The sequence below is a fragment of the Gracilinanus agilis genome, chromosome 5 (genome assembly GCF_016433145.1).
Source record: "Gracilinanus agilis isolate LMUSP501 chromosome 5, AgileGrace, whole genome shotgun sequence".
NCBI classification, from domain to species: Eukaryota; Metazoa; Chordata; class Mammalia; order Didelphimorphia; family Didelphidae; genus Gracilinanus; species Gracilinanus agilis.
The window spans coordinates 71,923,983-71,996,071 of NC_058134.1; the positions used below are offsets into that span (position 1 = coordinate 71,923,983).

Below are 72,089 nucleotides of genomic sequence, written 5' to 3' on the forward strand. Positions count from 1 at the left end.
AAAGGTTTGTCTCAGAATCTCTGGTATTTGCTTTTATAGGCATGGCCATCACTTTTATTGTTCTACAGAAACCATGTATGTCATGGTTCACATGTTTAATCCCTTTGTTCAGCAGTCTTCAATTTGGTAGAAGTCATCTCAGGGACTGGGTTACCGGGGAACAAAAGGTTAATTTTTCACCAGTGTCTAGTTTTGCTACTCCGTATTTGTTGTATTTATCTTTGTAGAAAGTAACAGGGTAAATGGACTCTTGGGTTGAAGAGAGTGTAGTTGGCCCAGAAAAATGGCCCCTAGAGGTGTGTATTTAGCAGTGATAATAAGACCCATTCACACACAACAAAAGGCCGATTACTTGCAATGGTCTAATGAACTTGATTAAAGACCTACCATGTCTTATTGTGATGTGAAGGTGACCTTGGACTCTCAAAAGAACTAGCAATGGAGCTCAAGATAGAAAGTCTTTGAATATAAATTTAAGTACAAGGAGTTAAGTTAAACTAGCATGACCTATTCTTTATGCAGCCATGTTAATGCTCTGTGCTTGTTGTTTCCTTTTCTAGATGCTCACTAACCACCCCTTTAATAACATGTCTTAGATTTATACTAGGAATCCAAGTTGTGATCATTATAGTTTGCACACTTTAGTCCCTTCCCCTTTTTTAAAAAATTGGGACGTTAGTACTTCCCCTATTGTACAACCCATCTCCATCCTCTTCCCCTTAGTCTTTGAGGTCACTAATAGTGGCACAGCAATCCTATTAAGCAGTTGTTTCAGTGCCCTGGGATGTAATTATTCTGGATGTGGTGACTTGAATTCATCAAGAGAAATTGGGTTCTCTCTTACCTGTGGTATCAATTCCCTATTAGATTAAATATGTCTGCTTGACCTGGACATGAGTCATTTTTCTTTGCAGACAAAAGAAAAGAGCAAAATAAGACTTGAATAATTCTGTCTTCTCTGTTTTTCATGATCACTATCTCATTCCAAGCAATTGTCTCAAACCTTCTTAGATTTCCTTCTTTTCCCCAATATAGCTAATGTGTGTGTGTGTGTGTGTGTGTGTGTGTGTGTGTGTGTGTGTATAATTTCCCCCTTTACCTTTCCTTACCAGTCAGTCTCAGCTGTCTTAGAATATTCATGCTCCCATAATGATTCCATTACTTTGTTTTGCTTAGACCATTCAAATATTGATATCCATTCATTAGCTAGAATCAACAATGCTTTCGTAATCCTCTTTTGTTATCTTTCCTTATTTCTCTCTTTTATGTGTATCTAAGAGGGTATGATTATACAGGAACCCTAGTTGAGTGGGCTATTTTTAATGCAGAAAGTTTGAAAAGAGGATGAGATAAAAAATTAGGGATAGGAGAAGTGAAGGCAAAAGATATAGATATTATCTCTATATCCTTCTATCTATCTCTGTTTATATCTCAGGCAGATCAATCAGTGCACTGTAGATTGTAGTTGCTATGCTTAACTAGAGCCTTATCACCTTTCCATGAAGGAAATTATTTTCCTCTCTTACTATATTGAGGAGACAAAATGATTAGTTGAGAGCTGAGACTAATGTTCCCAGGAGACACCTGGAGGTGGTAGCCATTTGGGAATGGGTGCCAAGAGCATTTAATATGTGATTCAATTCCTTGTAATTGCTTTGGTATCTGTTTCATTGAATGCTGTTTGCCTTTAATTCGTGTGCCATCTGGTTTCCTATTACAGAAAGATACATTGTTGGGGCGAGAGTCAGAGAGTGATTTGTGGGAAGTCCCCCAAGACTGAACCTGATCCATGTGAACCTAACGCTACACATGGTGTCCTGGGCTCCACATGTCTTCTAAACTGGTTCTACGCTGTAATCTAAGCTGGTTGGTGAGCTTGCTGTTCATTTACAACAGTCTCTTTCAACATTTCCCCCTTCACCTCCTTTTGGAATGGTTTTTTCTCTTTGTGAATTCAGAATTTTGCTAGAGTGATTTTCCCTAGAGGATTTTAGCTCAGGACTGTACTGTTCTAGGATAAGTTGCTGTCCTGCTAGGTTTTTGGTCCTTATTCTTATTGTTCTCCAAACCATTATGCATTTTCTTTTCTTTTCTTTTCTTTTCTTTTTTTTTTAAATACCTTATCTCCTATTCTAGTAATAACTCTAGAGAATGGCAAGGACTAGGCAAATGGAATTGTGACTTGCCCAGTCACACAGCTAAGAAATATCTAAGGGTAGATTTGAGCCCAGGTCCCCTGACTCCATACCTGGCTCTCTATCCACTATGTCATGTAACTATATTTTCTTTTTGGTCATTAAAATATTAGACTATGATTACCATTTGTGTAGGCACTTTGAATGCATTTTGGGGCCAACTCCAGTAGCAGATGGGATGACATATGTGATGGATACCTCATCCATTTGGTCTTAATTTCTTCCTCTAGTCTCTATATTCTGAAAGCTTTTCATTCTACATTGTTTGGAGATTATTTGGTTTGACATCTATTAAAATGTGTTCTTAAATTTTTATCAATCGAATGTTGTTTGGGAGATTATAGGCATCAGTTTTGTCCATGAAAATGCTCTAGGATAGTTTATTTGCTTAATCTCAAGAATATTTGAAGGTCTGAATCTATAATAAGGTTATATGTCATCTCTTAGTATACAAAGGATAGCAGGCTTCTGGCATATGTTTGGTTACTTGACCTTGTCTTTCTTGTTATTAGGCAGGTATCAAATTCTTACGAACTTGTTGGGATAGATCGTACTATTTCTGGCATTTCTTTGCAATAATCACTATCAATCTATAAATCCAATCTCCTTAAATTACTTTTTATTTAATTATTGGTAGCAGTGACTTGATTCCTAAATTGCTATCAAACCCTCTTTGCTTCTCCAACTAAATTTGCTTGAAACTACCATTTGTTTGAGGGGGGTTTTCTGGACATATCATTGGTTGAAGAGCTGTTACTCTTTGAAGGGATGATGATGATTTTTCTTGTTAGTGAAAATCTGGTCTGGACTCATCCCCTAATTCAGGGATTCTTAACCTTTTTGTGTGCAAGGGACTCATCTGGAAGTCCAGCGAAGCCTTGGACAATGTCTCAAAATAGGGATAATTGAAAGAAAAGCTAAATTCCAGTTAAGGTTGGTGAAAATAGTCATTTTTTTCTCAACAAGAAGATTATGGGCTCTGTGAAAAGGGGTTCATAGCCTCCAACTTAAGAACCTCTGTCCTAGTGGATTCCTTCATCTTTTCAAGGATGGAATTATGATTAAGAAGTCAGATGATCTCTAAGGTTCTTTCTAGTTCTAGAATCCTGGTATCTTATAGAATCTACAACTTTCTGCCAAGTTTTAGACCTGCATCTTTTACTGTCTACAGGCTATCCCTACCTCATGCCCCACTGACGCCTCTGCCTCTACATGCCTAAAGAAGAGTTTATCTCTTCCTCTACACATGTTCTTTGTACTTCTCTGTTTCTTAAAAGTTTCTTATGTGCGGGTGGTGCTCTCTTTACTCCTCCCTTCTCTTCCCCTCTCATATGCAATTACCAGACCCCACTGATCCTACTTCCACACCTGTCCAATCTCTTCCTTCCACAGCTACCATCATTGTATAGATCCTCATTATCCTTCAGCTTAACTATTGCCATAACCTTCTAAAAGGTCTTCCTGCCTCTCCTCTCATTTCTTCGGCCACCTGTCCTTTATATGATGGCTGGAATAATCCTACTTATGAGAGGTTCTGGTCATGTCATCCCTCTTCTGCTCAAAAAGTATCTTGGAGTTGCCACCTCCCGCGAAACAAAGCTTTGCCCCTTTGCCAATCAATGTAAACTCCTTAAATCAAGGTTTATTTCCCTTTTGTCTTTGTATCCTGACCCTCCTGACACTGTAGGTGTGAAATAAATGCTTGCTAATTGATGCATACAAGGTCCTCTACAATCTGGCACCAAGATTGTAAGCTCACTGAGGGCAAGGGTATCTTTTGTCTCTTTTTTCATCCCCAGGGTTTAGCAGAGTACCTGGCACATAACAGGTACTTATTAAGATATATGTATATACATATTTTAAATAATATATTTTAATGTATATTTAAGTAAATATATTATACTTAGTGTATTTTTTATATTTTATATGTATATATGTAAGTGTGTGTATATATATATGTGTGTGTGTGTATACAACTTTCTCTCACATTATCTTCTTCTGAGACATGAAAATTAAATGTATCAGAAATTTCTCTTCCCTTTCTGTCCCTGCTTCCAGGGATGCCGCCTAGAAGAGGGATGAGCAGCAAAGTACTTGGAGAAATCCAGGCTGTCTCATACATTCTCAAAAGGCAGTGGGATCTCTCCCACTATTCCGGACAGTTTAAGCATCATCTATACTGCTCAGAACCAGGTGCTATCTATAGTCCCAGGGATAATTGCTAGGAATATAGGATTTCCCCTTAGGCTCCTGAGGAAATCTGGGAGATATGGTAAGGAAGAATCTATTGGGGGAAATCAACCATGCATAGCCCTAAAAGAACCAACAGATAACCAAGTGCCCTTTGGGTTTAAAAGGGATTCATAATTAAGAGATTCATCTGTGACAATGAGGAAAAGAATTCAAACAACAAAGGTCACATTGGGCAATGAAGAGAATACTGGGGCCCAAGCCCAAATCCTGCTCCCCATACTAGCTAGGCTAGTCATTAAGAAATCTGAACCTCAGTTTTCTCCTCTCTAAAATTGCTCTAAAAGTAGCACTGACCTCATAGGATTATTATGATGATAACATGAATTAAGGTATATAAAGTGCTTTGTAAACATAAAGGTACTATTTAAATAGCAGCTACTATTATTGTTATTATGTTTATATATTATTATATTATGTTATATTATTATATTATATCACATTATATTATATATTGTTATTATGATTACATACCTTATATATAAGGCTAATCAGTCTTGTTTCCTCCAACTAGCAGAATCCATGATCCCTTGATCACTATTTCTATCCTGCTCCAACTAAGTTTTTGACCACTTGGGATAGCAGGGGATCCATGGATCCCTTCTGTGTTTTTCTAGGGTTGGGTGTCCCAAGGAGTAAAGCTGGAGATGACTAAGACTAATGGACAATAGAAGTTATCATTATTAGTATGAAGTCCTCCCCCAAATAAAGGAAATCCTTTTTAAAAAATAAAATATATTCTGTTTTTGGCTCAAACTTAGATGGAATTTCTTAATTTCAATTAACACCAGCTACAGATCAGCCATTTGATATCCCCCTGCATCTTGCAAAGCTGGTTTAAGAAAGTGGGGAAAAGGCAAATTCCATTTAAATGAGGTTGACAGTGACCAGGAGGGAGAGGTGGATTGTGTAGGGAGAGGAGAGAGTTCCTCTACTTCTGGGATTCAGGGAGACTTTTTCAGCCATTGCTAATCTTCTTTGCTATACATTTTATATAAATGTTCTACCAAGAGAACTGCCCATTTAAAACATTTCCTCCTCAACACTGACGGGCTTGACAGAAAACATCAAGATGATTTAAGAGCGTGCTCGTGGATTTATTGGCAGCAGTGCTAGATTGCACTTAGTGGGAAATTGGCAGGTATTAGCAATTGATTGGCTGAGATTCAGATTGTGGGCAGGTAGGAATTGTGAAAGGTTTAATTTAAACAGCACAACATGGCAAAAACTCCTCGATTTACTTAAGACTAATGAGGTCCTTGTAAATAACATCCCACAGCCACCTACTTGTAGGAAAAGTCGGCAGCCCCCTTTCCTGAAATACAGTTAAGCGCTTTCCCATCAGGAGAACTGGCTCTTTCCTTTTCTACTGTATTGGAGTTTCCTCGAGCAGTAATTCACTGGTTTCTTTTCCTGATTATACGTTTAAGGGAATTTTAGCATGGAAACATACTTAGGCTCAGCTTAGCATGTTGTAGCTTACTGTGCCGCACACTAACAGAATTTTGACTGTTTCAGAATGAATTATTTGGGGAATGTTGCTTGGAGCTTGGAGGGGACCCAGGCGTTCTTCTTATCCCCAGAAGGGACGAAGGCGTGGGTAGCCCCACTACAATTTTCTATCTAATATCTTCAGCCTTTGGAGAAGCCAGCAGACTGCTCACTTTCCAGGCCTCGAATTCTCTCTTCAAGACCGTCAACAATGAGGCCAATTAGTGTCCATTATAGCAATGATTTCTGTGATGTGGAAATTTTTTCAAATGTGCCTAGATTGAGATGTATAACTAACCCCAAAAGGTACACAGAAACCAAGGTATTTCAGCCTTGAAATGATGTAGAGTTCTCCCAGGTAACACAATAGAAGAAGATGGCAAACATGTTTAGGATTGTTCTTCATAACATTAATAGAAAAGAAGGCAAAATCAAAAGGTTCTCTACCCTGCCCCCCACCTCCAAAGCTTTCATTTAATAATAACAATAACTAATATTTATTTAGTGAATACAAATATATACTTTCTATATAATTATACACTTTTTTGCAAACTGTTTTGTACATACTATCTTGTTTGATTGTCACAATGAAGGAGGAACTATTATTATTCCCATTTACAGAAAAGAAAACTGAGGCTAAAAAAAATTAAATGATGGGCCTAATAATCTAGAAAGTATCTGAAGCAGGCTTTGAATGGAAGTCTTAACTCTAGGTCCAGCACTCATTTAACAAAGGCCAGATGCTATCCTTAAATTTATAGGAGGGAAAACTTAGAAACATGATTTAGTAGCAGTAATTCTTGAGAAAATCCACAACTAGAATCCAGAAAGTTCTTCCTCAGTCCAAATGAAGCTTTGTACCAGGCTTCACCTCTTTGGAGACGGCCAGTCCCTAAAGTGGCCATGATTTGTTGAATGTGTAGTTCTCAACGCTGAACATAAGCACTTAGGAGCATTATGCGGATTTGGGACACTCCCTAGAGGATTGGCGAGTAGTTCCATAAATAATTTTTTGGCAACTTGGGACAGATTTAAGCTATTAAAAAAAATGAAACCAGAATAATTTTTCCTCCAGTCAACCACTAAAAATCGAAAAATAAGGACCTCGGAGAAATATATATGAGCATATGAATTACTTAGACTTTACTTGTTAAAGAGTCTAACCCAAGTGACAGCCACCTAAAAAAGCAGTTTTATCTTCACTCCCCTGCAAATAACACAGAAGCGATTATCTGGCTATGTGAGGTAATGCCAACGAGCTGCATCTGTGAAGGTCCGATTTCAAGCTCATTCCTTAGAGAGATGACCCAGGGAGAGCTTCCCTAACTTAGTCTAGCCCAGTGAGTCACTCTGGGGAGTTAGAAAGCAATGAGGCATTTGTGTACCATGAAATCCAACAAAACAACTTTATTGATAAGAGATGAAAACAATCCAATTTCCAAAGTTAAGAAGCATCCTTCCACCTCCGTAGTCGCCACAGCAAACCCACTTAGGCTAGCTTAGGAGAGCCTTCTCAGCAGCGCTAGTAAAACCTTGGATATCAAGCTCCCCCTGTCCCTGATTTTATGCTTTAGGCATCAAGTAAAGCCAAAGAGTCTTCTCTCCCCTAGAAAAGACCAATTTAGCTTATATAAAACCAGTGCGGTACCACGACAGAGATGACTTGGAAATGAGCAGTCCCCTTCTTTTCACAATGTCTAGTCACTGTCACCAAGTTAGGCAACAGATTCGCCAAGTCAGAGAAAAGGAGAAAAAAGTCTGTGGTAAAGGCAAAATGAATCCTTGACACTTCAAAGTCAAGGCCCTGGGTCTGAATCCTAGAATTTTGCTACTCGCTAACTAAAAATGAAGTTGTTTTTTTTTTTTTTTTCCCTCTCTGGTTCCTCATCTGAACAATAAGCAGGAGAGGCTGAACCTTGGTGTGCTTTGAAGCCCGTTAGGCTTACGTTTAGGATTCTGAGCATCATCATGGCACCTACCTACTCAAAAGAACTAAGTGGCAGGTAGCCAGTGGCCCTGGAATAAGGAGATGGAAGAATGAAGTGGTGTCAGGTAATAACCCCACCGGCTTTAGTTTGGTACAGACAAGACCATTTCCTGATCTTGCAGTGAGCACCCTTTTTGCCGTCCTCCAGCTTTACAATCAATCCTGGCCACCCTAACAGAGTGCACTGAACTGGATGTGTTTCGGTCCTTACTGGTCTGCAGAAGCTAGGCTCTGATAGCATGTAACAAATACTCAATACCCAGCCAATTTTTAAGTGTTGACCAAGATGGACTTTTCCAAAATGGAGTAGATAATAGGTAAATTGAGGGACACGGAAAAGCCTTTCTGTCCCAAAACACATCCTCATTTTGTCCCTGAATTCCTGTTAGAAGAGTCAATGTTTGGATCAGGTCCATTATTTTTAGGAAGCCCGGGAGAGAGGAAATGTGGAAGGAAGGATAACATGTTAATCCATCAAAGCTTTAGTTTGAAAGTTATCAGGGCAGCATCAAAGCTCATGAATCTGAAGGAGTTCAGCACACTCACAGAGGCTGGGGGAGTCATAAAGATATAAAGCATGAGATACTTACAAGGACAAAACTTGGAGGCCAGTCAGCGTGGGTTTGGACCCAAAGGTTCTTCTTTCCACAGGAGAGGCCTGCACACTTGGACCAGATCACTGGCTTCCCTTAGATTTCATAACTTTCCAGAGGATTATTGAGGCTAGTGACAATACATAAGATGTACCACAGCTGATTTTGGTTTGATTTTGATAGCAGGGAAAGTGGGACACAATTTCCCCTCTGCCTTTATGGAATTACAAAAGAAAAGTGCTCCCCCCTCAAACAGGACAGGCTCAGAATGAATGTTCTCCACTGGATACTACCTTCCTTACTGTTCAGTATTTCTCCTCCTTCCCACTGAAAGGAGTATTGCCTGTAATTCAAAGAAGTTTAGCATTCCTGGGAAGTGACATTTTGGGGAAATTTTGTGGGGGAATAAGCTGCTTGGTTTGACTAACCTGCCCCACACAAAGCATGCTGTTCTTTTATTTTTTATCCCCAGTTAGATTTGCGCCGGGAAGATTCCAGTTCAATTTGAAAAAAAAAAATTCCCTGGAATCAGATTTGTCCAACAATAGAAAAAGACACCCCAGCAGGTAATGGGTTCCCTTGGTCGAGATGATACAGGGCAGATTTATGTGTCAGAGAGGAGGCTGGACTAGGTCTTCTCTGAGGACTCTTCCAATACCAAAATTTCATGGTTCTACTAGATGTATGAGGACTTCCTGTCCCCTTCAAAAACGAACACCTTGAAGGCAACTCAAGTAGAGGATTCAGTTATGGTTGATTATGCAGACCATGCATACCATAGACCAGTGATTCCCAAAGTGGGTGCCACTGCCCCCTGGTGGATGCTGCAGTGATCCAGGGGTGGTGGTGATAGTATGTGACAGGGGGCGCTAAGTAATATTTTTTTGGAAAGGGGGAGGTAGGCCAAAAAAGTTTGGGAACCACTGCCCTAGACTCAAAATCTAACCTTGTGAGCTGTGAAAGGCGGGAAGGGTGTGCTACTGGAGACCTGGGAGCTGGGTTCCATTTTGGATTTTGCAGCCAGCTATGAGGAGTGAAGCCCTGAGTGAACTATTTCACCCACCATAGTGGAAGGCAGACAAGAGGGGGCAACAGCAATTTATCCATCCACTAAGTCGAATTTGGAAGTGAATTTGGTGGCATGAATATTCAGAGCTGCTGCATCTTGAAGCCTATTCTTTCTAGGGTCTGAAGTGATGAAAAAAGTATAGAACAGTAATGGGCAACCTTTTGAGCTTGGTGTGTCAAAATTCACCAAAAAAACGAGCATAACTCGGGTGGTGTGTTACTTCAAGAAAAAAACCATAATTTTGTGATATTTATAGTTTAAATAACAAAAATGTATAATTGTAATATATAACTGTAATTAATAAACCAAAATAGGCAAATTAAATTGTCATCTGTAGTGCACAGAGTGTCTACACTACACTACACTAGAGCAAATGTTTCATCCTCGGCCTGTGGCCCCAGACTTCTCTGTATGGGCTGCGTGTCATCGAAAATGGCTACACGTGTCAGTGCTGACACACGTGTCATAGGTTTGCCATCACTGGTATAGAATATACATTCAGGGGTTAGGGGAAAATGTTGATACTTTCTGCTCTTGTTATATATTCTCAGCCAATATCTATTTGCAAAAGGCTAATTGCTATTAATTAATTACATGGAATTGGGGTGCTAATGGCAAGGGATTAATATGAGGGAGAATGTTCTTGTCGAGGGGCTTCAGCAGATGGTGTTAGAGAAGTACCACCCTACTCCCTCGGGTGCATCCCTAGACCCCCTAGATCAAGAAGCTTTGGGACCAACCTCTTTCTAGAAGAGGTTGGGAACTGGGCTACACTGAAGCAATAAACAAAACAAATAGCAATTTTGGCAAACTATTCTTTCGGGCTATAGCTTAGCAATGATGTCGTGTCTGGAAAAGAAGATCAAGTCATGGTGCTGATTACAATTTGTAATCTAGACTTTGGAGAATGCCTCATTTCTTTCCTACCCAAGAAAACTTAGGACTGCTAGAGTTGGGACTGCTGACTATAGTTGTAGGGTCTCAGGCAACTGTTTCAACTTGGGGGGGCGGTCTCCATTTATTTTTAATCATAAAATGGAAGATCTGGATAAATGTCCTGACGTCTCTTCCAGCCTAAAACATGCACAGCAGCTATTTAGTTGCTGAATTGTTGTAGCACAACAGTTATTTAGCCTACACTGACATGTAAATAGCTAACTTTTCTGTCCCTTTGGGTCACAATATGCTGGTTTCCATCAGGTCACGATTTTTCTAGTGCGAGACTGCTTGTCAGTATATCAGAGATGTCTTTAGAGGGTTGTCCACCCTTTGGACCATGGAGTCCATGATGAAGGGAACTCGTTTGATGTTGAAACTTCTCCCTTTGGTGCAGAATAGCAACCTCCCCTGTGCAATCTAACCCTAGATAATGGTAGGAGACCTAGCTGGGGGCTCTGGGGATAGAGCAGGGCCTGGAGCCTGGAAGGCCTCAGACACATCCTCGCTGTGCCCCACAGCTCGGCCCTTGCCACTCTCCTGTCTTAGAGCTGATCCTGAGGCAGGAGGTAAGGGTTTAAACCAAAAAGGATAGCACGGAATCCCTGCAAGCTCGCCTCACTGGCCCCTCGTCACACAGCTAGCAAGTATGAGGAACGGAATGTGAGCAGCCGGTCAGTACTCTGTGCTCTTCACCAGGCTTCCTGCTCGAGTGTGAGCTGTGACAGGATATTCTCGGCCTTCAGAGCTACACACTTCAGTATGGTCAGACGTTTTTATTTACAGACCGGCGGTCTCTGGGCATGTCTCTACAGAGATCAGGCGTGGATCCTGATGCACACAGCAGAGGAGGTTCCGAGGAGGCCTGGGAAACTGTGTTTGCCCTGTGATGGCGGGGCAAAGGGGGACCCTCTCCCAAGCTGAGCTGCAGGACATGTTTCTGCTCTGAAGGAAAGGGCCAGCGTAGGTGAGGCACTCCAATGAGGAGCTGAGAGGAGGGGGTGATTCTCTGCTGCCAGCAGAGCTCCAGGCCCCCCCCCCCCAGGCCTCCAGGCCAGGCCCTCTCCTTCCCTCCAGCCGTCCCCCCATGACAGCAGAGGGCCGCAGAGTTTGCTAGGGAAGGTGAGGAGTGTGGGGGTAAGGAGCAAGGCAGGGGGGCGGCTGGGCCCTCGGCCCCCTCCAAATTCTAATAAATAAATAAAGCGAAGCGCTCGGTGCCGGCCCCAGAAAACTGGAGCTGTGCCGCTGAAGGGGAGGAGGTGTGTGGCCGGGGAAGGCCGGGGAACTCGGCCAGGCTGGATTATTTACGGCGTAGTGATGAAGGAACAACTTTCCATCCGAGGCCCAGCTTGACTGAGGAGCTCCATAAAGGAAAAGGTCTAAGGAAAGAGGAGGCCTGAACAGAAACAGTATCTAAAAAAAACAACTTTAACTTTTAAAAAATGTTTTGGTGTGAGCCTGGCATTTCTTCCACTTAAAGAGCTTGTGATGGGGAAATCTGCCTCTGCCAAGGGAGCCTGGCTCGACTTGTCTATCGGTAAATAAGCATTTATTAAGAGCCTACTTTGGGGGCAGCTGGGTGGCTCAGTGGACAGAGCACCAGGCCTGGGGTTGGGAGGTCCTGAGTGTGTAGCTCTGAAGGGCGCGACCTCAGACACTTCCCAGCTGTGTGACCCTGGGCAAGTCACTTGACCCCCATTGCCTACCCTTACCTCTCTTCTGCCTTGGAGCAGATACTTGGTACCGTTTCTAAGACAGAAGGGACTGGTTTAAAAACACCCAGAAGATGGTTGGGCTCGGGAGACGCAGGGTCACGTGTGAGGAGCGGCAAGGAGCGGAGGTCAGGGAGAAGGCGGGGACTCCGGACATGCCGGTCACTTGGGAGAACCGTTTCCGGCGATGCTAAAACTCACAGCCGTCCAGGGTTAAATCACGTGTTACTGCCACGTGAGTGTGTGCCTGAGACAGCCGAGCCCAGGTCTTCCCGCCGCCGGCGCTGGCCTCGTGCCCTCCTACGGTGCTGCCTCTCCTAAAAAACGGTGTTCTGAATGTCAAGCAGGAAAGCGTGGAGCTCAGCGCGGAGTCTGGCCACTGGCCGCCGGGACGCCCCTCTCTACCCTGACCATCGGCCCTCTACGTTCTCTACGAAGGGTCCGGAGAGTCACTTAGGTCTCCGCCCCGTCGCGCTCCCTCCATCCTCCTCCACTGGAGGGCCAAAGCCATTTAGACCTTCTCATTCGCTGCCGGCCGGACTGTGTGTGTTCTTACTGTGCCTTCCTCCAAGTCACAGAGCCGAGGAAGCCCTCGGGCTGCCTGTCTACTCTCCCTGCTTCCTTTTCTTCTTTCCTCATCCCGCATTTTCTCCGTTTTCTCCTCATTATTCCATGCTTCCCCGCGGGAACGCCCCGGCTTTTCTAGGGTTCTCAACGCATGGGTTGGACACTGGGTCTCGCCGGCTGCCCCTTGGTAGGAACGCGGGTGCTCTGCGTTTTCCTTCCCCCCAAAGGGAAGGCGAGCTTCCGGAAGGGACGGTCTATCTTTTTTTGATTCGCATCCCCGTGCCGTGATGGCTGGCACCTGCCCAGAGTGCCCATGAATCCACACTCCTTTCGTTGAATGTCATTAACGCCTATCCCTTTACCACCTCTTGGGAATAGGTCATTGTTGGAACTTGCTCCACACCTCCTCCATGGCCCTCGGAGCCACTGGCAAATCTCGGGCATTTCATAGAACACCTCAGAAGAACACCGGGGTCTAAAAGACCTCGGGGTATTTGAATGTAACAAATAAATATGTTTTTAAAAATCCATTTAAACGGAAAAAGAACCATGGGAGCTACTTAGGCTTATTAAAAGTACTGTACAATTTTCAAAATGCAATTGTGCCCAATTTTTCCCTCCCACAATTCTGTGCCCAATGCGCTCCCCCATCTGTCTTCACTAAAAGTTAGCCAAGAAAGTAATCAATAACTTAGCTTTAGCATATGTAATTGGTTTTTTTTTTTTTTTTCCGGTTATAGACAGTTGAACATAGTGGCAAGAGCACTGAGAAGGGCTGGGTTCAAATCCTGGCTCTCCTACTTGCTAATCACATTATTAAGAGCCTTCCTACTTATCATTTCTTGGTGATGATATGATCAATGACCAGAGACATGCTGGAGCCAGCTTAAACTGGCTATTAGAGAAAAATTTAACTGAGAAATGAGCAAATGCTACAAATTGGGGTTTTGTTTATTGTTTTGTTGATCATATAGACATAAGAAATGATTGAGAACTTGTTAATGATGCAGACTAAACTTAAAAGTGCATTGTGTGTATCTTTTTCAGTCTGTTGTTAAAACATTTACTAGCATATCTCCATTGATAGCATCTGACCCAAAAGTATGTTCCAGCAGTTTAGAATGGAGAAATGGAGATGACACAGGGATGATAGGGCAGAATGGCACTTGGAAAGTCTGAGGAAATAGGTCTCAGCAAAGAATTGTTCCCAAAGGTCACTGATTGAAGTAGCACACTTTTTGTTTATTAATAGGACAAAAATGTGTTGGTTCAAAAAAAATGTGTCCTCAAAGAATCATGTGGCCTGGATTGAGGAGGTAGCTTTCTACTTGTATGATAGAAAATGTAGGTCAAGACCTCCTTGTTTTCTGAAAATTGACTCCTTTCTTGAAAAAGTCAGTACCTTCACTAATGTTTACAGCTGGTGAGCTCAGGAGCTCAGGAAGTAGAAGCTACAGTATTGTTTCATGTTTGGCGCAGGCGCAGGAGGGCATACAACCTAATCTCATCAGTAGCAGTTGGCAGGAATTCAAGCAAGGTTGTTTTTGGGGGGTTGTGGGGGTTCTTCCTCTTGACATTAATGTTTGCCCCTCTAGATTTTTAGGAGAATAGAAAATTGGCCTTTTGGTTCTCCCACCCATTTCAAGTGATTAAATCGAAGTATCTGCAGGACCTATGATAGGCACTGATTGGTAATCGGTTGCCTTCCTCTTTTCAGGAAAAATTATGTCCTATATTTTTAGGATTATTATTGTTGTTATATATTAAATTTTCATCATATAAGAGTCAATTTGGTAGTTTGTCAAGTGTACACCGAGGTAGGAACTTTCCCTGAAAGTTCATATGGTGGATAGTTCTCAATATACTGTTATTTGTATGTTTACTACTTAGTTAATAAGTTCCCCCATAATTCCTGAGGTCATTAAATACTCCTTCCCAAATAAGACTATGTTTTTAACTGACAGAGTTCAGTTTCTCACATTCTACTAAGCAATGCTCAAAGGACTGTTCTGAAGACATCAGGTACAGGAGAATAAAATGAGAAAATGTAGATGAAAGCATTCTCTACACTACAAATGTAAAGGATTAAGGACTAAAACTCAGGAGAACCTTAGGTGTGTTGGGAATAAATGAATCTTGCACACCATATCCACTCTGAGTTACAGAGATTCTATGAGGATAAAGTTAGTCCAAACTACTCTGCAAACTATTTCAAAGAATGAAAGGTGGTCATTTCAATCATTCCATCATTCAACAACATTTATTTGAGTGCTTTTGTGCAAGGTACCCTGTTAGGCACTCTGGGGGATACAGAGTTGACTAAGATATGACCCTGCCCTTGAGGAGCTTACAGTCTTAGAGGGAACATGAAACATGCACACACTTACCTGTAATACATGGCAGGACATGATATGTCCATAAGAAAGGTAAAAACAAAATTGTTATGACAGTTCAGAAGAAGGAAGGAGCCCTTTTGGCTTGGGAGATACAGGAAAACTTCATAAGGATGACATATAAAGAGGTGGGTCTTGGAGCCCAATTGGTACAGCTAAAGAGTGAAGGAAGGTCATTTTAACTGTAGGAGAAATAGCACCAACAAAATCATGGTGTGGAAGCAAATTCTGGACCCACTGGGAAAATGACAGGTGGTCCAGTTTGGTGAATATAAGTGTAGGGCCACAATATGAGAAAGTGAGAAAAGCAGGCTGAGGCCAGACTGGACCGAGCTTCAAATGCTAAATTAATAGATGGGACTTTGTTAAGCAGGAGGGAGCCACCAAAGGGTTATGATATGAGCAGCAGTGCCATGATTTAGGAAGATTAATTTGGTGGCCAAGTGCAAAGGGGGCAGGACTTGATGCAGGGAAACCAGTTAAAGGCTATTACAACTGTTTGGTTAAGAGGGCCTAAACCTGGAAAGTGGCAGTGAGAATTTAAAGGAAGGGATGGGTACAAAAGCCATTTCAGAGGTAGAATCAACAGGATTTAGCTATATGGTTGGAGAGTAAGAGAGAAGAATCAAGGGGGACTGAAGTTTTGCCCTGGGGTGAACAAAAGAATGTTGGGGTCATTAACAAAAACAGAAGAGCCAAGAGGTGAGCAGTTTTGATAAAGGGAATGTGGAGAAAATGATTCATTTTGTTTTGAACCATTATCTCCCAAAGATACAACAGCCATTAAGGCTATTTTTATATCTCAAATGGGCTGAAACTTGAAGCATGAACATTTCATATTTTACTAGACCATTTCCTAGAAATTAAAAGGGAGTTTTACTCATGAATTTGAAAAAAACAACCCAACAAAAAAATTGTGGCCTGTTAAATTAATAATACAGGAACATCTCTTCAAGCCACCATTCAAAAAAGAAGCTAGCCTGAAAACAAGGGAAAGTAACCCAGACGCCTAGGTTTCTGTCTTGAACAAACCATGTTACTTTTCAGGCTACACAAATTCTAGCTTTGACTGCTTGAAAATAACTTCTTACCAAGAAAACAGCTTTTTCTAAAAATCAGCTTGAGTATCAAAATAATTTTGATTACTTTGTAGGAGAGAACTCTGTAATTGTAAGACATGCCAATAAAGACTCTTCAAAGCAATGGACATTTAAGAAAATAGACAGTAGCATTAAGAAAAAAATTGAAGGACTGGATGCATGGAATTTAAATTAGGGCAAATGATAATCTTATTAAATACATTCTCTAAAATATATTCAAATAAAGTCAAGGATTTAATACATATCAACATTCATTACCATTAAACCTGGTACTACTTTTGAGACTGAAATTATGTTTTCAGTCTAGGAAGTTATCAGATTTGTCAACCTATACTAATAGAAGGCATTTGTGTGCTATTACACAAAAATGGTACAAATATCTACATGGTCATACTGCACAGTATGTTTTCAGCAGATCTTATAATCTTGATTTTAGTATCCACAATCTGGTCTTTCTACTTATTCTGATAAAGAGTTAAAAGCTTTCTCAGTTAATAAGTGATATTTTACAAGTCCTCATACAAATCAAAAAATTCTGTGCTGAGTTTCTTATATTCTTCAGAAGGAAACAAAATTGTATAAATTTTGCCATTACTCATGAAAAACAAAAAGAAAGAACATTTTGTGTAGCCCAAATTTGTTTAAATTTATAATTAAGAGACACAGGTATATATTAAATTCTGTTGGGAAGGGCAGAACAAAAACTTCTTGTGATTGTGTTTTCTGCCTCAGTGTTTCATTTTTCAGCCTCGTTAGAAAGTTCAATTACTCCCTGTGAAGACAATGCATTTAGAAGAGCCCAGAGTACAGAAGGGTCTTCACAATTGTGCTGCTGTTCCCAATGTAGAAAAAGTTCTTCTTTACTTCCAAGTGTCTGCTTACAAAGCAGACAGTTAAAGCCCAGATTAGACCAAACCTGAATCTTGTATGGTGTGCCACAGTCTGGGCTTGGTAGAGGCTTTCCTGATTCACTGGCTTCCAATGGAGCTTCCTCACTCTTGGTTAATATGTCCAAGTTTTTCTGATGGAGAAGGTAAATTTCCCTTTTGAGCTGTATGGGAAATGTATACAATTCCTCCTCCAAATTGTCTCTCTTCGCCAGATTTCTCCTCTCACTGTGCTGTTTCCAGTAATGAGCAGCTCGCTTCACCACTTCTTCCTGGGTTCCTTTGCTGCCTGGTAAGATTCCTTCCTTCAGTTTTCCTTGAATGTCCTCTCCATGAACATATAATAAATGAAACTTCATCTCAGAGAAAGACTGAGCAGTGACCTGACAGCGGCCACATTTGATGTCCAATTTGACTTCATTGGCTTGTCCTGGAAAGAGGTTCTCCTCGATATCTGATCTATTTTCTCTAAAAATAGAAAAAGCAGAGGTTGTGTGAGAGCTACTAGTAAAGTAGGCTGAGAATTACCAATCTGATTCCTCAAACAGTGCCACCTACCCTGCATATGTCCCAAACACATTAGCTGATGGGGAGGATGAATGAAAAAGTAACCAGCATGGGCACAGTAGAGAATGTGAGTTTAGTCAAAGAGAAATCCTGCTCATACCCAGCAAGAATGCCAATCACCTCTGGCTGGATGCACTAACTTTCTTAAGTCATTAGGGGCCACTTAGTAAAGTCACACCTCCTAAATATCTGTCCTTCCAGGGGAGCAATTTATGCTATTTTTATTTCCAGTCAATAATCTAGTACATTAGAAAGTGGAGGCAGGGAATTCTAGTCAAATAAGTACTGTCCTGAGAGTAAAGATATTTAGCTCAATTCATGGCTCTGTCATGAAGGACAATGTAACCTTGACTATGTGAACCTATGAAACTTTGAGACTCCTTTTACTTATCCATAAAATGAGTTGCTTCCAAGCTTTCAAAATCCATGACTCTGTTTATTATCTTTATTTTTTAACCTTTACCTTCCATCTTGGAAACAATATTGCATACTGGGTCCAAGACAGAAAAGCAATGAGGGTTGGACCATGGGGGTTAAGTGACTTGTCCAGGGTTATACAGCTAGGACGTATCTGAGGCCAGATTTAAAGCCAGGACCTCCCATATCTCAGCCTGTCTCTCAATCCGCTGAGCTACTTAGCTGCCCCCTCTACATTTATTTTTGAAGAATGTCCCAGAATGGGACTTTTGCTTTGATTTATTAGGATTAGATTGATTATAATTCATCACTCATTAAGAATAAAAAAATAATAAATCTTATATAAGGAAGGGGGGACCAAATAACTTATGAAACCTAAAAGCCCAAAATGGACATAAATAATGTTAACACTCACTCCAGGCCCCAAATAACAATAGAATTTCTTTCCCATGTAACAATTCCACCAGCACTCACCTCTCAACTGATTCTTCTGCTCCTTTTATACCTATGTCTCTGTTCTTTGGCCCTTTTCCCTGTGGCAATTCGCTGGTGGAAGGTTCGGTGCTGATCACAACCCTATGCACTTCTTTCAGGTGTCCAAAATAGACCCTTATGTGACCAAACACTTTGGCACAGAATTCACAGTACATGAGCTTCTTGAGGCGATTCTCACTGTGTTGAAGCTTCATGTGGGTGCTGAGACTTCCAGAGTGCACATACGCCTTACGGCAGATCCGGCAACTGTATGGCCGTCTGTTGGTGTGTGTGTTCATATGGTCTTGAAGATGGTGTTTAAATTGAAAGTGGTGGTTGCAGATGTGGCATCTGTGCCAAGATTTTTTTGTAGCAGAAAAGCCATTCTTGCACCCGCTCCCGGGTTTAGTGGAAGCACTATCACTCTGTTTCGAGCTGAGACACTTACGTGGAAGGGAATTATTTAACAAGACGTCTTGGTCCAGGCAGTCGGGAGATTTAGTTTGTATCAGAGGTGCCGGGGAGGTCAGTGGAGCCACTGTTTGCATGACAACGGCAGGCTTGGGCATGATGCTCCGGTACTTTTTCACAGTCCCAGGTTTTCTGTCTCTGAGCTCCTGTGGGTCAAGGACACACTTTCTCCGAAAAGCCAAAATGTCATCCGGGATCTTCCGTCTTCGCCCTCTTCTCTTGGCTGCCCCACCATTCAATTTCATTTTGTTGTCAATTTCCACCTTTGTGGCTGAGCAAAAGGCATCTTCACAGACACCCGGCTTAGACACTTGGGTGAGGGAAACGGCAAAGAGCTTCTCCGAGGTCCTGGTGGACACACTGAAGGTTTTTGCAAATGATGTGACTTTGTCAGACCTATGCCATAGAGAAGCAGGCCCCACAATGCCAGAGCTTGGCTTGGTTTTACAGAACATTGCTGTTTTCATTCTTGAATAAGGTAAGATTGGAAGTTTCCCTTTAGGTGCTGGAGGAATCAGCTGGACTGCATTGCCAAAAATTGCTGGGGACAGAACAGTAATGGCTTTTGCAGAATCAGCTACTGTTTCCTTGATTTCTTCACCACCAAGGGCAGGTTTACTGGCTATTGTCTTTGTATCTAAATTGGTTTTCACTGCATTACCCAGCTCAGCCGAAGGTTCCTCTGGTCCCCACGGTTTTGGAATCACAACGGTATCACCTGCCTCAGGTCCGGATTCTAAACGGCTGCTTTCATTGAGCAAAGCAGTCACTGTGATTTCAGCTGGCACCTGGTCTATTAATATCACATGTTCAGATGGATCAATGGGAGTGGGAAGTTCAGAACGGCTGGCTACTAATGGTGATGGCTGGGCGCATGTTTGTGTGTTGGTTGGAACCTTCCTAATGACACTCACAGAAGAGTTGGGGAGAGTTTCCACTTCTGATAGCTTCTTATTTCTTGCAGGTTGGTACCGAGGAATAGGCAATTTAAGGTTTTGGGGCAATGAAGTTTTTGGCTTCTGGACAGGCTGGGTTGTCACTGCTGGGGTAACATGGGGCAAAGCAACCAGAGAGAAGGTTCCCTCCTGCCCAGCAACTTGCATCAGGGCATAGTTTTGTGGTGGCATTACCAGAGGCCTAGAATTTGCTGAGGATGTGGGTTGAACTTGATCAGTGAGTGATGGTGAGTGATAGGGCAGTAGTGGGGATGTTAGGACATTAGGTGTAATTTTGGGGGCAATAGTCCTAAACTGAATTTTATTCTGTAAACTTTTCCCAGGCTGTGTTATCCAGAGAGAGATTTTGGGTTCATCTGCAATGATAATACAAAATGCCAAATAAGAGGTTATTGTAATACATTTATCCAAATGTCAACAGTTCAAATAAGCACATTAAAAGCAAATCAAAGGAAAAAAATTAAAATGAGAAGGTAAATAGATTCAAAGAAGTGTCTGATCCTTGCCTTCACATTTCTTTCTCAAACAGAATTCCTCAGGGTTGAGGTTTCAATGTTCAAACTAGTTTTAAGGTAGGACTGGGAATTAAAGCACAGTGCTTAGCACACAGTAAGTGAAGTAATGTAAGTTAAGTTAATAAATGTTTGTTTCCTTCCTTAAACAGTTGGCTTTGCAAAGATACACTATGCAAGCACCCATTACCTAGCCCAAACCTTTTATAAATATTCTTCATGACCTACAAAGAGCACACTGTATTCACTGTGTCTTCACTTAATTGTACTTTCCAAAAAAGATTGAACACAGTAAAATATGAAACCGTACCACATATGCAATAGCCACCAGTGTGCAACAGGATAAAATGGACTGTCATACTCTGAAGGAACATTCATCCTTTGCTCCATTCAAGGTCATACCACTTGGCACAATGGCAACACAATTTGTTTGCACAGTGGAAGAATTCCAGGTTGAAAGCTGGCCTTGTTTCTATTTCCCCATATGACTTGTGAATTTCTCTTGACACTTTTCAAACTGTTTCTGTATGCTTTTGCAATTAAACCACTAGCATTTTAAAAAGCTCATGTGGACCCCCCCAACCCTATCACCATTTTAAAATGTCACAAAATACTAAACAATATATAAAGAAAGAAAACATTCTCTAGCTCATACAATTAAAATACACAAACTCTTTAAGATTTACAGGGCTATGTAGCAACTAGTTTCTAGTCTCCTTACAGGAAGGCAGCATTGTCCACAGGAAAAGACTGGCCTCTAGTTCTGAACTGTCTTTCCCAGTGATGGGCAAACGTTTTTCTTTTAATTTAAATATTTTATTTTTTTAGAAAAATTTTCCATGGTTACATGATTCTTGTTTTTACTTTACCCTTCACCACCCCAGCCCCCATATCCAATGCACATTTCCACTGGTTTTAACATGGGATCAATCAAGACTTATTTACATATTATTGATAGTTGCATTGGTGTGGTTGTTTCTAGTCTACATCCCCAATCATGTCTGCCTCAACCCATGTGTGCAAGCAGTTGTTTTTCTTCTGTGTTTCCTCTCCTGCAGTCCTTCCTCTGAATGTGGGTAGCATCTTTACCATAAATCCCTCAGAATTGTCTTGGGTCGTTGCATTGCTGCTAGTACAGAAATCCATTACATTCGATTTTACCACAGTGTATCAGTCTCTGTGTACAGTGTTCTTCTGGCTCTGCTCCTTTTGCTCTGCATCAATTCCTGGAGGTCTTTCCAGTTCACCTGGAATTCCTCCAGTTTATTATTCCTTTTAGCACAATAGTATTCCATCACCAGCATATACCACAATTTGTTCAGCCATTCCCCAATTGAAGGACATACCCTCCTTTTCTAGTTTTTTGTCACACAAATAGTGCAGCTATAAATATTTTTGTACAAGTCTGTTTATTTATGATCTCTTTGGGGCTACAAACTCAACAATGGTATGGCTGGATCAAAGGGCAGGCATTCTTTTATAGCCCTTTGAGTATAGCTCCAAATTGCCATCCAGAATGGTTGGATCAGTTCACAACTCCACCAGCAATGCATTAATGTCCCAATTTTGCCACATCCCCTCCAGCATTCATTACTTTCCCCTTCTTTCATTTTAGCCAATCTGCTAGGTGTGAGGTGATACCTCAGAGTTGTTTTGATTTGCATTTCTCTAATTATTAGAGATTTAGAACACTTTCTCATGTGCTTATTGATACTTTTGATTTCTTTACCTGAAAATTGCCTATTCATGTCTCTTGCCCATTTATCTATTGGGGAATGGCTTGATTTTTTTATACAATTGATTTAGCTCCTTGTATATTTGGGTAATTAGACCCCTGTCAGAGTTTTTTGTTATAAAGATTTCTTCGATGGGCAAACTTTTTAAAGAGGGGGCCAAAGGAAAGGAAATGCTCATCTGTCAGTCTGTTTCTAAGGCAACTCTTTCTAAGTTTAATTGTATTGTATCCTACACAATGTATTCCTCAGATGAGAAATAATGTCGCATGGTTGGATAGAACATGTCAGGGGGCCGCATCTGGCCCGCGGGCTGTAGTTTGCCCATCGCTGGTCTTTCCTAATCACTAACAATGTGAATTTGGCTAAATCACTTAGTTTTTCTGAGTCTCAATTTCTCATATGTAAAATGGAGATAGTATTGTACTAACTGTATCTCAGGATGGTCATGGAAATACATGTGAGCTTTGGCTATTCTAACAGGTCCCTTCCTTAGCCTAATCTTATGAAGAGAAAAAAAAATACAGGCAAAGACTCATTCTGGAATTAGAGGCTTGTGGATCCACAATCCGATTCCTCCCCGGGGTGGAAACCAGAATTAGTAAGTAGTTTCTTGTCAAAAATCCTTACATGAAGGAAATGATCTTGGATGAGGAATTTAATCTATATTTGTAACTCTGGACGAAGTGTACAAGTTCAATGCCTTTCTTTTTGGACTGAAGCGTTCACCTATTTCATTCTACAGTTTGATAAATGGAGTGTTAAGTAGGCTAGGGACATCTGTCACAGTCTCTATATAGAGGACGCTGCTATATTTAGCTGAAATACTGGATCGTCTGGACTATCTCAAGTTGCTAGGTGCAATGAGTAACACCGAACTCATGATATACAAAGTGGCCACTTTGGATTTCCAGAATCAAATATGTGGGATATGGGGAAGAAGTGGGTATTTAAGACCTGCGTGAGACAAAACAGAACTTCAGGAGAGAAAGTTCTTATAATTTTTTTTTTTTTTACATTTTTAAACCCTTAACTTCTGTGTATTGGCTCCTTGGTGGAAGAGTGGTAAGGGTGGGCAATGGGGGTCAAGTGACTTGCTCAGGGTCACACAGCTGGGAAGTGTCTGAGGCCGGATTTGAACCCAGGACCTCCCGTCTCTAGGCCTGATTCTCAATCCACTGAGCTACCCAGCTGCCCCAAGTTCTTATAATTTAAAAAATGAGACTGGGTTGCTTTGAGGGGAATTCATAGGACCACAAGGCCATGTTTTCTGACCAAGCAGATTAATGACCTGAACAATCCCAGAAGTTATGGTAAATCAGGTGAAATGATCTGCGTTCCCAGAAAGACAAAAAAAGCCGAAAGTGATTTCTCTACTTCTTTTGAGAGATCCAGACTTTTCCCTCATACTGACTGCTACCTACAACAGCAATCTGGGCACACTGCTGTTATGAAACCATGAAAATGGAAATGTTTTGTATCATTTCTAGGGAAAAACCAGGTTGCCCAAAAAAGTGACACAGAATTTTGAAAGAGACCACAGAAGGCCTCCTGAGGGCTGGTCTCCTGACCCAATCCAATCTTAATTAATTGTTTCTTCTACTGCATAACTGATTACAGCCATCCAGCCTTTGATTGAAAATCTTTCCCAGAAAGGGGTTTCTAGGGAAACCTCCTGGGACAGCCTCATTCTAATTTTAAAAAGTTCTTTTTGTCAGGAAGTTTTTCCCTTAGGGCTAAATCTTCTATTCATTGCTACCCAGGGTCTAAACAGAACAAATAAATCCAGTCCCTCTTCTCTGTGAAAACTCCTCATTTATTTGAAGAAGTCACCCCTTAAGCCTTCTCTTTTCCACTCCAAACATCCCTAGTTCTTCTGACAAATCCTCATATGATATCTTCTCAAGGCCCATCATCTCTCATATTTATTCTCTGAAAGAACAACATTCTTTCTAAAATGTGGCATCCAGAACTGAACACAATATTCCACATGTCACTTTGTCAAGGCGAAGCACAGCTGGACTCTTGACTACTTATTTCTTGACATTTTGCTTCTCTGAATACAGCCTAAGATCATCACATAAACTTTCTGAACTGCCAGAGCATATTGTTGGCTCAAACTGAGCCAGCAGTCTACTAAAACCCACAGGCCTTTTTCAGATAAATTGCTACCTATCCATGCCTCCTCCTTTTGAAGTTAAATTTTCAACTCAAATGTAAGACCTTACATTAACCCCCTATTAAATTTCATGTTACAATTGGTCTAACATGTTATCCTAAGCAATTATTGGATTCCTACTCCTTAATGCAATATTTGAACTATCCCTCCTAGCTTTACAAATTTCATACTTCAAAAGGGTAAGCTTTATGCCATTTCTGCCTTTATGTTCAACCTTAAAACAACAACAGAAAAAGGCTGAGCTGCAAAGGACTAATTAGAGTTTCATTGGGCCTTTCACTAGAAAGTTCTTTCCAAGCTATTAGTGACTTTTGGGGGGGGTACTGTTACTTAACCAACCCCCAAACATTTATGTTAAAAAATTTTTTTTTATCAGTGAACTTGCATTTAATAAGTCTTTCTCTACTATGTGCTGGCAGTTATATTAGAGACTGGGGATACAGAGGGGGAAAAAATGGAATGTTTCCATCATCAAAACCTATGTATGGGAGAAACATTTTTCACTGTTGTCCTTTGTACTCAAATAGGACCAAAATGACACCACAATATTAGGGTCAATTTATAGTGTGTTCAAATGGGGCTTATCAGACCAATTTGATATCAGAAGGTTCTACCACAGGTTGGACACGAATAGTCAATATGAACATTTGGAATGGACATGTCTCTAAATCTGTCCATTTCATGTGAACCACTATTTTTTTTTTGCTTTGCTGATAGAGCACAATGTCTTCTTTGAGATGGTTATCCCATGCCGGAGAATCCTGTGGCAATGACTCCCTTGTCTCACAATTGATATCAAAGTTCTTCAGAGAGACTTTAAGAATGTCCTTGTATGGGGCAGCTGGGTGGCTCAGTGGATTGAGAGCCAGACCTAGAGATGGGAGGTCCTAGGTTCAAATTTGGCCTTAGACACTTCCCAGCTGTGTGACCCTGGGCAAGTCATTTATCCCCTATTCCCTACCCCTTATCACTCTTCTGCCTTGGAACCAATACATAGTATTGACTGAAGATAAGAGTTTTTTTTTTTTTTTTTTTTTTTTTTTTTTTTTTTTAAAGAATGTCTTTGTATTGATGGCAGCACAAAATAAACACAAGTTGATTATAGTGACTGGGAGTAAACCAGAGTATCAGAAAAAGCCTCATAAGGGGGCAACTGGGTGGCTCTGTGGATGGAGAGCCAGGCCTAGAGACGGGAGGTCCTGGATTCAAATCTGACCTCAGATACTTCCCAGTCATGTGACTCTGGGCAAGTCATTTAACCCCCATTGCCTATCCCTTTCCACTCTTCTGCCTTCGAGCCAATACACAGTATTGACTCCAAGATGGAAGGTAAGGGTTTTAAAATTTTTAAAAAAAAGAAAAAAGAAAAAGCCTCATGTGAGAGATGACTCAGCTTTAAAGGAAACAAAGAGTTTTGGGGTCTCCACAAGAGGTGAAGTGCCTTACATATGTGAAGGAAAGACTGTGCAAAGGTCTGGAGAGAGGAGATGAAGTAGCATGGGGGGGCAGGTTAAGGTGATCAGCTTAACTGGACCATAGAGTAGTGAAAAGGAGTAAATACCCTTGAATAAAAAACAAGGCAAAACAAAAATATATTTAGATATACTCTTGTTACAGGGTGCTTTTTTCAAAGATGAAGCCCTTCTATAGGATAGGTGTGCATTCTAGGTAGAATCCAAAATTGTTCTCCTGCATTGGAAAATTGTATAACCTGTGTCTTTTTGCCCTTCAGAGATTTTGTGTTTTCTTTTTAAAATGTACCATTTGTGCCAAATATGTACCATGAAGATTTTTGGCATTAAAATTTGTTGTACAAAGTGAATGAACAATGGAAAATTTTACCTAACTTGCTTTGCATTGTGGGGACTATTTTGTATGGTACCATAAAACTTTACATAACCAAAAATTCATTTTCTCTATTTCAGTAAATTGAGGGTCAGAGAGTTCAAATCCATACTTAATACATTCATTAAAATATTCTGTTTATTGTATATTAATTGTATGTTATTTAAAATACCCTTTTGTTCTATCTCCTTAGGCCCAACAAAGGTCTCATGTTGTGGTAAAAGTACTGATTTAGTTTCAGGACATATGAACTTGGGCAAGTTGTTTCACCATTATGACCAGTTTTCTCTAATGTAAAATTAGGAGCAAAAATGAACACGTTGTTTTTAAAGGTCAGAGCCAGTTGGAAATTCATAGACAATGACTATGTTTGGTCATAGATCAGGCTCTGGTAAACTTAGAGCATCTCATGTCATATATTTCCATATTCTTTCTCATATTAGAGATGAATGAAATTGAAATGTGACATGAACAAAGCCAAAAAGGTGTAGTGAGGATAAGAGATAGGACTTGACCCCAGTTCCGCTAACTCCAGAGTCAGTGTCCTTTTCACTTTATCATGTATTGTTATAAGAGCTCTAGACCAGTGATGGGCAAACTTGTTGAAAAGGGGGCCAAAGGAAAGGAAATGCTCATCTGTCAGCCTGTTTCTAAGGCAACTCTTTTGAAGTTTCATTGTACTGTATCCTACTCATTGTATTTGTCAGATCAGGAATAATGTCTGGCGACTGGATAGAACATTTCAGGGGGCCGCATCTGACCCATAGGCCATAGTTTGCCCATCTCTGCTCTAGAGGATACAAAAATTACTAAAGTAAGGCCCCTGGCTCTAAGAACTAACAATTTATTAGGGAGGATATATACAAATCAGAAAATAGTTGAAGACCATATATGGAGTACTACATAGAACAATGTAGATTTTAAGAAGAATAAAAGTTTAGAGAAGGCAAAAGTAAATAGAATTTGTAATAATTTTGGTGAAAGCTTATTGAAAGACATTGGCTGGATAAGGAAGGATGAGTAGGGTTGACTGAGGAAAGGGGAGGACATTACAGGATCTGTGAGAGACAGTAAGGAATCTGACCAGATTAGAGCAATATGGAGAATAAATTTGGCAAATACTTCTACTAATGACAACAATATTGATAAAGCACTTGAAAGTTTGCTAAGTGCTTTACAAATACTATCTTATTTTATCCTCACAACAACCCTGGGAAGTAGGTACTATCATAGTATTTTACAAATGAGGAAAAGGAGACAGATAATGGGTAAGTGACTTTCCCAGGGTAACACAGCTAGCAAGTATATGAGGCTAAATTTGAATTCAGGCCTTCTCATCTTAGGCTCAGCATGCTATGCTTTATACCACAAAGCTTTTAATTATGAAATGAAGTTTAGATCTGATACAGTAACTAGCAGGAACTTGTAAATAGTTTTGTTTTGTTTTTCAGAAGAGTGATGTTTTAGTAAGAAACTTTAGTTTTAGTTAGAAGCAGTGTTTTAGTAAATTAAACTATGTGATATAATGAGATTAAAACTACCCTTCCCATCTTTAGATTTAATCACCAAAGATGAAAACATCTCCATTTAACTTACAAGTTGGGTGGTCTGTAACCCACGTGTGCTAGAGTGAGTGACAAATCAGAATTTACTGACTGCCTCCTGATTGTGACATGTAAACTAAGAGGAAGGCACAGGAACGAAAGCAAAAGAGGCCCCTTTAAAAAGAGAGTCGTGTGAGCTGAGGGCTCTCTTCTGGTTCATGAATGGGACCTGAAGGATCTCTTCTAGTTCTTGCTTGGACGTGGAGGAGCTCTGGACCTGGGTCCCTGAGACCTTGGTGGGACTGCTCTTAAATTTCATCCATGGTGAGTGAAGAAGGCTGACTCCTTTAACCTCGAAGGAGGTACTAGCCTCTGGGAGGCTCCCTTAATTGGGAGAAGCCCTTGTGGTTAAAACCCTTGTTAACTGACCTTTAGGCTCTGGCTGGGCCTCCGGAGCCCTGCTGGAGTAAAGCCCAGACTTGAATACAAATCTCTTATTCTACCTTCTTCTCATCTCTCTACTTCCACTCTCTCTTATATTTTGTAAACAAACTTCCATAAAAGTCATTTTGACTTGAGGTTATCCTTTAATTGGGGATTGATAATTATTCAATTCCCTGGCAACCTAACTTTTTAATATATTCAACCAAAAACTCTCTTTTCCCCCTTATAACTAGCAGCAAATATGCAAGATGTAAGGGAAAAGAAAGACTAGGGAAAAGGAAATGAGATGTGTGTATGGTTGGTACATGAGGTAATGAATATCTTGATTAGAATGATGGCAATAAGATTGGTGATTATTGCAGAAGTACCAGGGTTACAACTTATGTGTCATCCCCATCTTTTTTTTTCTGACTAATCCTTCCCCCAATATTTTGCCAAGGTGTGTTGATTTCACTTTTGTAATATGTCTTATACATACCCTCTTCTTTCTTTTTTTTCTTGTTTACACTTGCTTTATTCTTTGATTTAATTTATTAACTTAATGCATGATACAGGCAAGCTTCACTCATACATAAATGAGGAAACTGAGTCTAGGAAAAAGAAGGGTTTCTTTTTTCCCCCAAAGGACACATAGGCCATGGCACTCAAGCCTAGAGTTTAGGTCTTTTGGCTCTCATTCAGTACTCTGCATTGTATGCTATTAGGTTAGGTCACCCAGCAAAATACTTTCCTGGGCTAGGAAAAAAGATAGATAGTGATGATGGTGATGATGATGATGATGATGATGATGATGATGATGATGATGATGATGATGATGCCTGAATTTGGAGTTGGAGGTTTTCCTTCCATTTGAACCTTTCTGACCCTTCCCACTGTAATGATTACATTTTCTTGGAGACTTTCTCCAACCTCTTTCACCCTTCCATTGTATTGGTCTTCTCCCCCTCCCCCCCCATGTACTTCTTTATGAAATATAAAATTACCCCATTTTATTTCTCTTATTATCCTCTTTTTTTAACCCTAGTTTGTTTACACACACACACACACACACACACACACACACACACTTCTAGCTATCCTGATAATAACAATTTTTAAGAGTTACCAATATCATCTTTTCTTAAAGGAATACAAATCATTTTAATTTATTGAGTACCTTATAAAAAGGGTTTGTTTGTTTGTTTGTTTGTTTGTTTCCCTTTCTTAATTAACTTTTGGTGATGCTCTTGAGTTCTGTATTTGGGCATCAAATTTTCTGTTTAAGTCAGGTCTTTTCTTTAGGAATGCTTGAAATCTTCTATTTTATTAAATGACTATACTTTCCCCTGCAAGAATATAGTCAGTTTTGCTGGGTAGTTGATTCTTGGTTGTAGACCCAGTTCCCTTGCTTTCCAGACTATCATATTATATGTCTTCCATTCCTTCAGTTTGGATGCAGCCAGGTCCAGTGTTAATCTAACTGTGGTTCCATGATATCCAAATGATTTCTTATTAGCAGTTTGTAGTATCTTTTCCTTGGTCTGGTCTGGTAGTTCTTAAATTTCACTATAACATTCCTGGGCATTGTCAACTGGGATTAAATGCAGGAGGTGATCTATGGATTCTTTCAATCTCTACTTTACCCTCTTGTTCAAGAATATCAGGACAGTTTTCTTGAATGATTTTCTGTAGAATGATGTCCAGGATTTTTCTTTTGTCATGATTTTCCAGTAGTCTAATAATTCTTAAATTGGTTCTTCTGGATATATTTTCCAGGTCTGTAGTTTTATCAATGAAGTATTTCATATTTTACTCAATTTTTTCATTATTTTGATTTTGTTTCATAGACTCTTGCTGCGTTGTGAAGTCATTTGCTTCTAGTTGTTGGATTCTAATTTTTAAAGACAGAATTTCATCCCTGCCTTTTTGGTCATCCTTCTCCTTCTGGTCTGTTTTTCTCAGTAGGCCATCTTTCACTTTCTTTGCCTCGTTTTCAAGCTGGTCAATTCTGGCTTTCAAGACACTATTTTGTTGTTTTAGTTCATGTGCCTCTGTTTTCAGATGATTTATTTTACTTTTTAAGTTCTTTCCCTAATTGTTTTCAGGCTCTCTTAATTGTTTTTTGAATTGTGTTTTTAGTTCTTCCAAAGCCTGAGTCCAATTCACTGGAGTTTCTGTACTTTTTCTTGGTGTTCCTTGGCCCTCCTCTGTTCTGTTTGCTCTTTCTTCACTACCTGGATAGAAGCTGTTGATGTAATTTCTTTTTTCTTTTTCTGTTGTTTACTCATATTTTCTCATATTTTTTTCCTTCTTTCCCCCATCATTGGCTGTAATCTTGACTCTCTGACTGGACCTATGGGTTTGGGCTATTCTATCCTGAAGTGGCTTCTTCTCTGCTCTACTGATTAACTAGATTAGGCTGCTGGAGTATTAATGAGCCCTAAAGTCAGATCTTCCCCAGCTGGCAGCAAAAGCTGAAGGTAAAGGTGAAAGTGTGGAGGCTGAAGGGATCTGGGCTTCCCGCCCTATTTTCGAGGTATTCTGTAGGGGTTGCAGCCTTTGCCCTGGGATCCGAGTCAGCAGAATCTTAGCGCAGTTGGTGGAGGAGGGGTGTTGGAGACTGAGCTTCCCAGCCTTCTGAAGGCTTCTTATCTTCCCTATTGATAGACAAGATTAAGCAGGGGAAGAGCTGATCTGTGGAGCTGGATGTGTTCTGAGGCCAAAACCTGGAGAAGTAGAGGCCCGAGATGGAGAGTGGTGGCTGTGATTAGGCTGCCCTCCCCTCCTTGCCTCTCCTCCAGCTGCTTCCTTGCCAGCTGTGGGTATAGTCCTGAGCCTGGCACAGCTGTGGCAGCAGGGCACTCCCTCAGGGCTTGAGCACTTGCCCAGAGATTTCAGCAAGCACCGGAGACTCAGCACAGTGCATGGGGAAGGGGTCCTGGGACCTTCCTTCTTTCTTTTCCTTAAACCCAAAAATTCAGCCTTCTTTGCATACCTTTTAAGTTGAATTGAGCAGGAGGGTCCCCCAGCTCTGTCCTGTTGTTAGATTTGGTTTTCTGTCCCCTCAAAGCACTTTGTTTTTGATTGGTGTAGAAGAGTTTTAACAGAGGTCTGGACTTTTGCTGCTTTTAAGTGGTCATCTTGACTCGGCCCCCACCAAACATTTAATTGTACTGTTATCTAGTGTACATCTTCCCAACCTGTCCACAAAATTAGCATAAGTATCTTTGTGAAATACTTTGCTGAAATCTAGGGAAGTTATATTTATAACCATCTCTTTTTCTAGTAGCCTAAGAACTGTCAAAAAATAAAATGAGGTCAGTCTGGCAATGATTTGTCATTCTTGATAATTCTTGATAAAAAAAATTCTAGGGCTTTGTCATCATTGCTTCCTTTTCTAGAGATTTAAAGCCATTCATTTATATAGGATAATCCTAGAAGTTCTAGAATATTTCCAAGAATCAAAATCAAATTCAATAAACTATGCTTTTCAGACTCCTTTCTCTTGCTTTTTATTGAAAACTGGAGCAACATTTGCCTTTGATGGTCGTGTGGCACCTTTCCCATTTTCTATGATCCCTAAAAGATTAGCAATCACACCTGTAGGTTCTTACTATGCCCTTGTAGTGCTTCCTCTAGGCCTGGTGACTTGATTCAGTTCAATATTGAATACTGCTATCAGACTTTTTCAATCCAAAAGCTGTCTGCCTTGGCAAAAAAACTGTTATTTCAATGAACCTATTGTGATAATGTGGTCAATTCATTTTTGCTAGCTTTGCCAATAATTATCTTATGAATTCTCTACAAGCAGTTACCTAGGATGCTGGGAATTTTCTTCTAGTTTTCTTGATACTGTATGGTTACAAAGGGAGTACACAGATTTTCATTGGTTACCCTTTTCTCTCACTATGTTATCAGTTCATGTTTTCTCTTCTGTTAATCTATTTCTCAAGTAATCCCACAGACTAAAATGTCAATAGGAAATGTTTATTGTTGTTTAGTCATTTTTCAGTCAAGTCTGACTCTTCATGATTCTTTTGGGGATTTCTTAGCAAAGATATTAGAATGGTTTGCCATTTCTTATGTTAGGCAATTTTAACAGGGTTCAGTGACTTGCCCATGGTCATATAGCTAGTAAGTGAGACCAAATTTAAACTCAGGGAGATAATTCTTCCTGACTCTGGACCCTGTACTTTTGGTTAACAAAGAAATAAAAATATAATACAATATAATGTTAACTTGTGGTTCTTTTAACTCAATCTGCAATCTGCTGGGATCCATTTCTATATGATTTTGACACCACTGCTTTCTTTCACACCATTTTTCATTTGTAATGAATTTTGTAGCCTATTCAGAGTCCTACATTGGGGCTTTTCTCAACTTCAGTTTTTTGGAGACTGGTACTCCATGACTTGCAGTCATATAACATTCCTCAAAGAATCCGGATATTAATTAAATGGGCCTTTGTTTTAGTACCAAGTTTGGGGTTGTTAGAAGCACTGCAGTTTTCCAAACAAAATTTAGTTGTCTATGTCTGCCCATCCCCACACCCCCAACTTTGCCATCCTCTGTGACATCTAAGAAACAGATACTTATGGACTGGTTTTAGGTTTATCCTTCCAATTCTTAATCATAGACTGGACAACTGACGTACTTCATTAACTTGGTTTTTCCTGTGTAAATAGTTTAGCTAAACTTTTGAGTGACTATGAATCGCGCTTAGGAGTCAGCAGTATTCTAGGGATTTGATGCTATCTACATAAGCCACCTATAAATAAGAGTATCTAGAGGAACTAATTATTTTTATATTTCTTCCAATTGGACTATGGTTGAATGTCTTCCATGACAGTGGTAAATGTCATTGGTGAAGATATGTCTCCTTGTTTTATGCCTTGATCAGTAATAATCAAAAAACTGAACAAGATTATATTTGTTAGAACTTTCAAGGAATCTATATGATTTTGATAGGAAACAAGCTGTTGGAGGAGAGCATTTAAGATGGCATTTTGCTCTTCCTCATCAAATGCTTTTCTATAGTAAACAATAAGCATAGTAAGATCTTATATCCTTTTCACATTTTAGTCAAATGTATGAATGGAAACATGTGGAATGACACAGGATATTCTTTGTAAATGCCTATTTCTATTCATGCTTTTGTCAAAAATATTCCCCATCTACATTTGTATAGGTTATTCTCATAAAGAATTTGTAGAAGAAAGAAGAGTAAACCATATGTATTGTTAGTTATCAATACTTTTTTAATTACTCTTATCAATAATAGTAAGGTCTAATAATAACTCCCTAAAAAGTTTGCTCTCTCCCCCTTTTCAGACACCACAGAAATTAATCCCTAAACTGGTGTCCTCTACTTGGTCTACTTCAGCTGCTTTTCCCACCTTTCTTTTCTTTAGTGAAATTTCTCCTTCCTAATGTTGCAAGGCTACCTGGGATGGTTCCATTGTCATTGATGGGGAAATAAGAGTTGTCACAAAAATCATTACAGATTCTTTTCATTTTTCTCCCCCTCCTTCACCCAGTTTGTCCTCCTTTCAGATTAATTCTTAATTATTCCAGTGAGGATGTGGCTTAACTGGAGTCTCATCAAACATTCTTTAAACTTATTTTCTTTTCCCCTATTTCTCACTATTTTATGAAGTGGTAATGCTTATAATATTCTAGTATCTTTTTCCATATGATTTCACAAATGAATTTATATTCTAAACTAGATTTGCCTTTGCCTATTGAATCCCACTCCTTGGAAAAGAGATCAAGTATTTGCTGCCAAAGCAGTTTTCTAGGTTCTTTTACTTTTATTGTAGCAAAGAATTTACACTGGTTAAACTCTTTAAGAAAATGTAAGTATCGATGTGCATATGTACCCTTTTACCTATTTCCCATTTTTCAGGAACAATAGCTAATTTAAATATATCAGTTTGGAATCACTTTAATTGTTTGCCATATCTTATTTTTAATCTTTTTCTACATTTGGGATTCATTTGGATCTTTGCTTTAACAAGACAACTGTCTGACTAGTGAGACTGGTATTTTAAAATAAATCCTATATTAGAAACTAACAATTTTTCTTTCTACCAGAATATAAACAATTTCATTTTTCATGATTACTGTTCAATGTTTGCCAAAAATCAATACTTTCTATTATCCTTTAAAGAAAATATGATCTAGAAATGTGTCCCTACTGTATGCTCTCCAAGCCTGTGCCTTCTTAATTTTCTTACTCTTGAAGCATATTTCCTAAAATATTTTCATCATTTTTTCTTACACACACATCTGTATTAAAATACATGTTGTTTAAGTTTGGACTGCCTAATCAAGTTCTTTGTAAAAATTTTCCACTTTCTTTTTACAAAATTGTCTTTCCACTGGGAAATTGAATTACTGTTTATTTGGTATATGTTTCTATGTACACATGTTATATCTCCTATGAGGATGTCAAGTTCCTCAAGGGCAGGATTCATATTCCTTTGTTTGAGAATTTACCATAGTCCATCTTACCAATCAATCTCTTTGAATCATTGAAATCTGCTTTTCTTAAGTATAGGGAGTATGTCAGACCATGCCCAACTTTTCTATTCTTCTCTATCACTTCCCCAATTTCCATTATTTGTACTTAAGCAACTAGTGCTTCCTTAATTTCTCTATTCTTCAGAAAGATTACTTAATAATTATCTGGGTTTTGGATAAAGCCAGGTCTTAAATTTATGGCCAAGAATTTACCTCTTGGACTAATCATCAAGGTACAGGACTTCAAATGAACATTCAACATGTTTCCGGTCATGAGATTATCTTGGCAGATGCTTTATGAAAACAAGATGATGGATCTCAGAGATCAGCCTGAACTAAACAGAAGTTGTACTCCAAACTTCTATTATATTAATAACTTTGTTTTTAAGGAGAGGAAAGAATGGGCAAACAACATTATTTTAACAAATGTTTACAAACTCATTTTATCAGTTAATATTTTAAAGAAACAAAAGAACCTATGGTTTGTCATCTTGTGGTTTTCATATCCATCCATTTTATTTCTTACAGAGTAAAGATAAAATATTTCAAATATATTTTATGTATTCATGATACAGAACTTTCCCCCTTTATTAAAGTGTTATGAATAATAAGGTAAGTGAAGCCAAGATGGCAGCTTAGGAGCAGCAGAAGCTGGAATCACTCTGAGAATGCTTTCAAATCAACCTTAAAATAGCACTTCAAAACAACCGGAGTCACAGAATCAACAAGGGGGTGGAGTACGGTGACTCTCCTAAGGAAAATGCCTGAAAAGGTAGGCAGAGAGGGTCTCTTTTCATAGCATAGGGGCAACCAGAAATAGAACTGCAGACAGAGGAGTATAGGCCATCTACCCCCCAACTTATTGCAACAGATTCCAAAACTGAGCACAAGTCAACTTTGAGAACCCAGAACTCTGCCTAAGCCAATAGTAGAGCACCCCATGCCCACCTCTTGAAGTCCCAAGCTCTGGCACACGTCTACAGTGAGGCCCCAAAGTCCAAAGCACTAGGCCTATCAAGCCTGCAGCAAAGCCTCTAGCCCAGGGGTTGGCAGTATGGCTCTCGAGCCATATCTGGCTCCACCTCCCGACTGGCTAGTCCGGGCAGAGCCCCAGGATGTGCCCCAGGGGACCTTTCAGCCCCTGCCCCATATTCCAGCACCTTCCGCCTCCATCCTCCTCCTTCATCCTCCTCCTTCTGCACGTGTTTATGGCTCTCATGGCCAAAAAGGTTGCCGACCATTGCTTTAGCCCCAGGACAAAATAGCTCATAGTACTCTGAGTCTTTCAAGCCAGAAAAGCCACCACCCTTCTACCCACCTACCCCCAAAAGACTGGAAAAATGAGCAAACAGCAAAAGAAAGGCCTAACCATAGAAAATTTCCAAGGAAATAAAGAAGAGCAAGACACAGACTCAGTAGGGGACAATGAATTCAAAGCAGCTGCATGAAAAACTTCAAAGAAAAATGGAAATTGGTCTCAGCTACTGGAAGAGCTCAAAAATGAATTCAAAAAATCAAATGAGAGGTGGAAGGAAATTGGGGAAAAGGAACGAAAGTAATTTAAAAAGAGAATAACAGTTTAAAAAGCAAAATTGGTCAAATGGAAAAAGAGGGACAAAAATCCAGTGAAGAAAAGAGTTTCCTAAAGAAAAAAAAAAAACGAAAACAGAATTGACCTTCTAGAAAAGAGAGTTTTAAAATTCTGTTGAATAAAAGAGTTCCATAAAAATTAGAATTGAGCAAATGGAAAAGGTTTAAAAGATCCTGGAAGAAAATGTCTTTAAAAATTAGAATTGGGGAAATAGAAGCTAATGACTTTATGAGACATCAAGAAACAATATACAAAATTAAAAGAAAGAAAAAATAGAAGAAAATATTAAGTATTTCAGTGAAAAAAAAACTACCTAGAAAATAGATCCAGGAGAGATAATCTAAGAATTATTGGACTACCTGAAAGTCATGATAAAAAAGCCTAGACATCATATGAAAGAAATTAGCAAAGAAAATTATGCTAGTATTCTTAAATAAGAGGGTAAAATAGAAATTGAAAGAATCCACAAATCACCTCCTCCAATAAGCTCCCAAATGACAACTGTTATATTGAAACTCTGGGAGTTGGGAGTCCGCACTGTTGATTGACAGGTGGGGACCGTTGGATCTTAGAATGTTCCCAGGGGCCGTGAGGACAGGGGAGAAAGCAGTTGGCCCAGGGGGGTATAAAATACCCTGGCAGACCTTACTTGGGGTTCCTTTCCTTCCCTTGGACTGGAAATCTGTGGATCCTGCTTGTGGGGATTGGTGACTTGCTTGGCTCAACCTTGCAAGATCCTCCTGTCTTGTACCTGACTAGCATTGTCAACCCAGACCATCACTCTTCTGATTCTACTGCCCCTAGATATTAGGAAACCAAATCATCTGTGGTTATCTAGATTTCCCAGGGCCTGGGAGGGATCCGGGAAGTGGGCAGGAGAAGAAGAAGTAGGTGGAAAGGGGTGGTATACCTGAAGGCTATTTAGGCATAACATCTAGCAGAAAGAAGAAGCTGAAAGACATCAAGCAGCAGCTTGCTTACTATGGTTTGGCTGTGGCCAGGCTGAGCCAGAGAAGCTAACTACCAGGATCGATTACCTGCCTACAGCTCTGAGGGTTTATTATCATCAAAGTAGTCAGGGTTTCTCAATTCCTTTATTCATTTCCAATACCCCTCTTTGCCAATTATAGATAAAGCCTTTCAAGTACCTTCCTAGAGTGGTTATTCATAACTTCTCTGGGAAGGGAGATACGCAGTCAGATAAACCGTTACCAAAGCTAATAGAGCCCAATATCCATTATCAATCAACCCCAGGTGGGACCTGAAGGGATACCATCCATTGACCTGAAGGATCCTGCCTGGGCACTGTTGTAAAGGAGGGAGGTGTCACATCATCTAGCTAGGGGCAAGCCTCAGTTGATCTTGCCCTAGCCACATAGCTGTACTCCAGTGCTGTCACACATTTACCAGTGGTAGTATCCAGTTTAGATTACCCTCCCTCTCCATCTATCTATATATCTTTATTTATGTAACACAACTCCCAGGAATATTATAGCCAAATTCAAGAACTCCCAGGCCAAGGAGAAAATGCTGCAAGCAGCCAGAAAGATGCAATTCAAATATCATGGAGCTACAGTCAGGATTACACGGGATCTGGCAGTTTCTACATTGAAGGATTGGAAGGGCTGGAATATGATATTCTAGAAGGCAAGGGAACTGTGTTTACAACCAAGAATCACTTGCCCATCAAAACTGACTATATTGTTTTAGGCAGGAAAAATGGTCATTTAATAAAATGAAGATTTCCAAGCATTCCTTATGAAAAGACCAGACATAAACAGAAAATCTGATGCCCAAATACAAAATTCAAGAGAAGCATAAAAAAGGTAAATAATGAAAAAAAATTTAAGGAACTCAATATGGTCGAATTGTTTATACTCTTATATGGAAAGATGATATTTGTAACTCTTAAAATTTTTATCATCATAGTAGTTAGAAGTAGTATACATAGAGCATGTAGTAGTAAGCTATTTAAGATGATATGCAAAAAATATCATGGGCTGAAAAACAATATTACACTGAGAGAAATGAGAAGAGAAGAGTAAAATGGTGTAAATTATACCACATAATTATACCACAGGCAAGAGGTAAAAAAACTATTATAGTGGAGGGGAGGATGAGGGTGGTGACAGGCAATATAGGCAAGGCTTATCATAACTGATTCAGAGAGGGAATAACAGCCAGACTCATTGGGGTATAGAATCCTATCTTACCCTATAGAGAAGCAGAAGGTCTTTGAATAAGGGGGAGAGAACTGAGGGGGCAATGAAAAGGCTCTATATTTATAGAATATAATAGGAGGGGAATAAGAAGTGTGATGATGGAAGGGGAATACTACAAGGGAGGGGGACTGGGGGTGTGACTAAAAGCAAAACACTTTCATGGAGGGACAGAGTAAATGGAAAAGTTGTATGATTAAAATGAGGAAAACAAAATGGAAGGGAATATACAGATGGTAATCATGACTGTGAATATAAATGGGATGAACCCACCCATAAAATGGAAGCAGATAGCAGAGTGGATTAAAAACCAGAATCCTATGATATGTTGTTTGTATTTGAGGCAGGTAGACACACACAGGGTAAAGGGAAAGGAATGGAGCAGATTCTTTGGGGCTTCAAATGAGATAAAAAAAAGCAAAAGTAGCAATCATGATCTCAGACAAAGTTAAAGCAAAAATAGATTTGATTAAAAGAGATAATGAAGGTAATTACATCTTAACAGAAAGTAGTAGAGCCAATGATGTGATAACAGTAATATATATTAATATATAATATAATATAATATATATTATATACGCATAATACATATTATATATAAAAATAAAAAAGAAAGAAGGGAAATGAATGAAATTTAAATAATTTAATTAAAATAATCTAATTCTTCAAAAATGGATTGGTCAAAGAACAAATTATAGAAATGATTGATGATTTTATTAAAGAGAATGGCAATGAAGAGACAACATATCAAAATTTGTGGGATATAGCGAAAGCAGTACTTAGGGGAAAATTTATATCCTTGAATACTTTTATAAATAAAATAGATCAGTAAACAAAGCAGATCAATAAATTGGGAATACAGCTGAAAAAAAAAACTAGAAAAAGAACAAATTAAAAATCCCCAATTAAAGACTAAATTGGAATTCCTAAAAATCAAAGGAGAAATTAATAAAATTAAAAGAGAACTACTAAATAAGACTAGGAGTTGGTTTCAGGAAAAAAAAACAAATAAAATAGATAGAGCTTTAGTTAACTTGATTTAAAAAGGAAATAAAAAATAAAATTACCAGGATCAAAAATGAAATGGGTGAATTCATCTCCAATGAAGGGGAAAGTAAGACAATTATTAGGAACTACCCAATTATATGACAATCTGATGATCTAGATGAAATGGAAGAACATTTACAAAAATATAACTTTCCCAGATTAACAGAAGAGGAAATAGAATACTTAAATAATTCCACATCAGAAAAAGAAATTGAACAAGACATCAATGAACTTCCCAAGAAAAAAACCCAAAGACCGAATGGATTTAGAAGTGAATTCTATCAAACATTCAAAGAACAATTAATCCCAATACTATATAAACTCTTTGGCAAAATAAGCAAAGGAGTCTTATCAAATTCTTTTTATGACAAATATGGTGCTGATCCCTAAGCCAGGAAGATTAAAAAATAGAGAAAGAAAATTATAGACCAATTTTCTTAATGAATATTTATGCAAAAATCTTAAATAAAATAATAGCAAACAGACTACAGCAACATTTTAGGAGGATTATTTACTATGACCAAGTTGAATATATACTAGGAATGAAAGACTGGTTTAATATTAGGAGAACTATCAGCATAATTGACCATTATTATGGGGAAAACCAGGGGTGTTAACTTAAATATAAAATGTGGGCTCAGTGGGGTGGATAGGAGACAGGAAGGAACAATGGGTAAGACTTTACAAGCCAGGGAACCAGGTTTAACTATAAGGGGAATGACCGTTGACAGAAATGGCAGTTAAGCCTGACTGTCACCCTGCCCCACCCAGCCTGGAATAGCTTCAGATTATTACATATACACAATGAGGACTTTAAAGTACTAAAAACACATAGGGAAACAGTTTAATTATAATATGAGGGGATTGGAAAGGGGGTTAGGTGAAGCTATGACTAACTACCTAGGACTGGAGTCAAAAAAGTTCCTTAGCCAACCTGGCTTCTGCCAGTTTTGACAGCTTGGCTAAGGACCTGAGGAAGAGGGCTTGAATTTGGGGTCTCACAAGTGTTCCAGAGATGTTATCAGGATACCAGGAACCAACTCCTCCACAGCCGATGATCCAAAGTAACCAGGTAGGGAGTGATGTGTGCAAACTGTCCACCATTTCACAGGCCACTTCCCTACTTAGAGTTGACTTGCAGGATTGATGTCTTCTGCCTTTTCAACCTTCACCACTCTCCAAGATCCCAGGTCAAAAGGCGACTGCAGATTATACTTCTGCTCTGAACCCCTCACAGCAAAGCAATCAGTTACTCAGCTCTCTCCTCCTACCCCTTGCATTCTATTCAGAATGTCCATTACTTCCAGCAAAGGCTTTTCCTAACATGCTTACCCAAATCTGCTTTTAAACTTTTATAGCCTATACCTATTACACCATATCAATAATCAAACTAACAGATCACATGATTATCTCAATAGATATAGAAAAAACCTTCAATAAAACACAACACACTCATTTCTATTAAAAATACTAGAAAGCATAGGAATAAAAAGGCCTTTTAAAAATAATAAGTAGTTATCTATCTAAAACCATCAGCAAATATCATCTGCAATGGGATAAGTTAGAAGCTTTTCCAATAAGATCAAGAGTGAAGCAAGGATGTCCCTTATCACAACTATTATTTAATATTGTACTAGAAATATTAGCTTTAGCAATAAGAAAAAGAAATTGAAGGAGTTAAAGTAGGCAATGAGAAAACTCAACTATTACTCTTTGTGGATGATATACTTTGAGAATCAACTAAAAAACCAATTGAAATAATTGATAACTTTCGCAAAGTTATAGGATACAAAATAAACCCACATAAAATCATCAGCATTTCTATATATTCCCAACAAAGTCCAGCAGTGTGAGTTAGAGAAATTCCATTCACAATCACTCTAGACCAGTGATGGGCAAACTATGGCCCGTGGGCCAGATGCAGCCCCCTGAAATTGGCACACAGCACTATTCCTAATCTGATGAATACGAGTAGGATACAATACAATGAAACTTCAAAAGAGTTGCCTTAGAAACAGACTGACAGATGAGCATTTCCTTTCCTTTGCCTCCCCTCTTTAAAAAGTTTGTCCATCACTGCTCCAGACAATATAAAATACTTGAGAATCTATTTGCCAAAACAGACATAGGAATTATATGAACACAATTACAAAACACTTTTCACACAAATAAAGTTAGATTTAAACAAATGGAAAAACATTAATTGCTCTTGGGTAGGCTGAGCTAATATAATAAAAATGACAACTCTACCTAAATTAATTTACTTGTTCACTGCCATACAAATCAAACTAGCAAAAATTATTTTATAGAACTAGAAGAAATAATAACAATTTATCTGGAAGAACAACGTATCAAAAATATCAAGGAAACTAATGGAAAAAAAATAAGGATTGTGGCACAGTAGTGTCAGATCTCAAACTGTACTATAAAACAGCAGTCATCAAAACAATCTGGTACTGGCTAAGAAATAGAGTGGTGGATCAGTTGAATAGATTACAGGCAAATGACTTTAGCAATCTTCTTTTTGATAAACCCAAAGATCCTAGATTTTAGGAAAAGCACTCACTATTTGTAAAAAACTGCTGGGAAAATTGGAAAACAGTACACTAAAAATTAGGAATAGATAATATCTCACATCATATACCAAGATAAGTTCAAAATGGATATATGATTTGTATATAAAGGGTGATATAAGTAAATCAGGGGAACATAGAATAGTTTGCCTGTCAGATCTAAGGATAAGGGAAGAATTTATGACCAAAAAAGAGATAGAGAACATTACAAGATATGAAATAAATAAATTTTAATATGTTAAACTTAAAAAACATTTGTACAAACAAAACCAATGAAACCAAGATTAGAAGGTAAACATCAAACTGAGGGAAAATTTTTATAACAATTTTTCTCTGACAGCGGGTTCATTTCTCAAATAAATCAAGAACTAAGTCAAATTTATAAGAATACAAAATCATTCCCCAATTGACAAATGGTCAAAGAATATGAATAAGCATTTTCAGATGAAGAAATCAAAGCTATCAATAATCATATGAAAAAGTGTTCTAAATCCCTCTTGATTAGAGAAATGAACATTAGAAAAACTCTGAGGCACCATGTCACACCTATCAAAATGGCCTATGTGACAATAAAGTGATAAATGTTGGAGGAGGTGTGGCAAAATTGGTGTACTAATGCACTGCTGGTGGAATTGTGAACTGATCCAATCATTCTGGAGGGCACTTTGGAATTATGCCCAAAGAGGTATAAAACAATATATACAGTTTGGTCCAGTAATACCACTACTAGATCTGTATCCCAAAGAGATAAAAAGAAAGGGGAAAGGACCTATTTGTTCTAAAATATTTATAATGGCTCTTTTTTTGTGGTAGCAAAGAATTAGAAATTGAAGGGATATCCATTAATGGGGAATGGCTGAACAAATTGTGGTATATGATGATGATGGAATACTTATTGTGCTGTAAGGAACGATGTGCAAGATCATCTCAGAAAGAGCTGGAAAGACCTACATGAATTGGTGCAGAGTGAAGTAAGCAGAACCAGGAGAACATTGTACACATTAACTGCAATATTATGGAATGATCAAATATGGTACTTAGGTACTCTTAACAATACAATGATCCAGGACAATTTGAGGGACTTATGATAAAGAATGCTATCCACCTCCAGAGAAAGAACTATTGGAGTCAGAATGCAGATCAAAGCATATCATTTTTAACTTGTTTATTTGGGCTTATGTTTTGAGTTTTGATTTTACATGATTACTTACTTGCAAAAATGAATAATATGGAAATGTTTTACATGTAATACATGCGTAACCCAGATTGAATCATTTGCCAACTCCAGAAAGGGGGAAGGAAGGGAAACAAGTTTGATCATATATTTTTAGAAAACTTAAGTGGATATTTGTTATTACATGTAATTGGTAAAAAAAAATAAGGTATGTGACTGAATATGCTTTATTATTTTTTAAAGTATTTTTTGAACACAGCAATATGGCATTTGGAAATCTAATTCTATGTTCAGTTTATTTGACACTTGATTTTAATGGTTGTTAAAAGAAACCTCACAAAGATATGTAGAACCATCTACCAATTATGAAAAGCTCTTATTAAAATTTGACTAGTGATCAGTCAGAGTAGTTTGTGGCACAGTGGGTAAGTCTTGAACTTGGAGTCAAGAAGTCTTAAATTTGACACTTTCCTCAGACTCTGCAGGACTCTAAAACCCTAAGCCTGTTTCCTTATCTATAAAATAAAGATAAGAATACCTGCTTGTTTTAAGAATCAACTGAGAGAATATATATGTAAAGTGCTTTGTTAGCCTTAAAATGCTATATAATATGCAATAGCTCTTATAATTATTAATTGTTCTTACAAACTACTCAGGTGTTGTATTTTTCTATTTTTCACAAATTGGTTCAAAAGCCACTGAATCTCTTCATTTAGATTTCATTTAGAAAGTTGTTTCCAAGTTTTGAAAGTGTGTATATGTGAGTTTTTTACAAGTGACATATCATCTTCAGAAACCCAGAAAGAAGAGATTAAGTATCTGGGAGAAGAAGAGAATCAATAACATCAAAGGCTGTGGAGGTCAAGATGGAGAATGACTGAGAAAAAGCCATTAGATTTGGCAATTAAGAGATCATTGACAATTTTAAAAGAATTTTAAAGACAATTTTAAAATTTAAAAAGAACCCCTTACTTAACTGAAGTTAAGTAAGGGGTCAAAGAAAACAAAGTTATGAATCTGAGAGATTAGAAGGCTAGTGGTCTCTTTTCAAAAATAGGGAAATTCAGAAGATGGGCTTCTGCTGTACAAATTGCAATCCAGCCAAGTCTGCTCATCTTACTTACTTACTTACTTAGCTTATTCTGGCCCTCCAAAAATGAAATTGCCAAGTGAGGACAGATCTTTCTCAACTCTACCTGTATAGCTGCTATACACGGTTTCAGTTTGCCTTAAAGGGTTGATTGCACAGAACAGGATGGCCATAAGAGGCCACATACAAGATTTGGGGAAGAGGGGAGCAGTGCTATAAGAGAATATTTGGAAGGGTTGTATAGTTGTATTGCTAATAAGTTCTGCAATTGTCTTTCCTGTGGGGGTAAGATTCAACCACCTTCTTATTCTATGATTAATTGGTTATCCTTGGAGTGATGTCATGGGCCTAGAAGCTAGCATTTTTTATTTACAACTAGGTGTTATTGGTTTGTAACTAGGACTTATTAAACAAGTGGTAACTGATAATTGAGTATGGTTAGAGGATGTGAGGGAAGGTATAAGAAGACTAAAAAAGGATGGTCATTTATTCCACCTTACCCTCGTTTTTTTAGAAAAGGAAACAGATCCAGAGGGGCTAAATGATTTGTCCAAAGTCATATAAATAATAAGTAGTGAAGAGGGATCTGAACTCAGGTCTTATAACTACAAATTCAGCACTCTTTCTTTCCATTGCAGTAAAAGGTGCTATGTTACATATCTATTTCTAATTTGTACCCAACCTCTTGCTCACTCTGCATAAAATAGTTACAGGACACAAAGGAAACCTTGCCCCTATTTCAGTAATATAGAAAAAAAGCAATGCTCCATTGCTGTGAGAATAAACATGCACACATAGTTCCTTCTATTTTTTCCTACCTGCCCAATGTCTGGTAAAGGTCTTAAGGCAAAGGAAATGGTGCAATGGAATTTAACCATTGGTAGTAGAGGAAAAAAATTGGCTCAAGAACCAAGTAATACATTTGTGATCTTAAAGAGCTCAGACATTCTAAGTAGTTGGTCTTAAAGTCTTAATTGATAAAAAGAATGAATTCATGTACTAGGAAAAGCCTACCTGTGGCCCTGACAGATTCCTTTGCCAACACACTTCTCCCATTTTGGGGTGATCATAGATCAAATATATCAAATAGATCAAAGCCACTACAGCTTTTCCATTCTGTCAGGATACAGATCTCATGACTCCTAGGAGAGGAAGAGGCTCTTCAGGGACTAGATGACACCTTTAAATACTGAACTAAAGGTATCACATAAGATGTTGCACTTGTCTCACCAAGCTGTGGGGATCCAAAGTCTTTGGCACTGGATTTCTAATGGATTCTTAATCTACTTGATGCAATGCCTTTAGAAATCCCATAAGCTATTTCTTTTTTTGAAGATTAGCTTCATTTATTATAACACAAATCTTAGCATAAAGCAGTCACATTGCCCCAGGCACATACAAGCCATTCTCTATCTTCCCTTCCAGTTCTGAAACTAAAATCAAATCAATTCTGTCAGTGATCCTGGGGACAGAGGGTCTGACCTCTCCCTTAAGACCTCAGTTCTCACTCCTATTACTTTTAAAACCTAAGAGCCACCAAATATGTCTCCCATGTTAGACTGTAAGCTCCTTCGGGATGAGTACTGCCTTCACTTGTATTTCTGTATCTCCTGTGCTTAGCACAAAGTGTTTAATAAATAAATTTAATAAATAAAAAGAGGGGTTTTTAAAAGTAGAATTATGAAGTATACTGAGGGACTTAAAAGTGCCACAGTTTCTGGAGAGCCTGAAAATTGACACAATACCTGGCTTTCCAGGACTAAAAAAATTGCCTTTAACAAGGAAAAACATCAAATTTGACACAAAATTAACTCTGGAAAATTTAACAATGAAACAAAATGGTTAAAGCAACACTTGTTTCTAAGTTGAGATTTTTTTAAAGTTATTGGTAATATGAAAAGTGACATAAAAATCTGACTATTTAGGATCATGCTGGATGGTGTAGGGAAGAGTATTTGAAGCCAAGTGTTCTTTCCTTCTTGGCCAAAATTGAGAACCACTAAAAAGTGGTTTAAAATTACAAGCTGTAAAACCCTGTCCAATTCCAAAATGCAAAACTACTTCTGAAATGTAGAGGGAAAACAGAAAACCTACAGAAAGAAGCAACTTACCCCCATTCACCTGGGGGTGGCCAATACAAGGAAAGAATCCCATACTCAACAAAGGAAGGAATTCTAGATCATCTCTGACTACCTGGGTGACCATATTGTCTCCCTTGGTTTTGGTTCCTTCTGTCTCCTCCAGCTCTAAAGTAATGACCCAATAATCTAATCCAACCTCCTCATTTTACCACTGAGGAGACTGAGGACAAGTAAGGTGAAATACAATTTGTACTGAACTTCTTTTCCCTCCAGAGTCAGTAAATTGAGATATAGCTCCTGTAAAATCAATTAATCAATGATTCAAAAATGACAGTTTCCCCTGGATTTTGACTTTTTTTAAAATGTTGTCTATTCTAGTTTTGATCAAAGAAAATAGGGCATATTTTGAATAGACTTCTTTTCTGATCAGAGGTGGAAGGTAGTGAGGGGGTGGGATGAAATTATTTGCAAACACTCATTATTATACATAAATAATAATGCTAAATAGTACATAACAATTTAAGGAGGTTTGAAAGAGCTTTACATGTTACTTCATTGATCCTTACCATAACCTCATGAAGTAGGTGTTATTATACCCATTTTATAGATGAGGAAACTGAAGCACAGAAAGGTTACATAATTTGTCTAGGGTTACATAGCTGGGAAGTGTCTGAGGCAGGGATTCAAATTCTGGTCTTCCTGCCTCCAGACCCAGCACTCTGCCCACTGTGCATGAAAATGATACAGGATACTTAAAAACAAAAAAAAATTTGGTACCTCTCCAATTTGACAAACATTTAGTGAGGGCTCACTAAGCAATCGATTTAAGCCTTTCTTAGCAATCCTCTGAGAAGTCTAGAGCTCACTCCTCTTGCTTCTTCTTTCTCAGCAGACAGAACCAAGGCAGCCCTGCTGGGTTAAGTTGCCCCCTCCTAGTGCTTCATTTCTCTGGGCCCAGACCCAGAACTTTTGGCTATTAGGCTAGAGGCTGCAGCTGAGCCTGAAGAGCTATGAAGTGACCTTCCTCTCATCCCCTCGACCTCTCACCTCAATAAAGAGAAACCAATCTGAGTTGAATGAGCTGCTCAGATGCATCAGGAGCTATTTAAGGATCTGACTGTCAGAAATTAAACAAAAAAAGTAGTCTTGAATAAGAGGAGGGATATTGAGACAAGTAAGTGCCCCTAATGGTTGGTGTTCATTTTCTTCCTGAGGCAATGAGAACTGAAGGGACTTGTCTGTAGTAACACCACTAGCAATCAATCATCAGAAATTAAAGACTTGATATCCCAAATCGGCTCTCTAGCCACCTTGCCATGCTGCCCCTCTCTGGTCCATACAGACCTGAAGGCCATCTCTGGGTAGATAAACAGTGGCTTTCTTGATATAAAGCTCCTTCCGTGAGTTGGAGCTCAGGAGTGATGAGAATTATGGGAATCTCAAGCCAGGTAGGAAAGAAGGGTGGCATGGTTATCTAACAGGGAAGTTATTTTGAAGCGACTGGAGACTGGCTGATTCCTCAAGGAAGCAGGTGCCCGACTCCACCTAGGGAAAAGAATGGCATGGCCAAGACTCAGAAGTTGTAAATATTCCTCTGTCAGGACACTGGGCAGAGATTGTGGAGCCTAGGTCTCTAGGGTGGGTCTGTAGACTCATTACCTTTCCAAGTATGCTTAAGATTCTTCCTGGGACTAGTTTAATCCAGGGAGTGTGATTGGGCACAGGAAGCTAAGAAATTGCCATTTCTACTACACTTGGTGCAGCATGGACCCTGAAACTGGCATTGTAGGAAATCTCCAGTATTTCTGAGAAAATAATTAAGGGAGAGATTTAAAATAGGCCAGATTCTAGGGAGAGAAAAGTTGGGCAATGAATCATCAAATATCCCATAAAATTAAACAAGTTAGATAGTTACATTTACTATCAAAAAGGGCTCCAGCACCCTTTATAGAGGCTTTCAGAGCCAGTTACATAGGATATTAACAGCAAGGGGGAAAAGAAAGACTAATCCAATAAAATGTAGTTTCTTAAATTCAAATAATCTAATTGGTCTTTTGGGACCCTACAAATACTAACTCAAGTAAAAAGATTGAGAACTACAAACTATTATTGTATTGCCGTATTTTAAAGTACAGTGAATAATCTGAAGTTTCTTGTTTCCTGTGCCACCTCCCTCACTCTGCCCAACCCCTCCGCCCCCAGCTCCCTATTTTTAAAGTTACTGCATTTTAAAATTCCTAGTTTCTGGGGAAAATTTTTTTATTTCAGTTGCTCTTGTTCAAAATTACCTGCAACCAAGTGGTTTATGATTAAACAGTACTCTAAAAGAAAGGGCCCTGGGCTGGAATCAGAAGAGCTGGGGTCAAATTCTAGCTCTACTGCTCATCAGCTGGGTGAGTCTGGGTAAATGACTTGGCTTCTCTAGACTCAGTCCCTTCATCTATAACATGAGACATTAGACTAGGAAATCTATAAAGTCCTTTGCAGCCCTAATGCCATGAGTTAGAAATACTGAGATAAAGGAAGCAATTTACTTAACACATTCAATGCGCTGCCTGAATTTCTTATGACACCCACTGCAAAGGAAAACTCTATGCTTCTATGAGAACCATCTGGAACACAGATGTAGAGCCAGAGGCTATCTAGGTCAACATTCTCATTTTACAGATAAGAAAACTAAGGTTTTACAGGATAGAGATGTTAGGTGATTTGCCCAAGGTCACTCAATAAGTGACAGGCACAGGATTCAAAAATAACTGCCCTGATCCCAGTTCCAATGCTCCCCCCCCAAATCTACCATGCTATCCCCTAAAACATCACAATCTATAACATCACAAACAGATCTAACTAGGAGTGAATGACTTATCGAAGAAAATACCTAACATAACTAAGCAGAAATTTTCTTTAAACGAATCTACTCTAACCTTATTCTATCTGTTGGAAATAGCCACATGCAGAACTCCTATAGAATGGATGAAATTAAGAAGATTTAAGTAGCATCATTCTCTGTCAATGATAGCTGGCTGTCTGGTTTGATCAATCTGTCATACCTATAATGAATACCTGTAGATACTACCATCATTCCAGCATACGTTTCTGATGTCTGCTGAGAAAGGACAACTTGTTGGTCCAGTTTTTCTCAGTAGGGTTTGTATGCTCAAAAACACCACCTGCAGAAGTGCTTTGGGTGGTTGTTCAAAGCTCCCAGAATGAGAAACAAAGGATGGATAATCTAAAACATGCCCTTTCATTTTGCACATTAAAATGAATTATTCTGTCTTGGTCTTTGCTATTACCCTTTACTCCCAAATAGCACTTGAAAAAACTTGGTATCAAATATCACAGGCAAAAGAAGGAGTTTGAGAAAGATGAAAATCTAGTTAATGGGGTAAACAGAGATGCTTAGGTTTCAGTGTTAAAGCACCATCAACAGAAATTTACCCAAACTTTGAGATGCACTGAAAAAGTTGAGGTTCCTGCTATGGTTAAAATAGCAGCATTCTGAGTCCAATCTAAAATCAAATTACTAAGTTTAAAAAACAGAACAGATAGCTTGGAATCTAATATCTGGAATATATTCTTACAGATGAATAGTTATTTCAATTACAGATGTGTTTAACTTCACACAGATGATGGCTGTGAAAAACTGTAAGGAAAATGAACTTTTAAAAAATCAAACTATTTTTTAATTGACATAATTTTGGGGAAATTTTATATTTTTCATGAATTCCTTTTGCAGTTATTTCTGACATTTTAACCTTCAAAACTTTTTTCTAGCTTCTCAATTGTAGTCAATTATCCATCCATAGGCACAAACTTACTAGGCTAAGCTAAGGATACTTTTGCAAAATAAGACATTTTCATGTTCTATGAATGTAGAAATATGGACATGAGCAACCTCTAACCCACCTGCTTTGCAAGTGCACACTGCTGTATATAAGTTTCCTTAAAGAAAGTTCAATGTGCCTAGCATATTCAGAAAAGCTCTCTCAATGCTGAGACAATCAAGGAATTGACAAAGAGAAAGCCAAGTAGGCACCTAGTACTGCCCACTGTGTTCAGGACAGGAGTTTTTGTAAAACTTGTCTAAATAGACTTCATACAACCAAATACAGGCTTTCCTTCTGGAGCCATCAATGCTAGAACAAATAACAAAATCATCAGATGGGCTCCAAGCTACAGGGAACATTTTGGGTTCCTCTGTCTTTGAACTCTGCCCTGTTAACTCCCCTTTCAAGTTCCTTATTCTCCTCCTAATGACTGTTATAAAGTCTGGCATACAGGACCATCAAATTCCCCCCAAAATGTTCCAGAATGTGTACAAATTAACTCTTCAATCTCTTGGGAGATATGAAAAAATTTTTTTAAAATAATTTCTTTATTTATTTATTTATTTATAATATTTTTCCATGGTTACATGATTCATGATTCCCTCCCCGCTCCCAGAGCAGAGGATCAGTTCCATGGGGTTACACATGTATTATTGTTCAAAACCTATTTCCAGTAGAGCAATCTTTTAACATCAAAACCCTAATTGTATCCTCAGCGAACTATTTAATCAATCAATCATATGTTTTTCTTCTGTGTTTCTACTCCCACAGTTCTTTCTCTGGATGTGGATAGCGTTCTTTCTCATAAGTTCCTCTGGATTATCTGGACCATTGCATTGCTGCTAGTAGAGAAGTCAGTTATACTTGATTTTGCCACAGTGTGTCACTTTCTGTGTATAATGTTCTCCTGGTTCTGCTCCTCTCAGTCTATATCACTTCCTGGAGGTCATTCCAGTTCACATGGAATTCTTCCAGTTTATCATTCCTTTCAGCACAATAATATTCTATCACCAACAGATACCACAATTTGTTCAGCCATTTCCCCAATTGAAGGGCATACCCCTATTTTCCAATTTTTTGCCACCACAAAGAGCATAGCTATAAATATTTTAGTACAAGTCTTTTTCCCTTATTATCTCTTTGGAATACAAACCCAGCAGTGGTATGGCTGGATCAAAGGGCAGGCAATCTTTTAAAGGCCTTTGCACATAATTCCAAATTGTCCTCCACAATGGTTGGACCAATTCACAACTCTACCAGCAGTGTATTAGTGTCCCAATTTTGCCACATCCCCACCAACATTTATCACTTTCCTTTGCTGCCATAATGGCCAGTCTACTAGGTATGAGGTGATACCTCAGTGAATTACTTTTAAGATATAAACCATATTCCTAATCCCCCATTTTGCCCCTCAACCCCTCCTCTCCTGGGCAGAAATAAGAGGACAACAAGGATTATGGGAAAGAACAAACCAGCAGATAGCACTACATTTTTGCCTAGCCTTAGTGACCCCTGAGTGAGTTATTCAGGGGGCCAAACACACTGGCTGGGATTTTCTTGGAGCCACAGAGTAGCTACTAGATTTCATTCCACCCTTGACAGTCTTCTCTGGTAGTGGGAGACCAAATGAGGCCCTCCCTAATTACCATTCACATCAAATGATGAATCATGGGGAGCCTTTTCTAATCCCTACTGCAATCATAATCAACACAAATAAAACAGTAGAACACAGACACTCAAGAAAAAGTGAATTAAGAAAGCTACCTGCTTCAGGGCACATACAATCCTAAATAAAATAACTTTTCATTGGAAGCTTAGCTCCTTAGGGTCATTGCTGATTTTCTGATTCATTCTTTATCAATGAATATCTTCTAGAGAGATTTTAAATGTTACAGAACATATCTTTGAACATCCCTGGGGTTGATTGTAATTTTAAACAATGTGGAACACACCATCCACAGTACCTGTATGAATGATCTCTATGTTTAAGTTTTAGGGGATCAAAAATCCTTGTTTTTAGGAAGATCCTTCACTAGTCCTTCATAATACTTTGAATATTATCTTGAAAATGACTGCTTATAGCTCTTTAGGATGTAACTTGGGTGAGAGATGAGGTATATAGGTACTATTTTAGCCTACTCTGGCCCAAACAAACAATCTCAGGTTAATCATGAGAAGCAGGCAAATCATATAATAGTGCAGGAATAATGAGAACTTTAGATAGTGGATATAGTTTGGTAGTGTCTCACTAAAGTATAAAATAAAATACTAAAAATACCTGTTAAATACCTGTAAAAAATACCAAGGTATCATAGAAACAACAGCAACAACAACAACAAAAGCCAAAACTCATGACAGAATTTAACATCCTAAGTTTTGAATGACTATCATGTTTCCTAGCACTTTCCATGTTTAAAAATGGCAATACATATCTATGAACTTCCCATCTTCTCTCTCCACCTTACTAGGAGGCAGGTCTCTTACTAAAACAGTTGCATGATCTTGGGTAAGTCATTAAGTTATTTCTCTGTGCCTCTTCTCCTATCCATAAAAGATAGGGTTGGACTCAATTAAGATTCTTTCCCATCCTAATATCCTAAATTCTATTCTTTAAGGCAAAAATCTATCTCTGTGAAGAACATGAAATAAAGTCCATAAATCTGAGTTGTTCTGAGTTATTCCAGTTTTTCACATTTGTAAACTACATCTCAGAGTTACTATGATACTCAATAGGACAGAGCTTTGAATAGATAAAGTATTAGTAAAAATGCTAAATCAGTCAAGCTATAACATCACCAGTAGGTAAGTGCTAGAATACAGATTAAATCATGAAAAGTCTTGATAAATCTCAGAAATGTTTGGTCTTTCAGGAAATTGTGATGAAATTTCACTTTTTAAAAACTCAAACTCAATTTGTACTCATAACATTTCAGACAAATGCCATTCCTACTTTTGCCCAATATTTCAAAGTATCATCATAATAAAGCATAAAAATTTCCAAATTAATGCAAATTCTTGAGCATTCTTTTAAGCATGACCTAAAATGCATTCAAAATTGATTTTGAAATGTATTTCCACATCACCTGCAAGCTCTTTGTAAGCTGTCACATCATACACTAGAATTTTATTCTAAGACGTTTGCATAAGTTAGGATTTTGATGCCAATTTATTTAAAGCCAAGAACAATTTGTTTTGCCATACTAAAACACAAGTAGATTTATGGATTTCTGTTCCTACTGGTATTGGACTTCTACAAACAAACAAAAAAGACAACTATGTTATATTTTTGGACAGACCAATATTCTAAATATCACTGTCAAACCTTTCTACTTTCATCATTGCTCAACTCATCACACAAACCATCTGCATAAATAAAGATGTAAGCATCTGTTGTACGGCAAATGGTCTCAGGGGCAGATGTTTTTATCCCTGCATTCATGTCACTGGGGTTGGATACATTATTTGAACAGATGTACACAATCTGAAAGTGTTGTGTCCCACAGTGAAATGTCTCCAACTGCTTTCTATCAAAGTACATAAACGATATTTGCACCTGCACTTATGTTAATGATATAAAGGCAGCAGGGGGTTCTGACAAAGGGAGATGTGATGCTATGAAATATATTGACATGGTTAATTGAAGTTTCTGTTGCCAAATGGCTCTACTGACATTGATACATATACTCAGTTCCAATGTCTGCATAATACTTTTTTTTTTTAAGTTGAAAAGATTAGAGTGGTTCAAACAATTCAAATACCCATAACCTTAACTGATCAACAGGAATGTTTTCACCATCCTTGCGTTTTCAATAAAAAAAAACTGAACTGACTTAAGATGTTAAGTTTTGCCAATAAATTATAGGTCCCTACTCATTCTTGTCCTCTTAATTTTGGGAGTAAGTTAAAAAAAAAATCCTTACCTTCTGTATAAATCAGTACTATGTATTGGTTTCATTGCAGAAGAATGATGAAGGCTAGGCAATGGGAGTTGTGACTAGCCCAGGGTCACACAGCAGGTCAGATTTAAAACCAGACCCTCCTATCTCTAGACCTGGCTCTCAATCCACTGAGTCATTTAGCTGCCTCCCTGAATACCATTTTTTTTAAGGATGTATATTTTTTATTTGGTGTTCTGTTAATACCACAACTAGCCAATAACATGCAATAGCATTTTATCAAAGTTACAAAACCGTACAATTCCCATTTCTACCATTAAGACGTTAAAGAAAACCTGCTAAAAACGATCAACTTATCCTTGGGGATCATATGAAAATCTAATGGGATCGAAATCCAAGAATAGTGTTGATTAGTCAATGAAGATCAAGATTCTCGTATGAACTTCATATGAAGTTATCTGGTGGAATAAATTGATTCTTTTCTCTCTTTTTTATTTAGAATATTTTTCCATGGTTACTTTATTACACACACACACACACACACACACACACACACACCCGAGCTGACAAGCAATTCCACTGGGTTATACATGTATCATTTGTTCAGAATCTATTTCCATGTTATTCATATTTACAGTAGAGTGATCCTTTAACACAAAACCCTAATCAGATCCCTATTGAACTACATGATTGATCATAGGTTTTTCTTCTGCGTTTCTACTCCTGCAGTTCTTTCTCATAAGTCTCTCAGAATTGTCCTGGATCATTGCATTGCTGCTAGTAGAGAAGTCCATTACATTTGCTTGTGCCACAGCATATCAGTCTCTGTGTACAACATTCTCCTGGTTCTGCTCCTTTCACTCTTCAGCATAAATTGGGGATTCTTAAAGAATAATCTCTATCTCCTTTCCCCACCAAAAATAAAACAAATCCCCCCCCCACAACTCAAAACCATACATTGCCAATTATCAGAGATGCCAATGGTCAGAAAAAAATGTTAAGGATGTTTATCATTGAATACTAAAATGTAGATAGTTGCTCAAATTCTCTACAAAAATTCAATAGTTTCACTCTCATGCAACACACACTGAACTGAGAATCACTTGACAAATAAAGAATCATGAGAGCACAGATTCAAAACTGAAAGGGATCTCACAGGCGATAGGTCTAGTTCCCCCATCTTACAAATGAGGAAACTGAGGCACAAAAATAAAATGACTTGCCCGAGGTTACCCAGGCAGGAAGGGTAGAGGCCATATTTGAACCCAAGTCCTCTGACACCAGAGCAATTGTGCAATTGGCTGAGCCCACTCTCAATACAGCTTATTATTCTGTATTCCTAAAAAATAGTTCACTCATTAACCCACTGTCATTGTCTCCAAAGATTCTCATCCTTCTTCAAATATACTCAGGATGCGGCAATCTGAGAGTCAAAGGGACAGGGTAGATGACTGGAGAATCCAAGGGAGCATCCCAGGCCCACTCTTTAAGAGTGAACAAGTCTATTTTCAGATTAGCTAGTTAAGAGAATGCTGGGCTGGGCATCAAGAGATGTGGTGCCAGTTCTACCTCAGACGTATCTTAGTTCTGGGTTCTTGGGCAGGTCAGAGCCATGGTTTCCTCATTTGTAAACTGGACATAATACTACTCACTTCCTACCTCCCAGGTGCCTTGTGGGCAATGTGCTTTGAAAACATTAAAGACATTTTTTCCCTGTGGAGATATGATATTGACTGTTCCTGTCAGGGCTGCGATCCATCCCTCCACAGCAACCATGACTACTGAAAATCCCCAAAGTCCTCGGCACCATCAAATGGCCCAACATCAGAAACAGATATTATTTAACGACATGGCACTAAAGAAGCTAGGTCCTAAATACTAAAGAAGCTTAATTTTATTAATTAATAGCATTGGAGATCATTATCACAGTGTTATTACAAAGGATTTTCATGTTCCCTAATAGCATACATAATAAGCAATTCAAATCGATCACTTAATACTTATTAAGCATCTATTATGTGCTGGGCACTGTGCTAAGTTCTGGGGATTCAAAAAGAGACAGAAGACAGTCCCTGCCCTTGAAGAGCTCATAATCTAATGGGGGGGAGAAAACATACAAGTAAGTATATACAAAGCAAGCAAAATACAAGATAAATAGGACAATTAACAAAGGAACAGAGGCCAAGAACATATTTCTAGAGCCATCCACTAGTCACTTCCCTTCCAGCTGATGTTGGCAATTAGTAAATTCATCTTTGTATTCTTGGCCAGCTGTGCTGTATTTCTCACTCTGTATACCTCTCCACCCTGTCCTGAGGAGTGGTATGATGGGTTTTGCCAAAGGCTGGTCTCAAATCTGGGTATCCTCTGCCCAGAGCATTTCTGTGATCTCCATAAATTTATGAAAAAGAGAAATGAAGTTTCTTTGTCAGGTCCTGCATTTGCCAGTGGTTCTTGGTGCTCAGTGCTGTAAGTTCAATGCCACAAAGTGGAAATAACATTAGATTTTGTGTCAGAGGATCTGGGCTTAAATTTGCCCCTGCTACATTAGGTGACCCTGGCCAGAGGCCTTTGGATCTCCATCTCCTATAAAATAAAAGTTGGCCTATAGGACTACAAAGTCTCTCCCAGTTCTAAATTCTCACAATTCCTCTAATAATATGTTCTGAATTTTGCAGATATAAGTCACATTTACCAGTTTTCATTTGCAGATTCTACTCTCTCCATTTTCTTTGAAAATCAGGGCAACATTGGACCTTTTCAATGACCTTTGACACCCTTCCTTTTTTTTTCCATGAACTTTAAGGATCACTAGTAGTTAATGCCCAATGACTTGCCAAGTCTTTCAGTCTCCTAAGATATAGTTCATTTGGGACTGGTGATGATCATAAAAAGGGCAGCCAAGTGCTCTCTTACAGTCTTCTTATTTATCTGGAGTTTCTAATATATATTTATAAATTCATTCCTTTCCAGTCCAGGCCTTTCCTTTATTCCTTCCTACTTCTTCTTTGCTTCTCTTCTAGCCCTAAACACAGCCCAAAATTCCAAACCTTTTTATTGTCCTTAGCATTCATTGCTAGCCTTACTTCATCCCCAGTTTCAGTGTTCTTGACACTGTTCTTACTGGGCCAGGCTACTCTTTTTTTCATGTTCTGTTATCTTCCCTTGCTTCTACCTTCTAAACTTGTTCTTTAAACATCTAAGTTGGTTGATGAGTCCTTTGTGTACCTCTATTAGTCTCTTTTCTTCTCCTGGATATTTTCCTACCTATCCTGAAACCTTTGTAATCTGTTCTCCTAAAGTCTGGGGGTGCCATAGTATCCCTGGATTTCTTCTACTCTTACAAATTCTGAAACAAAATAACAACTTTATCCCAAAGTTTTCATAATTTCTACTTCTCTAACCTGTTTCTCTTTGTTGATTTGAACCAGAATGAAAAGAGCAATTAGTTCCCCTTGTCACTTATTCTACTTTCTTTTTTAATATAATCAAAATAATTTATTTTACATTTTGTAATTTTCTTTAACTCTTGGTTTTAAAATCTTTCCTTTCCCAGAGATCTGACAGGTATACTATTCTGTGTTTACTTATTTATAGTTTCCCTCTTTATATTCAAGTCATTCACCCATTCTGAATTTATCTTGGTGTAGGGTGTGAGATGTTGATCTAAACCTATTCTCTCCCATATTGTTTTCCAAATTTCCCAGCAGTTTTTGTCAAATAGTGGATTTTTGTCCCAAAAGTTAGGCTCTTTGGGTTTATCATACATTGTCTTGCTGATGTCACTTACCCCAAGTCTATTCCACTGATCCTCCCTTCTGTCTCTTAGCCACTACCATGCCATTTTGATGACTGTTGCTTTATAGTAAGTACAGTTTAATATCTGGTACTGCTAGGCCCCCTTCCTTCACATTTTTTTTCATTATTTCCCTTGATATTCTGGATCTTTTGTTATTCCAGATGAACTTTGTTATAGTTTTTCCTAATTCAGTAAAAAAGTTTTTTGGTAGTTTGATAGGTATGGCTCTAAATAGGTAAATTGATTTAGGTAGAATGGTCATTTTTATTATGTTAGTTCATCCTACCCATGAGCAATCAATATTTTTCCAATTGTTTAGATCTAGTTTTAATTGTTTGGAAAGTGTTTTGTAGTTGTTTTCGTATAATTCCTGTGTTTGTTTTGGTAGATAGATTCCTAAGTATTTTATATTGTCTAGAGTGATTTTAAATTGTGTTTCTCTTTCTACCTCTTGCTGCTGTGATGTGTTGGAAATATATAGAAATGCTGATGATTTATGTGCATTTATTTTGTATCCTGCAACTTTGCTAAAGTTGTTGATTATTTTTACAAGCTTCTTAGTTGATTCTCTAGGATTTTTTAAGTAGACCATCATATCATCTGCAAAGAGTGATAGCTTAGTCTCCTCCTTGCCTATTTTGATACCTTCAATTTCTTTTTCTTCTCTAATTGCTACTGCTAGTGTTTCTAGTACTATGTTGAATAATAGAGGTGATGATGGGCATCCTTGTTTCACTCCTGATCTTATTGGGAAGGCTTCTAATTTATCCCCATTGCATATGATGCTTGTTGATGGTTTTAGATATAGACTGCTTATTCTTTTTAGGAAAGGTCCTTCTATTCCTATACTTTTCAGTGTATTCAATAGGAATGGATGCTGTATTTTGTCAAAGGCTTTTTTCAGCATCTATTGAGATAATCACGTTTGTTTGTTAGATTGTTGATATGGTCAATTATGTGGATGGTTTTCCTAATATTGAACCATTTTGCATTTCTGGTATAAATCCCACCTGGTCATGGTGGATGATCCTCTTGACCACTTGCTGGAATCTCTTTGCTAGTATTCTATTTAAGATTTTTGCATCTATGTTCATTAGGGAGATTGGTCTATAGTTTTCTTTCTCTGTTTTTGATCTACCTGGCTTTGGAATCAGTACCATATTTGTGTCATAAAAGGAACTTATTCTACTTTTTGAAAAATGAAATAATCTGTAAAACAAGTCAAGGATTCATCAGTGTGGCTTCAGGCAGCTTGAAATTTAAGTGGATATCTAGAAAATTTAAATCCCCTATTGCTACTACATCATGCCATGCCTCTATGCTAGGTGGGTAATCCTTCCCTCAAATTCTTCATCTGGTTCTCCCTCAGCACATGTTATCTGTAGTATCCTCACTGAACATAATACACTATATTTTCCTCTCCATTAACCCTTACACAAGTTTTCTCTAGCAGTCTCTTTGTCTTTGGTTAGTAAGTTTCCTCACATAAATATATCTTCTAAATATAGAAAATTAATCCATCATTGTTTTTATCTATTGATTTCTTTTATTTTTTTTTTATTTTAAACCCTTAACTTCTGTGTATTGGCTCATAGGTGGAAGAGTGGTAAGGGTAGGCAATGGGGGTCAAGTGACTTGCCCAGGGTCACACAGCTGGGAAGTGTCTGAGGCCGGATTTCTATTGATTTCTTTTGAAGAAGGTATACCCTTCTACAATCATATTCTAGGTATAAATTCAATCTAACCAAGTTCAAGTGATATCTATGAAGTCAAACACATCTTCTTATATCAGGACATGTATACATTATTTTTCATACTTTATATGTTTGTGATTAGATATATGAGGCTACATATTTTATTACTGACTCTTTTCATAGAAATGGTCTTCCAAGTGTTGTTGGCTCTCTATTGATCTTCTACCTGTTTTTCATCTGTTATTCTGTACTATTAGACTAGACAATGATGTGTGCAAATTTTGTGCAAACATACATTTTACCAGGTTTTATTATATATACTTTATCTTTAGTTTAAAGCTTTTCATTCCTATATTTGACAATAAGGTCAAATTCAAATAGAAATAGATCCCTTTAGGTAGGATACTGACTTAGAAAACCACAAACTAACTTCATTTATATTGTATATTTTAATTTATTTTGTTAAACATTTCCCATTTACATTTTAATCTGGTTCCAGCCACATATAGGAGTGTCTCATTTCTCTTTTAAGCCATGGTTCAAAAGTTCAAATCTCATTCTTTATATTCTGAACCAACCATTCACTCCCTTAATCTTCTGTTCAAGGGATTCATATAGAAGCATAATTATTAGCAAGACTTCATCTAATTATCTTCCTTTCCTAAACATTAATTCAGTTTCCTCATTTTACAAACAGTCATAAAAATGATTCCCCATAATAAGTGGCCAAAACTGGACCAGAATCCTGGTATCCTGAATCCCAGTCCAAGAACTGTTTGATTATACCTTGAAACAATATACCTGTATTCCATAGTGAGTATAAAGTGTATTTTACTTTTATTCTAAAAAGTGCTCTTTCACCTATGCCCATGGTGATGAACCTATGGCACGGAGAACTCTGAGCCTTCTCTGTGGCCGTCCACCCCATCACCCCAGCACAGAGTTCGCCAGAGTTCATTACTAGAAAGCCAGAGGGACATGGGCCAGGCTGCTCTTCTCCCCCTCTCCACACGCTGAGGACCTTTCTCACAATACCAGCCCCTCTAAAAGGTCCACCATCACTGACCTATGTCTACCTTATTCCTATCCCCCAAAACGTTACAGAAAGAAGAGAGGGACTCATATGCATAAAAATGTAATAGCAGTACTTTGTGATATGGCAAAGATCTGGAAAGTGGGAAGGGAAACAGCTGAACAAATTTCATTATATATCAGAATATTATTGTGCCATAAGAAATGATGAAATAATTTAGAAAATTCTGGGGAAATACGATGCAGAATGAAGTGAGTAGAACCAGGAAAACAATTTATACAATGATCACAAAATGATAAAGAAAAACAAATTTGAAAGATTTAATTATCTGATCAATACAATGATCAAAGCTCATTCTAAAAGGGCAGTGTTAAAGAAGTGATAGATCCAAGATGTAGAATTAGACCTATGTTTTCAGTTTGATTATGCTAATTTGTTACAAGGGAGGATTTTATTTTACTCTGTTTTATTTGAGGGCTATTGCAAGAGAGAGGAGGACTACTAACTAGTAATAGTAATGCCAAAAAGGGGAAAATAGGAAATAAATTAATAGAAGAATTTTTTTTCAAGCACAGAAAAGAAGGAAGTTCAGAGGGAGATACAGACAAGCAGGACAGCTTTGAAACTAATATGTTTGATTTTATTACATTTTTCTTTTTTTAAACTATGTAATAGAGATTACAGTTCCATATACACATGTATTACTCTATTCCTTAAAAAGGAAATGTCCATGTTTTCGGTATTTGTCATATATATAATAACAAAAAAAATTTTTAATCATTTTGAAAAATTCAATTCAGTTAAACTATTGTCTGTATAAGGCACTACTTCTGAGTGGGCAGGGGAGGATCACAAGGGGTGGGGGGAAGCAGTCCTAGCCCTCAAAAAATTTCCATTTTAATGGACAATAAATTATAGATCTAAAGTTTCCATTTCATCCAAAAGACTATAGGGGGCCACTGAAGATTCTTGAGCAGGTGAGATCTGTGCTGCAGGAAGATTATTTTAGCAGTTATGTGGAAAATAGATTTGGAAAAGGGAGACCAATTAGGAGTCTCCTGCAATAACAACTGAAATATGGGAAATGAGAGGGAGGTAAAAGTCCAGATGATCCTGAAGTTGTGAACTGAGGTGACTCATATAGTGCCTTCAACAAAAATAAGGAAGTTAAGATGCCAGATGAATTTGTATCATAAACACCCTTCAGATTAAATAAAACCCAATATAATAATAGCATGAACTTAGTGGACACTTAAGTGATGATGACAGTGATATTAATTTGCCAAATGAGTTAATTTTGCTCTAAGTTTTCTATTAATACCACTCTATAAAGTTGCTTTGCATTTATAGAAACTTATTTGTATTGTAATTGTGAAATTAAATTAATAAATTTTAAGTACTCATAATATATTAGCATATTTCTATATATAATATATAATGTATAACATAATATATTACATATAATTTAATAATTTATAACCATTATTGCTCCTCCCATGTCTTATCTCACCTTGCTCTTTTGGAGGTACCAATAAAGAATTATCCATTATGATGTCTTTGGCTCTGAGAGCAGCTTTCCTAAAAAAAGAAGAAAATAAACACCATCATAAACATAAGAAAATAATTTAGTACATATGATATATTTAAATTCTAATGCAATATTTATTTTCATTTAAATTTTTTTCAGACATAAACTTTTAATAAGTGGATGGCTACTCATAAATGAATAGGCCCACTTAAGCAGTTCATTTAGTTCTCAATGTATAACCAGAGAATATTCTTCTCTTCCTTCTTAATATAGGATATCTCTGATACCCAACAACTCTTGATAAATTAGTACTTTTGTATACCAATAAAAATTAATGTTCATAATAACTCCTTCTGAAACATTAATAATTTATCTATATAATATATACATAACTGTGTTCAGGGTAACATTAGTGTTAAGTGTATAGTAACACACTTATTTGAGGATCAAATTTTCAGCAACTTCATATCATTGGAGAACAACTAGGCAGAAATAAATAAAAAAGGACAATATAACTGTTTCAAAGCCCATGTACTTTCCCTCCATGGAAGATGCCTTCTCTGAAAGCCTACATACACTCACTTAACATATAAACTGTGATAATTAGATTAAGTCTACACTGCCCATCTTTAGATTTAATCACCAAAGGTGAGAACACCTTCAATTTTGGGAGGTCCTAACCCACGTGTGCTAGAGTGAGTGACAAATAAGAATTGACTGACCACCCCCTAGGTGGTCTATGAGAAGCATCTATTGTGACTGGACACACAAGCTAGGGGAAGGTACAGGAAGAGACTCATAAGTGACCACTTTAAAAAGAGGGAGTTGAGTGAGTGAGGGGGCTTCTGGTGAAGAGGATGGATGGTGAAGGTCTTCTAGCTCTTCTGGTCCATGGAGGTGGTGAGTTTAAAGACTGACTGAATCTTCCTGAAATTCTCTTAAGGAACTTCCTTAATAGACTCTGTGAATGAAGCTTTGCTTCATTCACCTCCAGGCCTCTGGTCCTCTGACTCTTGGCTGAGGGTTATTTAGACCTATCTGGATTAATTAGAGGATCGTAGCAATTTACCTACTGTATTAGATTCTTATTTCCTTATTTCCTCTCTCCCTTCTTAATTGTAAATAAACTTCCATAAAGTCAATTTTGACTTGAGATTATTCTTAATTGAGGATTGATAATTGTTCAATCCTCTGGTGACCATCTTTTAATATATTGAACCCAAAAAACCCCTTTCCCCCCGCTTACAAAACCTAACAATATGACTAACTGATATTTCTGACAAAGCAGATTTGAGTGGAGGGATTGAGAGGAAAGGGAAAGTGGGCTGCTACAAGTATATACAATTACAGCAATGCTATAAAAATGAGAAGTGACATACAAAAATGTTAACTGAAAAACACTATTGTCTAGAATGATTTATTGTAGGAGCAGAAAATCTTACACAACTCAATAACTCCTGATGATATCACTACTAAAGTACAGTAAAATAATGATGACACTCATAAAAAAGGTTATATTCAATACGTTCCTTTCAGAAGTTGAAGAATTATATATTTCTCAAAGATTTCCATTAATAATAGTTTTTAAATATTGTGTTCGACTTCAGTTATTTGAGGCATTTATTCACACACACACACACACACACACACACACACACACACACACACACAGAGTATTTTATTCCTCTACTATGTTAGGCAACTGAGAGAAAAGTGACCCCAACTGGTCCTGTTAAGATGGCAGGGGACTTGTGTAAATGGAGAGCTTGTCTCACTGCTAAGCCATGGTTCTCACTGCATTAGGCTCCTGAGTAAGTCAATGTGAGTGAATAACTACTTCCCATTCTAAGGATGAAAACTCTGGGGAAGGGGATTCTACCATCAAGTTTCTTTGGGACTAGATTCTATAGTAACAGTTATTCCTTCTCTCCCAGGTAAGCAAACTGTCTCTATCTGGTTCTCTCAAACAGGGGGTGTCTGGTCTTTGGCTAGCACTATAGGCCTCATGCCAACAATGACTTCCCACCTTCTGCTGTGACCAGTAGAAACTGCTGCTGCTGGGGTCCCGCAGGACTCCAAACCCACTGGCAGTGTTGCTTTACCATCTCTTACTCAGTCTCCTGCAGAGTGAGAGTGAGCGCTGAATAGCATTTGTAGTTCCTTTTAAACTTGAAAACTACAGCTATTAGCATGAATACCATATAGGTTATGAACAGATGACAATATTGGCCATCACATTAATGGGACCCCTGCTAATATCAGATTAGATAAAGTATAAAGAATGTTTATACTTTAAATTTCTTCATCATCACAAAATATCATTTAAATTGGCCAAGATAAGCTAACTACAGGGATTTTTCTGTTAAGTCACTTCCTTACCCAGACATACAAACTAAGAAAGATTTTATATATCCCTGCAAACTAAAATTTCCTTCATCAGTCTCACATATCAATAATAGTTTGGCTCTTATATGGCCCTGTAGCTCACATGTGGGTACTCTTTCCAAATATGAGAAGCACAATCTAGCCTGGCTCGTCCATCCTGTGTGATTTTTATCCATGTCCTCCTGGAAACTCTCCACCAAGGGTAAACCTTATGTGCCAGAGACCTCCTCCTAGAATTCTTGGAATTGCTTGGATACCAATAAAGCACACAGACTAGCTATCAGTTATTCCTGTCTCCTTTATGTGATCAGACTCTTGTTTCTTTTGGTTATACATCTCTCTTTTATGCTCCTTCTTTAATAATAACAGTATTGCAGGGACTTGGTTAAAAGTTTCTTTTGCCATTGAAAATGACATTAGCTGAAGTTAAAAATGTTGGAGTTGAGGCAAGTGTTCTAGGACACACAGGTCCCAAAGCATCTGGGTTTTACTTTGATTGGGTATTTTTTCCAATGATGTATAATGTAACCCTTTCATATTTATCATCGGATGTGACTTTCAAAAATGTCCTGTAAAAAACTCACCATTGGGAATCTGCTCAATTTACTGTGAGCCTCTACTGAGTTTTCTTGATATTTCAGGGAAACTACTGACTTTTTCTTCCTATTTTAATATTATTCGGGAAAGCTTACTGGAAAAATATGTATAAACTATTATGATATAACAACAAAATGCATCAATAAAAATATTTTTAGAAGAAATAACCTCAAAGCCCTAAACAAAAGGTTGAAGGCATACCAACAGAGCATAGGGGTTGTCTATCAGCTATTACTCACTCTGGCTATGTGGCCTATTACATGCTTGTTTCTGGTCATGGTTATATGCATTTTTGAATGCATTTGTTACACTACTTCTCCTGTATAATTCCTTATTTGTTTTGCACTGTGGTCCACTCACATCCACCATGTGTCCTTCCACTGCAAACTGGATGGTCCTCAACTTCTCTGTATGCTATAGAGTTCCATGACTTGCAGACATACATCAACACAAGAAGAATACTGGTATTAAGATAGGCAGGCCTTTGTTTCAGGGAGAAGCGTGGGATTACTAAAAGATTATGAAATTTTGGCAATCCATGCACATGTCAAAATTATATGAATTCCTTATAAGATATGACATACAGAAAACATTGTTTAGAAAAGTTTGCTCAATGACACTGATTGCTAAGATCAAGTGAGACACAAAACAGGGAGATGTAGACTCGCCAAAGATGTTTGTTCACCACTGTGATACAGTGTAGAACACAGATTGAAAAGAGATTTCCTCTAGAGGGAAAAATCTTCCATATGCTCATTTTTTGAGGATGTCATTTTACTGACTGTATGAAGTCCATAAGGTTACAGGGAATTCTAATGAGATCCATCATTATCCAAAATGGCTTGGCCTAACGATTAACAGGAAAAATTAAATAGATGAGGAATGCCTATTATTTAGGCCATAATATTCAGTTGAATGGATAACCTACAGAGTTCACTCATCATGATATAATTATGGACAAACACTGCAACTGGACAATGAATGAAACCTAGAATTTAATAGGAGGGCAGTATGTGCCTTAACAGATGACATATACAGTAATAACTTATTGGGGGAGATGTCTGTTTCACCATTTTCTGACTATGATTTTATCTCCCAAATATATCACATAGAAAAGGTTGATGCATTAAATAGCTTCTTCTCTCTGAGTATTTCACAGACATCATCACCCAAGCAAAGTCAATGTGCCGACAACTTAAGAAATACAATCCTTTGTCAGCATGTAGGTAGCACTTTGTTCCTAAGCACCATACAAAAGTTTCAGATAATTATTACCTGACTTGCCTCACTTAGATTGCTGCAAAGTACATTAGTAGGAAAATCTATCAAAAAGGGAAAAAAATTAAAGAAGGCAGACTGTTCATGTCATCAATTACAGCAAAAGCTAATACAGTGTGCTTTATAAATCAGTCTTACATGCTTACTTTTAATTTTGTTTAATATACCATATTTAAACATAGTTGATTAAAAATGAAAATTGAGTGAATTGGTTGCTTAAGAAAAGTGACAGCTTGATGGTGCTAGAAATAGAAATCTCTCATTTATTCCTAGGACAGGGACTACACAAAGGCAGAAAAGCCAGTCCAAATTCTTTATGCTAACTTGCCAATGTCCCTAAATATGAGGTGTGGGATAAAACACTTTTAAGAAATAAAAGGAAAATCACTTTCCACAAACCCAACACAAGCTTATTATTCCTAGTACTTTTCTTTTTTCTGCTATGGGCACTAATCACAAGGGACTGGGCTGAGATCACAGTCCCATTTCATAATAGCTACAAATCAATTATTATTTAGTATCTTTTGACTATTTTTCACATGGCTCTATCTTCTTCCCAGCAATCTCGAGGCCACAGGACCTCCACTCTACCACCATTGTCTTCATCTCTTCCCCATCTGAAAGTTGGACTGTACACCTAGAACCATCCTGGGCTCTGACAGTCAACTTAGGCCTTATTTTCCTTAGATATAAGTCTCCATTACACTTCCATCTGTACCATATATGCTATGCTTCTGCCCATTTATATTTTGGCTTCCTCCATTAAAATGCAAGAGCCTTGAGGGCAAGGACTGTCTTGTTTGCATCTATTTGTATCCCTAGTGCTTGGCACAGAGCCTAAAACACAGTAAACATTTATTAATGTTTTATAGGTTTATCTATCCATCCAAGAGAAATAAGCATGTTACAGTGCAATGCTATTCAGAAAAATATTATGACTTAAAGAATTTAAATGAGAGAATTTGAAATGTGAGGACATGAAATAAAAGATAATGTGACTTGGGTATCTCTTAATCAGTGATGTATAATTCATTTTCTGCATATTGGGATAATACTTCTAACATACCATTTTTTGAGAACATAAACTGAAAGCACCTTATTTCTGCTGGGATCCCACTGTTGACTCTAATTTTAAAGCACCAATGGTCAAAGTCCCACAGAAATTCTAAATTCAAAGACAAAGCAGTTCATACCCATGCAATAGAACCTCATATAATTGCTCACTATCTAGCATGTATTTTGAAATATATTAACACAATTACAGAAATAAGTGTAATATTTCCATATTATTTTTTCTTCCAATGAAAAAATTTGGTATTTTGTGTCAAAAAAACTTCACATTTTAGACTTCCTGGTTAAGATGGCAGCAGAATAAAAAGCAGCTGCTTAACTTCTCCTAACCGAAACATACAGGACTCCTCAAGAAGACATAAAAACAAATCCAGAGGAACAAAGGGACCCCACAACAGGGCGCAGCATTGGAGGTACGTGGAATAGGGGCATTTCCATGCTATAAAGGAGTGAAACAGCTCTCACTAGAGCATGAGCTGAGCAAGGGAAAAATGAAAAAAAATGTGAAGGAAGGGGGCCTAGCAGTACCAGATATTAAACTGTACTATAAAGCAACAGTCATCAAAATGATATGGTACTGGCTAAGAGACAGAAGGGAGGATCAGTGGAATAGACTTGGGGTAAGGGACATCAGCAAGACAGTGTATGATAAACCCAAAGAGCCTAACTTTTGGGACAAAAATCCACTATTTGACAAAAACTGCTGGGAAATTTGGAAAACAATATGGGAGAGATTAGGTCTAGATCAACATCTTACACCCTACACCAAGATAAATTCAGAATGGGTGAATGACTTGAATATAAAGAGGGAAACTATAAATAAGTTAAGTGAACATAGAGTAGCTTACTTGTCAGATCTCTGAGAAAGGAAAGATTTTAAAACCAAGCAAGAGTTAGAGAAAATTACAAAAAGGATAATAAATGATTTTGATTACATCAAACTAAAAAGCTTTTGTACAAACAAAAACAATGTAGCCAAAATCAGAAGGGAAACAACAAATTGGGAAAAAATCTTTATAACAAAAAACTCTGACAGGGGTCTAATTACTCAAAGGAGTTATATCAATTGTATAAAAAATCAAGCCATTCCCCAATTGATAAATGGGCAAAGGGACATGAATAGGCAATTTTCAGATAAAGAAATCAAAAGTATCAATAAGCACATGAGAAAGTGTTCTAAATCTCTAATAATTAGAGAAATGCAAATCAAAACAACTCTGAGGTATCACCTCACACCTAGCAGATTGGCTAAATTGAAAGAAGGGGAGAGTAATGAATGCTGGAGGGGATGTGGCCAAATTGGAACATTAAAGCATTGCTGGTGGAGTTGTGAACTGATCCAACCATTCTGGATGGCAATTTGGAACTATGCTCAAAGGGCTATAAAAGAATGCCTGCCATTGTTGGGGTTGTACCCCAAAGAGATCATAAACAGACTTGTACAAAAATATTTATAGCTGTGCTTTTTGTGGTGGCAAAAAACTGGAAAAGGAGGGTATGTTCTTCAATTGGGGAATGGCTGAACAAATTGTGGTATATGCTGGTGATGGAATACTATTGTGCTCAAAGGAATAATAAACTGGAGGAATTCCATGTGAACTGGAAAGACCTACAGGAACTGATGCAGAGTGAAAGGAGCTAAGCCAGAAGAACATTGTACACAGAGACCAATACACTGTGGTAAAAATAGAATGTAATGGACTTCTGTACTAGCAGCAATGCAATGACCAAGGACAATTCTGAGGGATTTATGGAAAAGAATGCTACCCACATTCAGAGGAAGAACTACAGGAGTGGAAACAGAAGAAAAACAATTGATTGAACGCATGGGTAGAGGTGGACATGATTGGGGACGTAGACTCGAAACTACCACACCAATGCAGCTAACAACAATTTGGAAATAGCTCTTGATCAATGACACATGTTAAAACCAGTAGAAATCCGCATCAGCCATGGGGGGCAGGGGGAAGTCGGGGTGGGGGGTGAAGGGGAAAGTAAGAGCATGAATTATGTAACTATGTTATCTTTTCTAAAAAAATAAATATTAATAAATGTTAAAAAAATAAAAAACTTTACATTTTAAAATACCCCACTCTAAACTATTACAGACTAGAAAAATAGGACTAAATCCTGAAAAAAAAACATGTCCTTACATATTATCTGTGGATTAAGAAGGTGCTGGGAAGTCAAAGGATATGAATAAACAATTCTCCAAAGAAGAACTGCAAAACTATTGCCATTGTCTTTTGTATTAGAAGAGAACTGAAAAACGTCATGATGTCTGACTGTGGTTGACTAGAACAATATAAGTTTGCAAGGCTCTACCGCTAGTCAGGCTCAAATAGCCCATATAAATATTTAGGGTGAAGACATCTTTGAATTTATGCATGTCCGGTTTCTTTTGAGCTACTACATTTCTGCTTTGTTCACAGAGTACACCATTTCCATTGGAATAGGTGTAGGAACATTCTAAAGATCACCTGGCAAGATAAGGTACTAGACACTGAGGTCCTTCCTGGAGCTGAACTGCCAAGCATTCAGACTCTACTGCAAAAAAACACAACTTCAATGGGTTGGTCATGTTGTTTGAATGCCAAATGCACATTTGCCTAAAAGATTATTTATGGATAATTCATATAAGGCAAAAGCTCATGGAGGTCAGAAGAAGTGATATATAGACACTCTCAAGGTCTCTCTGAAGAACTTTGGTATCTATTATGAGACAAAGAAGATGCTGGCACAGGGCCATCCAGTATTGTGTCCCTGAATCAAAGAAATCACAATTATTAACAATCACATATGAAAATAAATACTCCAAATCACTAACAACAAAAAGAATGCAAATCGAAACTACTGAAGTTTTACCTTGTACCTTTGTTTTATCTCGTACCTTGGTAGAGAAGCTAAAAAATAGGAAGTCAATGATGGAGAAGTTGTGGGAAAACAGACACACAAGTGTATTGTTTGTGGAACTATGTACAGCTTTAGTTGTTTTAGGAAATGATTTTAAATTATGCAAAAAAACCCTAAAACATCCATACCTTTTGATTCAGCATATACTTCAAGAAGGTTACAAGATAAGAAAGTCCTTATGCACACTAAATAGCAGTATTTTCCTATGGTAGCTAAGAGCTCAAAACAAAGATGTCCATTGATTGGGGAATGATGAACAAATTGTGATACATTCATGTAACAAAATATTATTGTATTAGAAGAAATAACGAATATGAGCATAAAGAAGAATAAAAAGATTTCAATGATTTGATGCAGGGTAAAGCATGACCAAGAAAACAATACATAATACAATGCTAACAATATAAATATTAAGAACAAACAGCAATATCAACAGTGAACATTTCAATATTACATTGAATCAACATGGCTTCAAAAAAAAGATTGGAAACCATTTTTATCTCACTCCTTTGTAGAGGTGAGAAGTTCATGTGGAGCACTGCATGTATTTTCATATTTTTTTCAATGTACTGATTTGTTTTGTAAGTCTTTTTCTCTTTCTCCTATATTTCCTCTTATTTTCCTTTAAAATATTACTTATTATATGGGAGGGTTCGCCAGGAGAAATTTTGATGATCTAAAAAAAGTATAAGATACCTATTTTTAAAAAGAAGCATTGGGAAGAAAGGGGGATAGAGAACAATGTGGTAGTGGAAGAGAAGAGACTTGAGGGCAATGGAGGCTTAGTATGAAAATGCAGATGGTTGGAAGTAACAGGATTTGAGTAGAGGGTAATGGGTTGTTGGTAGTGAAGTTGGTAGAGAGATTTAGGAAAAGAGGAGACTTGGAAATGGAGAGAAAAAACAGCATTCAAAGAATGACGGGACTACATTCCATGAGAGGCTACAGAAAAGCTGAGCATCGATGGAGACTTTGCTTTTAAGCAAATTAATTAATATCTTCCAGAATAGGGAAGGAAACCATAACTTGTACTCTCTGTTGGTCTAATCATACCTGCAGTACCATGCCATGTTTTAAAGAGGGATGCTGAGAAACAATGTGTCCAGGGAGGTCAACCAGAATGGTGATGGATCTAGATATTATTTAAAGATAACCAAAAGAACTTGGGGAGAAGAAGGGTGTTGATGATTATTATCTTCAAACATTTGAAGAACTGTCATGTGGAACTGTAGAGTTACTCAGGTTTTGAGTCTCAAGATCTCTCAAAAAAGAGAACATTTCAGAAGAATGGAAAAGAGCACAAACAGTGCTTTTACCCCTCTCATACACCTCAAATTAAAAAAAAAGTCTCTAAAATAATTGTGAGAATGGCCTATGAATGTATCAAAGGTTTCCTCACTGACAATACACAATACACTGACAATGCAATGGAAAGAATGCTATATTTCACATTTTTAAGCTCTGAGT

At 38.0% G+C, this 72,089-nt stretch overlaps 1 protein-coding gene across 1 annotated transcript; it reads right to left on the reverse strand.

Annotated features, from left to right (window-relative positions):
* Positions 1 to 16,934: 16,934 nt before the first annotated feature.
* On the reverse strand, positions 16,935 to 46,722 carry ZNF438 (zinc finger protein 438). Its single transcript, XM_044678708.1, has 3 exons — positions 46,629 to 46,722; positions 18,639 to 20,421; positions 16,935 to 17,648 (listed from the first exon to the last, which is right to left on the reverse strand). Exons 1-3 carry the CDS (start codon positions 46,720 to 46,722, stop codon positions 17,030 to 17,032), a joined length of 2,496 nt encoding a protein of 831 aa, XP_044534643.1. The 3' UTR covers positions 16,935 to 17,029.
* Between the last annotated feature and the right edge of the window lie 25,367 nt (positions 46,723 to 72,089).

Coding starts and splice junctions, on each gene's coding strand:
- ZNF438 (XM_044678708.1), bottom strand. CDS start 46,722: ATGGTCACCCAGGTAGTCAGAGATGATCTAGAATTCCTTCCTTTGTTG. Junction 20,422..46,628: donor CCACCCCCAGGTGAATGGGG/GTAAGTTGCTTC, acceptor TTATCATTGCAG/ATGAACCCAAAATCTCTCTC. Junction 17,649..18,638: donor GCAGAAGAATCAGTTGAGAG/GTGAGTGCTGGT, acceptor TTCTATTTTTAG/AGAAAATAGATCAGATATCG.